The sequence below is a fragment of the Ascaphus truei genome, chromosome 18 (genome assembly GCF_040206685.1).
Source record: "Ascaphus truei isolate aAscTru1 chromosome 18, aAscTru1.hap1, whole genome shotgun sequence".
Classification (NCBI taxonomy): Eukaryota; Metazoa; Chordata; class Amphibia; order Anura; family Ascaphidae; genus Ascaphus; species Ascaphus truei.
The window spans coordinates 15,991,271-16,063,359 of record NC_134500.1 but is presented as its reverse complement, the minus strand read 5'-3'; the positions used below and the strand labels follow the sequence as shown (position 1 = coordinate 16,063,359).

The window sequence follows — 72,089 nt, the reverse complement described above, 5'->3', positions numbered from 1 at the left end:
AAAAAAAAACCTAAACATAAAGCGCTTGGATTGCTCCTTTAAGTTTGTTTTCATCCTTTTGATATTTGTAGGTGTTACCAAGGAGCGAATAGAAATGTGTGCCAAGCTACGCACCAAAGGCTGTCCTGGAGTCGGTGGCTTCCCTTCCCCATCGCTGCCTGAAGAAATGTCATCGGCATCTCCAAAAAGATCTGCCGCATCCTTCCTCCCTGATAGTCAATAACAGAACAAATATAGTCACAATGAGAGTGGAAGAATGGAGGCCAAAGAAAGTGTAACAGTAAAGACATTCAAGATTTAGGCTGCAACACTAGAATTTATGGGAAATGTGTAAGCGTACAAAGCAGCGGACAACACAAGAGAAACCTCAGTGTATGTACTGAGCATTCATCTAGTGCAGGAGTGGTCAACCACAGTCCTCAAGGGCCACCAACAGGTCAGGTTTTAATGCTATCCCTGCTTCAGCACAGGTGGCTCAATCGCCAATCCTTAAAACCTGACCTGTTGGTGGCCCTTGAGGGCTGGAGTTGGCCGTCCCTGATCTAGGACATGTTTTTGCAAGTCAGCTTTCAGTTACTGACCAGTTATAGAAGAAGGCTCCTGACAATGACTTCATGAACTGCCATTGAAGAACATTTATCAAAACAAACGTTTTCCAAACACTATATAGTGTAGGAGCATAAGAGTCTAAGCAAATCCAAATGTCTTATCACAATATCAAGTAGCCAATGAAGACTCCTGTGCATCCTGTTTTATAAAAAATAAAAAAAATTAAAAAAAAGGTACCACCGTAGGTTCAGTAGAGAAAAAAACAGCATGATATTGTTTACATATATAGTAGCACTATATACACTACTAGCTGAGAGACCCGGCGTTGCCCGGGATGTAAATGCGTAATAGGTAGTATTATTTATAAATCGTGGAACAATAGGTGACTGTTTGTTGTAAAGGTTGGATAATAATATTGAAAAGAAAGATGGAAGAAAATGTAATACGATGTTGTATAAAAATGGTTTATTGTAAACACACCACAGTACAATGTATATTTTGGTGGCATAAGTGATGTAAAAATCTGAGTCGTGTGTCCTGCTAGGGTGTGAGGCGGCGGGTGGCGCGTGGGTTGTGAGTGCTGTGTGCGAGTGGGGGTCCTGCTAGGGTGTGAGGCGGCGGGTGGTGCGTGGGTTGTGAGTGCTGTCTGTGAGTGGGGGTCCTGCAAGGGTGTGAGGCGGCGGCTGGCGCGTGGGTTGTGAGTGCTGTCTGTGAGTGGGGGTCCTGCTAGGGTGTGAGGCGGTGGGTCAGTGATGTCGGTGCGTAGGGGCGGGAGCCAGCAGGTGTGTGTGGCGGCAGGTATGTGTCGAGTGTGGCGGGTGTCTGTTGAGTGCGTGCAGCGGCTGTGAGGCGGTGGGTGAAAGGCAGAGGCGGCCGGAGTAAGGGCGGGTGAAAGGCAGAGGCGGGGGTGGGGAGGCGGTAAGGCGGGTATGAAGGCGAAGGGCGGCGGGAAGGGGAGGAGGGGGTGGAGGAGGGGGGCAAGGGGTGGAGGAGGGGGGCAAGGGGTGGAGGAGGGGGGCAAGGGGTGGAGGAGGGGGGAAGGGTTAGAGGAGGGGGGGGAAGGGTTAGAGGAGGGGGGGGAAGGGTTAGAGGAGGGGGGGGGAAGGGTTAGAGGAGGGGGGGGAAGGGTTAGAGGAGGGGGGGAAGGGTTAGAGGAGGGGGGGGAAGGGTTAGAGGAGGGGGGGAAGGGTTAGAGGACGGGGGGGAAGGGTTAGAGGAGGGGGGGGAAGGGTTAGAGGAGGGGGGGAAGGGTTAGAGGAGGGGGGGGAAGGGTTAGAGGAGGGGGTGGAAGTGTGGGAGGGGGTGGAAGTGTGGGAGGGGGTGGGAGGGGAAAGGGGAAAAAGAGGTGATGGGGGGGGGGGGAAGAGGAGCGGAGGGGGGGGGAAGAGGAGCGGAGGGGGGGTGGAAAGGGGAGCGGAGGGGGGGGAAGGGGAGCGGAGGGGGGGGAAGGGGAGCGGAGGGGGGGAAGGGGAGCGGAGGGGGGGAAGGGGAGCGGAGGGGGGGAAGGGGAGCGGGGGGGGGGAAGGGGAGCGGGGGGGGGAAGGGGAGCGGGGGGGGGGAAGGGGAGCGGGGGGGGAAGGGGAGCGGGGGGGGGGAAGGGGAGAAGTGGTGGGAAGGGGGAGGAGGGGGGAGGTGGTGGAAAGGGGGAGAAGGTGGAAAGGGGGAGAAGGGGGGAGGTGGTGGGAAGGGGGAGAAGGGGGGAGGTGGTGGGAAGGGGGGAGGTGGTAGGAAGGAGGAGGAGGGGGAAGGTGGTGGAAAGGGAGAGAAGGGGGGATGTGGTGGGAAGGGGGAGGAGGGGGAAGGTGGTGGGAAGGGGGAGGAGGGGGAAGGTGGTGGGAAGGGGGAGGAGGGGGGAGGTGGTGGGAAGGGGGGAGGTGGTGGGAAGGGGGGGAGGGTGGAGGTGGTGGGAAGGGGGGGGAGGTGGTGGGAAGGGGGGGAGGTGGTGGAAAGGGGGTGGAGGTGGTGGGAAGGGGGGGAGGGGTGAGGTGGTGGGAAGGGGGAGGAGGTGGGAAGGGGGAGGCGGAGGGAAAGCGGGGGGGGGAGGCGGAGGGAAAGCGGGGGGGGGGAGGCGGTGGGAAGGCGGGGGTGGGAGGAGGTGGGAAGGCGGGGGGTGGGAGGAGGTGGGAAGGTGGGGGGTGGGAGGCGGTGGGAAGGGGGGTGGGAGGCGGTGGGAAGGGGGGGAGGGAGGCGGTGGGAAGGGGGGGGGAGGCGGTGGGAAGGGGGGGGGAGGCGGTGGGAAGGGGGGGGGAGGCGGTGGGAAGGGGGGGTGGGATGCGGTGGGAAGGGGGGGTGGGAGGCGGTGGGAAGGGGGGGTGGGAGGCGGTGGGAAGGGGGGGTGGGAGGCGGTGGGAAGGGGGGGTGGGAAGGGAGGGGGAGGTGGTGGGAAGGGGTGGGGGGAGGCGGTGGGAAGGGGGGCTGGGAGGCGGTGGGAAGGGGGGGGAGGCGGTGGGAGGGGGGGGGAAGGGGGAGGCGGTGGGAAGGGGGGGGGCCGGTGGGAAGGGGGGGGAGGCGGTGGGAAGGGGAGGGAAGGGGGGGGGAGGCGGTGGGAAGGGGGGGGAGGCGGTGGGAAGGGGGGGAGGCAGTGGGAAGGGGGGGGGAGGCGGTGGGAAGGGGGGGGAGGCGGTGGGAGGGGGGGAAGGGGGAGGCGGTGGGAAGGGGGGGGGGGGGCGGTGGGAAGGGGGGGGAGGCGGTGGGAAGGGGGGGGAGGCGGTGGGAAGGTGGAGGGAAGGGGGGGGAGGCGGTGGGAAGGGGGGGGAGGCGGTGGGAAGGGGGGGAGGCAGTGGGAAGGGGGGGGGAGGCGGTGGGAAGGGGGGGGAGGCGGTGGGAAGGGGGGGTGGAGGGGAGGTGAAGGGGGGGGTGGAGGGGAGGTGAAGGGGGGGTGGAGGGGAGGTGAAGGGGGGGGTGGAGGGGAGGTGAAGGGGGGGGTGGAGGGGAGGTGAAGGTGGGGGGGTGGAGGGGAGGTGAAGGGGGGGTGGAGGGGAGGTGAAGGGGGGGTGGAGGGGAGGTGAAGGGGGGGTGGAGGGGAGGTGAAGGGGGGGAGTGGAAGGGAGGTGAAGGGGGGGGGGTGGAAGGGAGGGGTGGAAGGGAGGGGGGTGGAGGGGAGGTGAAGGGGGGGAGGTGAAGGGGGGTGGAAGGGAGAAGTGGAGTGAGGGGAGGTGAAAGGGGGTGAGGGGAGGTGATGGGGGGTGAGGGGAGGTGAAGGCCGCTCACTCACCCGTCCGGCAGGTCCCACGTGGATCTGAGGCGGGAGGCAGTGTGTTGTGGCCGCTCTCCCGCTGTGTCCCGGGCGCTCGCTCGCTCCCCCGCTGACTGTAGCGGCGCCGGGGGGGAGGGGGGTATCGGGGAGACACTGACACTGGAGGGGAGGGGGGGGTGGAGGGGAGGTGAAGGCCGCTCACTCACCCATCCGGCAGGTCCCACGTGGATCTGAGGCGGGAGGCAGCGTGTTGTGGCCGCTCCCCCGCTGTGTCCCGAGCGCCGCCATCTTGGGTACTCGGCGCCGCGAGGCAGCCTGCCTGGCCACTGGCTGTTCCCCCGCCGGGGAGGGGTGAGTTGTAGCGCCGGGGAGGGGGGGGGGCATGTATATGTGTGGGGGGGGGGAGAGGTGGGAGATATAGAGGGGGGTCTCGCACGGCCGCTGACACTGGGTGGGGGGGGGCGCTGAAGGGGTAATAATAGTGTGTGTGTCCCGCTGACTGTAGCGGCGCCGGGGGAGGGGGGGTCGGGGTGAAAGCGCGGGAGACACGGGGAGAGGAGGAGGTGCGCGCGGGTGCTGCTAACACTGTGAGCCCCGCTAATGTATGTAACAGTGTGTGTGTGTGTGTGTGTGTGTGTGTCACTGTGTGTGTGTGTCCCTGTGTGTGTGTGTCTGTCACTGTTTGTGTGTTTGTGTGTGTGTGTGTGTGTGTGTGTCCCTGTGTGTGTGTGTGTGTGTGTGTCCCCCTGTGTGTGTCCCCCTGTGTGTGTGTGTGTGTCCCTGTGTGTGTGTGTGTCCCTGTGTGTCCTTTGGCCCGTCACTCCGCCTCAGGCCAATGAGAGGTGTGCGGGGGCGGGCGGGCCAAGGGACCAATGAGATTGCCGCTAGGGACACCGGACATCCAGGCAGGCAAACATACAGTGCTTTCACTAATATAGTATAAGATATAGTAGCACTATTAGTAGCAGCCTGAGGAAAGGAGGACCTCACTTTATATAAGTTATGGTGGGTGAAAAAGGCGACAAAAAACCTCCACCGTATCACATACAGCAAATTAAAATATCACTTGTGAGCACATTCACATGCCTTAGACAGGTCTGCAACCCTGCCTTTCAACATCACCTAGCATACAGTGCTTCCACTGCGGCAAGGGATTCTGGGAAATGACATGCAAATGAGCACAATGCCACCTTTTGCCTGAAATCCATTTATACATGGAACCCTTTTAAGCTAATGCTCGCTGTTAACACAGCTTTTAAGTACAGCATGGGATTAGATTTAAAGCCAGTGAAACGACTCACAGACAGCTTTTTCGACCTTTTCGATCTCAACAGTGTGAGGCTGGTTCTACTGGCTCTGTAATTTTCAAGGCTAGGCAGGTTTACCATACTTTATATAACTTCTGGTGGGTGAAAAATGCAACAAAAACATATAACCTATTATGACACATCCTGCCGCAGGGTCAGAGACAGGAGACCACTTGAGTTGCAGGGCAAAGACAGGTGGAAACAAATGTAAGACACAAGAAGGGTGGGACGAGGAAAATCCCTGCTCACAGAGTCACTGTGGGGAGAAAGGCTGGACTGCGCTGAAGAAAAATACTTTATTGAACCATGACCGGTAAGGATAAAAAAGGGGAGTCCCCCAGTATCTCTAACGCGTTTCACCCGCTAAGGGCTTTGTCAAAGAGTGAGGGACACTCGGTTAGCACCACATTAAATAACGATCCGAACCGGAGGTGACGTCACCCACCTGTGTGTGTGAAACCCACCCAATGATGATTGAGGTGATCCCAAACACCGGGTGAGTAGTAGGAAACGTCCGGAGCCGATCGTGCGCACATTACGCTCATGCGCAATAGAATTAAAGCAAATAAAATACAAGACGTGAATGAACAAATACATAACCATTGGAAACTGGAATAAAGAAACACTAAAAAATATTTAGAGTAATGCAATGATATTAGGGTGTATAAATATATACTAACAGAATTGTTTAAAACCAAGTGAAAAAGGGGGAAGTACATTTGCAAAAAAAGAGTAAAGTAAACTTATATTACTATTATATTTGAGGAGTGTTTGAAATAATAAGCACACACAAACTGTATATTGATCATCAGCAATGACATTATCATGGTACAGTATTAGTATTATGTCTATATAGACAAAAATGCATAATCTATCCAATATACAGATGCATGTACCCAAGTCATGAAACATAAAAAGGTTCTTGAAAGGTCATCACCTCTATGAACACATTGAATTATTGCAGGAAGCACATATGATCAGAAAAAAGCATCAAAGCATAACCAGAAAGGTAGATAATAGTCAATCTGAGAACCATTTTATTTGCTTTGGTTCAATAAAGTATTTTTCTTCAGCGCAGTCCAGACTTCTGCAGTTTTTTGCCTTGCAGTGCCCACTGTTATCTCTCTCTCTCCAATGAGAGGCTTCCACTGTGGATGTTTATGTTGCCAGCATCTCTGTTATCAACTTTCCAATTGAAATTTAACACCCAGTAGCAAATGTAGAAAGCGAACGGGAAAATAATTGGCCTACAATACCTTTGCGTCCTCCCACATCACTATCCATATCAGAGTCTGATGCAATGATCTTCTTGGGCCTCTGCCGAACTATTTCCTCTTCGCTGTCGCTCCCTTTTGCGGATTCTGATAAAGTGAACAGAATAATAGGGACTGTAAAATGAGTAATATAGCTTTTTGTAAATCAATACCCCTTTATATATGAACAAAGACTGCATTGCATCAAATGAAGCAAAAGTACAATAACACAGGAAACAAACATAGGGCCTAGTCATGGTGTCTCAATGAGCACTGATTCTTCTGAATTGAACCCCATAAAAGACAGCAAGGAAAAGGCAACTTGGAGTCCAACTCAAATGCTACCATAGTAAGTCTACAGCTGGTCAAAAAGGACAAGACGAATACAAACGCCGGGCTACTGACCTGATTTGCGTTCCTGTTCCTCGCCATCTGAATGCTGATGTTCGTCATCTGAGCGATGACGCTGATGCCCTTCATCATCTGAATGTTGTCGCTTCTCATCATCTGACCACCTTCGCGCATGCTCATCATCATCATCATCATCTGACCGCCGGCGAGCATGTTCCTCATCTTCTGACCGCCGGCGCTCATGTTCCTCATCATCATCATCTGACCGCCGGCGCTCATGTTCCTCATCATCTGACCGCCGGCGCTTATGTTCCTCATCATCATCTGACCGCCGGCGCTCATGTTCCTCATCATCTGACTGCTCAAGCTCCTGTTCCTCATCATCCGACCGTCGTTGGGCCTGCTCCTCGCCATCTGAATGCTGCTGCTCGTCGTCAGAACGCCGGCGCTCGTGCACCTCGTCGTCCGACTGCCGGTTCTCGTGCTCCTCGTCGTCCGAATGCTGGAGCTCATCGTCGGAGTTCTGCATCTTCTCCTCATCCGACTGGTCACTTTTGTCCGCCCTAGTCCACTTTTCATCTTCAGAATGTGCGTCCCTTTCGGACGCATCTGCCTCTGAGTGATGACTGCTGTGATCTGATCTATGTCCGTCTTCATCATTGTCCTCATCATGAAGAGTTTCGGAGCCGCTGTGCTGCTCAACATCTGACTGGTCATTCTCTTCCTGATCAGTGTGCGCTAATGTTTCAGACCGATGGTCTGATATTTCAGAGCGGATGTCACTACCGCTGTGTTGGGACCCGCCTTCATCCTCACTGTCATCCCCAAAGAGCTCTTTGTTGCTGGGCTTTACTGCAGTATGCTCATCTTCCTCATCTCGCTCACTCTCACTTCCAGAGGGGTTGCTCAGAGACCCAGCATTCTCCGGTTCTGAATCCGATCCAGAGTCAGATACTGCAAAAATATATTGGTTTTAAGTTAATCAAAAAACACGGGAAATGAAAATATCTTTCATCACTGCTACCTCAGATATACAAGACAGTGTACTGCAATAGCTATTATTGTGCTTTCGTCGGTTGGAAGTTGTGTTACAGTTAGCGTGTTTGGTCTTATAAACAACTTCTTTACCATTTTAAAGGTTGTCTCATAGTTTGGCATGTTAAGTTGTGTTGCTGGTTAAAGGCCAATGTGTAACTTAACGTGGACCTTTTCAATGTCTAAATAACATTTTTATTGAACATATGCTAACACATTCACCGCCTATTTCAACTATATCAAATAATAGACTATTGTGTCAACATAGTAAAATTCACAGCAGTACTTTCTAGGCTAACAATGTATTGTTCCATCATTAGATTTTAGGTATATGCCCACAACATATATTTTGGAGCTGAGAGAGTTTAAAAGGAGGTTAAGTTTATCACTGCAGCTGGTCAACCTAGAAATACAGCTCTGTGCCTCCTTATTGCTTGGTTTAGCTGCCATAGGCAATTTTTAATTCCCTAAAATACCAAAAACAAGCAGATGAAGTATCATTCCCCAACACAGCAATACAATAGTAAGAATAAAACATGGCAGTGTGCCAATATCCCCTTCCCAGCCAGAGGGGCCTGCTGCCCACACCCCCTTCCCAGCCACGGTGGCCTGCTGCCCACACCCCCTTCCCAGCCAGGGGGCCCTGCTGCTGCCCACACCCCCTTCTCAGCCAGGGGGGCCTGCTGCTGCCCACACCCCCTTCCCAGCCAGGGGGGCCTGCTGCTGCCCACACCCCCCTCCCAGCCAGGGGGGAGGGCCTGCTGCTGCCCACACACCCTTCCCAGCCAGGGGGCCCTGCTGCTGCCCACACCCCCTTCCCAGCCAGGGGGGCCTGCTGCTGCCCACACCCCCTTCCCAGCCAGGGGGGCCTGCTGCTGCCCACACCCCCTTCCCAGCCAGGGGGGCCTGCTGCTGCCCACACCCCCTTCCCAGCCAGGGGGGCCTGCTGCTGCCCACACCCCCTTCCCAGCCAGGGGGGCCTGCTGCTGCCCACACCGGGAGTGAGTCTCTGCTCCAAGTCCCGCGAATATCCGGTGCGGTTCGCCCCCTCTGAGGTCTGTTCCCTGCTGTGACTCCCAAGCGCATCTAACGTTTTGTTCGTGGTCCGCTCCCTCCTCCCGTCACCTTTGCGTTCGTTGTCAGAGTCCGCGTCGCTGCCGAACAGGTCCTCCATGTCCGCCATTGCCACAGGCCGCGGGCTGCCGTGTGAAAACAGGGATGCACGCGCTTGCCGTAAAGCAGGAAACAACTCGAGCGCAGGCGCGCGGTCCGGCTCGCGCACCTTCCCCCATCCTTCCGGGTTGCCAAGGGAAACTGCTGGCGGGCGCCATGTTGTTTGTGTAGATGGGGAGGTTATAATGTAGAGAGGAAAAGAATACACTCAGTGTTAGTATTTGTACCTAAGAAATAAGGATTAAGGACATTTCATATTTGGGGAGTGGATCATGTCCAGAATGTTACTAAAAACACTGATCTCATCATTATTATATTCTACATTATAATGAAATTTACAAAAATAATATATATCATGATAAATACAGTAATATAAATATAATCTGGTCTAAATAATTAATACAAGATTATAGTGGGATGTCTGTTTCCTTTACAACAGTGGCAAAAGTATAAACATTTCAGAAATTTGGGGTTTCAAGGACTTAAATCAACAGTTACAGTTATTAATTAGATTGTAAGCTTATAACTGGTTTTACCAGGAAAAAAATAATACATTGAGTTACCTCTCGTTTTCAGGTATGTCCTGGGCACAGTTATGATGATAAATAAATGTTTAAATTAAATGAACAGGGTTGGTTGTATGTATGTCTTTATTTATATAGGGCAATTAATGTACATAGCGCTTCACAGCAGTAATACACGTGACAATCATATAAATAACAAATACGGTAATACAAATAACAGATCATGGGAATAAGTGCTTCAGACATAAAAGTAAAATTTAATAAAAGGAGTCCCTGCTCCGAAGAGCTTACAATTTAACGGGTAGGAGGAACATACAGATACAATAGGAGGGCATACTGGTAAGTGTGTCTGCAAGGGGCCAAGCTTTATGTATCAGGTGTATAGTGTTAGCCACGGAGCTACTCATAGGCTTATAGGGTTATACATTATATATAAATACATTGCATTAACAGTTAAAAAATAGTATATGTTATCTAATAAAAGTATTAGAAAGCTATTTATTGACGTCTTCCAGATGCATAATTGGAGCCAGCGCAAAGAAAAGCTCAACATTTTGAAAATAGAAAAATAATCCACTGAAATCAATAGGATTTATTCCTTTACACTTCATTAAAAAAAAAAACATCTACAAATATAAATGTATACATAAAGCTCAAATACTAATACTCTAAAAAAAGAGAATATAATAAAATCCAATAAAATTAATGTTTCTGAAAGGTTGAGCCCAAGTGAGGGGATGACATTTGGATTATGGGGTATTTGGGCTATATAACTTATAACGCCCAGCCAGCAATTCTCTTTTTGTTTGCATAGGGATTTTTATTTTTCAAACAGAAATACAGTAAGCACCAGTCTCTAGTTTCCAACTGCACTCCTCTGTGACCAACTGTAGGGACTTATCCAAATATGTAGCACTTTGCTTGGTTTCTGGCCCCAGAGAGGGGGACTAGTTGGACATATTAAATATCCGCATCATTTTTAATTGTAAATGATATGTTACAGTTGAGAATATTATAAATTACTAAAATGTTATCAGTTTGTGTTTGACTTGTTTTAAAACACATCAGGAATCATAGATAGAAACATCACAAAGCTTGGAGTGATGAAATGGTGATGCTCTGTGTTCCCACACATCTCACTCTCATAGGGTGTCACTCAGCCTCTTTAAACCGTCTTACACACAGAAGTTGCCCCATAGAGTTAATTCGGTGCCCCTCAGATATAGGTCACTCAGAAATCTATCTGCAGTATATCACTGTCCTTTACGATACTTCTTTTTCACATAATTTGCCCGCAAAGTCAAAGACTTCAACTGAGAGTGCTATCTGAACAAGCTCCTCACCCCTAACACATACAGCAATTATCATCCGAGATCTGACTCCAAAAGACTGTTCATGGTCCCAAGGTTCAACAAAGTATCCTGCCGTTCCTTCCTTCTCTTACCGTGCACCCCACAACTGGAACAATCTACCGGAGACTCACACAGACTCCACCAGTCTAAGTTCTTTTAAAAGTAAAGCCGTCTCACATTTTAATCTTGTCTGTAACTGTTATATACGCCTATAGTATATTTATTATCTTTAACTGTGCATGCAATGTCTTTTATATAATGTATAACCCATTTCACTTAACATAACTATGTATTTGTAACCATGCATTTGTCATTATAACTCTGTTCCCAGTACATACTTGAAAACGAGAGGTAAGGCCTCAGCCAGGGTGGCGCTGAGCGGGCGCGCTCACGCTGGCCACGATGAGACACTTTGCGACAATGTGTGTGGCCAGCGTGAGCGGGCAGGCGCGCCTGCTCGGTGCTTAGCTGCTTGCCGAGCAAGCAAATTTGAATTTGCTGCTCGCAAGAGTGTCACGTGAGCGGTTCGCCCAATGAGGGCGAACCAGCTCCCTGACATCGTGTCCACGACCCCAGACACACGCGCACCTAGCCAGCCAGGAATCGCCCGGCCTGCATCTATTGTAATGTTCTTGTAATCTTTTTTCTTGCATACGTTTCCTGTAAGATTTTCACTAATAGTCATATTTATTATATTGTGTCATACATAGTTACATAGTAGATGAGGTTGAAAAAAGACGTACGTCCATCAAGTTCAACCTATGCTAAATTTAGACAACAGATACGTTATCCTATATCTATACTTACTTATTGATCCAGAGGAAGGCAAACAAAAAACCCCAGAGTCATATCATCCAATGATATCTCATAAGGGGAAAAATAAATTCCTTCCTGACTCCAAGAATTGGCAATCGGATTAATCCCTGGATCAACATCCTTCCCATGTATACTTATTTGGTATATCCCTGTATACCTTTCCTTTCTAAAAAGATGTCCAACCTTTTTTTGAACAAATCTATTGTATCTGCCATCACAGTCTCCATGGGTAAAGAATTCCACATTGTAACTGCCCTTATGGCAAATAACCCTTTCCTTTGTTGCTGGTGAAATCTCCTTTCCTCCAACCTTAAGGGATGGCCCAGAGTCCTTAATACTGCCCTTGGGATGAATAGTTATTTTGAAAGCTCCTTGTATTGTCCCCAAATATATTTGTATATAGTTATCATATCCCCTCTTAGACGCCTCTTTTCTAATGTAAATAAATCTAATTTAGCTAGCCTCTCCTCATAAGTCACATTGTCCATCCCCTTTATTAATTTGGTGGCTCTTCTCTGCACTCTCTCTAGTTCCATAATGTATTTTCTTAGGATTGGTGCCCAAAATTGTACTCCATATTTAAGTTGTGGTCTTACTAATGCTTTGTAAAGGGGCATAATTATGTTTACTTCCCTTCCATCCATTGTCCGTTTGATGCAAGAGAAGATCTTGTTTGCCTTTGCAGCTACTGCATGACTTTGGGCACTATTGCCAAGTCTGCTGTCTACAAGCACTCCTAAATCCTTCTCCATCAAGGATTCTCCCATTTTATCCCCATTCAATTTGTAATTCGCCTTTTTATTCTTGTATCCCAAATGCATAACCTTACATTTATCTGTATTAAACCTCATCTGCCATTTACCTGCCCACGTTTCCAGTCTCTCCAAGTCCTTCTGAAGAGAAATTACATCCTGCTCTGATTCTATTACCTTACACAATTTAGTATCATCAGCAAAGATGGAGACTTTGCTCTCGATGCCAACCTCAAGGTCTTTAATAAACAAATTAAAAAGCAGGGGTCCCAGTACCGATCCCTGAGGTACTCCACTCACGACTTTAGCCCAACCTGAAAAGTTCCATTTATGACAACCCTCTGTTGTCTATCCTTTAACCAGTTTTCAATCCAGGTGCATATATTATTACAGAGTCCAATTTTCTTTATTTTGTACACTAACCTCTTGTGTGAAACCGTGGTCTAAATTCGTACTTACCTCCTCAAAGAAACAAATAAGAAACAAATATTGAAGTCAGGCTTACAGGTCTAATTCACCGGTTGTGATCTAGCTCCCTTTTTAAATATAGGCACCACGTCTGATTTCTGCCAATCTTGTGGTACTGAGCCTTTGGAAATGGAGTCCTTGAATATTAAATATAATGGTTTTGCTATTACTGAGCGTAACTCTTTGAGAACTCTTGGATGTATGCCATCGGGGCCAGGTGCCTTATTTACTTTAATTTTTTCAAGTGGCTTATGAACTTCTTCCTCAGTTAACCAATTGTTCATTAATATCATGAGATGTTTTTTAGTCCATCTTGTGCTTCAGGGGTTAATGGTATAACAATTTGGATTTACAAATACAATATATTGGGTTTATGACAGGTCCAGGCTTTTCATGGGTCTGTGCTGGGCTTCAAACAGAACTTAATTGGGGGGGCACCTAAAAGTGGCACGTGTTGTTTAGAAGGTCGTAAACGCTAAGCAGAGCTGACTCTACAAGCCTCAAAGCAAACTCACAGTTTGTGAATAATTACTGGTACATTCCAGAGACAGGTGACCGACTGGTTATGCCCTCATTGAAGGACTTTATTAAAAAATGAGAATATCATGTGACGTCATCCAATGTACCTACTACAGGCTAACTGTGTTAATTTAACACTTCTTCCAGACATACCACAGTAGGAGGTGCAGGTATCTATGGCGGCAGGGACATAATGTGCCTAACATAATGGTGGTGTTTAAGTATCCCACAGGCCAATAGGAAGCCGTGACATCATCCGTTTGCGGCTTCCTATTGGCCTGCATGACCGGGACATTTAAACTGCAGAGATTCCGGCACCCCCTATGGAGGTCTCTCTGGAAGCAGGGGGTCCTCTGAGCTGAAATGAGCACAGTACAGCTGCAGAGACCCCCTGCTTCAATCCAGCAATGCCAATTAATTAATATATCTATATATTTTTTTTTTAAATGGTGGTTTGCACTACGGGATACCAGACATGTGGATATTTTCGTTGACCACTTGCCACTGAAAAGGGAAAAAAAAAAAAAAAAAAACCCACCATAAAAAAGATAATTAAAAGACCAAGAATATGATGTCTTTTCAACGTCTTTCTTTTACAGTATAACTACTTTACAGTTGACTCATGGAAACTTGTCCTTATTTATTATTTAGAAATTTGAGAACAATGCGTTTACAAAAAAAAAACCCAAAAATTCCTGCCATTTTTAATGATTTTTAAAAAAAAATGTACTGATCATCCTTTAGTTTAGAACATCAAATCCACTTCCTCTTTTGAAAACAGGCTCTGACACACCTTTTTGAGCTCTGCCCTTAGGCAACAAAGTATCACAAACAGATCTATTGCTCTGTTCCAAACAGCATTTATCTGAAAGCTGTAACAATAAGGTGCTACACTTTGTAATATGTTACATATCAGCTGTAGCACAAAGTTAGAAGGCGGCCATTTTATTAGGCACACCATCAGTATTTTTTACAGATTTATAACAGGAGCACCAAACGATTGCCAGCTTCTAAGCAGGTAGAATTATACATCGACACATGCTTAACATATAAAAAGAAAAATGTGTGGCGGAATGTCATACTGCTGCTTTAATACCCAAGCATAGAGCTATGGGCAAAATCTGCCTCAAGTTTGTTATAAATGGACATATAAAGGTTTTGCAAATGCTGTGGAAAAAGCCATTTTTCTTGGTTGCTTGGATTTAATATTCTGATTCTTTAACCCATTAATTGCACAGCAACTTTAAACATATTTTTTGTGACATAATTCGTGTCATATTCAGTTTTAGAATGATCTCAAGTGAAGCCTCATCCAATATTATTGAGAGAAACATCATTTTATGTATGATGGGTATACATTTGTTTTTATTTTTTATTATTACAAACATGTTTGTTTTTCTTCTTTTATTTATAAGTATTGAAATCAAAAAGGGGTCTTTTTGAAAGACCAAAAGAAGCACATTTTTACATAAAATATTATACTGCCATCGCTCTCAGTGTTTGGCACCACCTAACAAAATGATGTTTACGCGATAGAAAAAAGAACAATATAATGTACATTATTTCTGCACTTAAGACCAGGAATGACATTGACAAACAATATGTTTTACTCGCATACAAATGACAATAAACAGAGTTAAAATGCAATATCTTCTATGTAGCCAGCTGTTTAAATGTTGTTTGTAGTCTCGTTCATTCGACAGTATAAATGTATTTTAGATGCATCTTTGTTCTGGTCTGTATTTCAGCATTCAAAATTGTATAGTGCAACTGCATAGGTTAAACACAAGCGGAGGATGTTAAAATATTACTTAGAACATAATAGCTACACAAAGACCTAGAATTAGTTTTTGTTTTTTTTAACCTGGTTAGGAATATTTGGTAGACTTAATTTCCCTGAAACAATTGAGAATAGAGCACTCTAGGTAAGAAAACCCTGAGTTTTCGGCTGAATATCAACTGCTTACATGTCACAGTAACCAAACGCCAAGAGGTTAACAACTCCCTTGCGTAGGCTGCATAACTCGTTCTAGTTCTTTCAAAAACGACAACGTAACCTCATACTGTATTATCTGTACTAGACAGTTCAACTATTTGTAGTATCTGACTTTATTAAAAAATAATAATAATGAGCTTGACACACTATAACCATGTGAAAAGAAGTACACATCCCGTGGGAACATATTTTCAGTCTAATAAAGAAACTTTTGAAATACATTTTAAAGGAAAAAATAGTTTTTGGCTACAAAAAGCATCTTGCTGAAGGAATGTTGCACAGTCTGACATCGGTTGGTGTGGTCATTTACTGAAATTGCAGGTTCTGGCAAGATAAGACCGAAGGTTTCAATAAGTGGGTGCCAACGCTTTATCCAAGTATAGCGTCATGGATCACAAGGGATCCTCGGGGACAAAATCTCTCCAGTGATCCGCCGTTCACCATTCTATTAGAACCGTTTAAGAGAATGAAAGATCCATCCCTCTTAAGCATTCCCTTTTCACCTCTAGTACAAGTAAAATATGAAAGACCCTTCTAAACTAATATTACTGAACTCATTCATTTAAAAAAAAAATATATAGCCCTTTCCCTTGATATATTTGGGGCCCTGATGTATCCACCGATGTAGGATCAGTATCTTTTTTTTTTTTTTAAAGAATACATGTCACACTCTTCATGGCTCTTAAGTATAATGTTTGATGGGGCTTAAATTAGATTTAAAAAAAAAAAGAAGCTGTGTGTATCACAATAATATAAGAATGCAAAGAATGAACGAATAATGGTTTGCCGTTTTCCAGTCTCTTCCCTTCTTCCCAGCCAAATAAAGTCTGAGACATATATGGCCCAAATAGAGCAGATTATTCACTGATGATCTTGAAATCTCCAAACGGTGTTCCCTGGGTAGATTTAAGGTTTATTCATGGTCCCCTTCAACCCTTCGTTTGCGAACTGCAACGGGAACAAAAAAAACACAACATATATTAGCATGGTCTAATGGTCAAACGAAACGTTGTCATGTAAACTCCTCTCTTGGCTGATCAGAGTGACAAACGTCAGAAGAAAAAACATGAGTCAATGCCTGGACTTGGGTGAATGACTATATTGGAGTAACAGTGTTACTGTTAGAATGGCATGCTGTGTAATGTAACAGTGTCCTGGGGTAAGCAATATGTAATCTACAGTTTGCTTTGGCTTCCAGACGAGAGTTCCTGAAAAGAGCTTCCTCCGTCCTGCTTTCTAGTGGTAAAAAGATTTAACTAAAAACTGGTAAAAAAAAAAAAAAAATTTGGACATGGATGAAGCTCTCATCTTATTTCTATTTTCGTTGCATTTACATTTGTAGTGCACCAATACATTTTACAGATATAAATAATCGTTTGCATATTAGATTTTACCCAGCAAAACTTTTTTTTAAAATCTGGTTATGCCCACATACCAGCTTCACAGTGCATAGTCAGCAACTCGCCTCCCACAGATGAGACCCAAAAGGTCGAAACAGCTGTCTGTGAGTAGGGTTACTGGCTCTGCACTACTTTAACCCAGGATGTGCTGAAAAGCTGTGTAATGCGGTAGTATTTATATGTACGGTATACTGTACGTTGGAGGGTTAGTCACTTTTTACCCACCATAACTTTTTAAATGTCGAACACAGAAGCAAACCGCTTACAATGCAAAGCTATTATTTGGTCTTTCCATTGTGACATGCAGTTAGATTGCTGGTTCAGTGTAAGTTTGTATCAAACAACTTCATATAGGATGCAGGCGCAAAGGTAAACATGATCAGAGCAGAAGATTAGTAAAGAAATCAAACAGCAAGCACAACACTGCAAATAATTACACTGATCAACACAGGATTTGGCATACAATGTAACCTGTGTGTCCCTGTAGAGTCAAGTTTGAAGAGATGCCAATGGATTTGAAGGAACATTTACCCGTACACTCCATACTAAGAAAATACAAGACAGCAAAAAGAAAAAAAGGTATCAGCAGAGGAGAAAATACATTGTTCTAGTCCAGGAGTGGCCAACACCAGTCCTCAAGGGCCACCAACAGGACAAGTTTTAAGGCTATCCCTGCGTCAGCACAGGTGGTCCAGTCTTCAACTGAGCCACCTGTGCTGAAGCAGGGATAGCCTTAAAACTTGACCTGTTGGTGGCCCTTGAGGACAGGGGTTGGCCGCCCTTGCTCTAGCCCAATGCATATGAATGCTGTAATTGTAAGAGGTGTCAGTTATGTTCATGTTCTGCTTTTTATTCCTGCTTCTCAGCCCAAGGAAGAAAGCTTGTGCTACAAATGTGGGAGTAAAAATGAGACCTGTAGAAAAAAAAAAAGAGAGATGTCTTAACAGCAGTGAATAAGGAAAAACAGTTGGGTCCTAAAGTGTAACAAGGAGGCCTAGGAAGAATACAAATACTTGCTGGGACCCTGGAAGGCAGCCCCAAGATGTGTGTGTTTTGGCTGCCAAGCAAATACTAATGCTGGAACAGAACTTGTAAATAGGGAGAGAAAAATGCAAGAGAACAAAAAAATAAAGAGATGAAAGGTGAAGATGTGCTCATTAGATGGGTGCAAATAAATGTTCCACCTTCCAATTTATATCAAACTAGCTGAGAGACCCGGCGTTGCCCGGGATGTAAATGCGTAATAGGTAGTATTATTTATAAATCGTGGAACAATAGGTGAGTATTTGTTGGAAAGGTTGGATAATAATGTTGAAAAGAAAGATGGAATAAAATGTAATACGATGTTGTTTAAAAATGGTTTATTGTAAACACACCACAGTACAATGTATATTTTGGTGACATAACAGGTGTAAAAATGTGAGGCGTGTGTCCTGCTAGGGTGTGAGCGTGTGTGAGGCGGCAGGTGGCGCGTGGGTTGTGAGTGCTGTCTGTGAGTGGGGGTCCTGCTAGGGTGTGAGGCGGCAGGTGGCGCGTGGGTTGTGAGTGCTGTCTGTGAGTGGGGGTCCTGCTAGGGTGTGAGGCGGCGGGTGGCACATGGGTTGTGAGTGCTGTCTGTGAGTGGGGTCCTGCGAGGGTGTGAGGCGGCAGGTGGCGCGTGGGTTGTGAGTGCTCTCTTTGAGTGGGGGTCCTGCTAGGGTGTGAGGCGGTGGGTCAGTGATGTCGGTGCGTAGGGGCGGGAGGCAGCAGGTGTCTGTGGCGGCAGGTATGTGTCGAGTGTGGCGGGTGTCTGTTGAGTGCATGCAGCGGCTGTGAGGCGGTGGGTGAAAGGCAGAGGCGGGCGGAGTAAGGGCGGGTGAAAGGCAGAGGCGGGTGGGCGCGAAAGCAGAGGCGGGGAGGCGGGAAGGGGGGGAAGGGTGTGGGAGGGGGGAAGGGTGTGGGAGGGGGGAAGGGTGTGGGAGGGGGGAAGGGTGTGGGAGGGGAGGAGGGGGGTGGGAAAGGGGAGGAGGGGGGAGGGAATGGGGAGGAGGGAAAGGGGAGAAGGGGGAGGGAAAGGGGAGAAGGGGGAGGGAAAGGGGAGAAGGGGGAGGGAAAGGGGAGGAGGGGGAGGGAAAGGGGAGGAGGGGGAGGGAAAGGGGAGGAGGGAAAGGGGAGGAGGGGGAGGGAAAGGGGAGGGGGAGGGAAAGGGGAGCGGGGGGGGAGAAAGGGGAGCGGGGGGGGGAGAAAGGGGAGCGGGGGGGGGAGAAAGGGGAGCGGGGGGGGGAGAAAGGGGAGCGGGGGGGGAGAAAGGGGAGCGGGGGGGGGAGAAAGGGGAGCGGGGGGGGGGAGAAAGGGGAGCGGGGGGGGGACAAAGGGGAGCGGGGGGGGGGACAAAGGGGAGCGGGGGGGGGACAAAGGGGAGCGGGGGGGGGGACAAAGGGGAGCGGGGGGGGGGACAAAGGGGAGCGGGGGGGGACAAAGGGGAGCGGGGGGGGGGACAAAGGGGAGCGGGGGGGGGGGACAAAGGGGAGCGGGGGGGGGGACAAAGGGGAGCGGGGGGGACGACAAAGGGGAGCGGGGGGGACAAAGGGGAGCGGGGGGGACAAAGGGGAGCGGGGGGGACAAAGGGGAGCGGGGGGGACAAAGGGGAGCGGGGGGGACAAAGGGGAGCGGGGGGGACAAAGGGGAGCGGGGGGGACAAAGGGGAGCGGGGGGGACAAAGGGGAGCGGGGGGGGACAAAGGGGAGCGGGGGGGGACAAAGGGGAGCGGGGGGGGACAAAGGGGAGCGGGGGGGGACAAAGGGGAGCGGGGGGGAAAGGGGAGGGGGGGAGAAAGGGGAGGGGGGGAGAAAGGGGAGGGGGGGAATGGGGAGGGGGGGAATGGGGAGCGGGGGGGGAAAAGGGGAGCGGGGGGGGAAAGGGGAGCGGGGGGGAAAGGGGAGCTGGGGGGAGAAAGGGGAGCGGGGGGGAGAAAGGGGAGCGGGGGGGGGAAAGGGGAGCGGGGAGGGGAAAGGGGAGCGGGGAGGGGGGGAAAGGGGAGGGGGGGGAAAGGGGAGGGGGGGGAAAGGGGAGCGGGGGGGAAAGGGGAGCGGGGGGGGGAAAGGGGAGCGGGGGGGGAAAGGGGAGCGGGGGGGAAAGGGGAGCTGGGGGGAGAAAGGGGAGCTGGGGGGAGAAAGGGGAGCTGGGGGGAGAAAGGGGAGCTGGGGGGAGAAAGGGGAGCGGGGGGGACAAAGGGGAGCGGGGGGGACAAAGGGGAGCGGGGGGGGACAAAGGGGAGCGGGGGGGGAGAAAGGGGAGCGAGGGGGGGGAAAGGGGAGCGGGGGGGGGAGAAAGGGGAGCGGGGGGGGAGAAAGGGGAGCGGGGGGGGGAGAAAGGGGAGCGGGGGGGAGAAAGGGGAGCGGGGGGGGGGAAAGGGGAGCGGGGGGGCGAAAGGGGAGCGGGGGGGGAAAGGGGAGGGGGGGGAGAAAGGGGAGCGGGGGGGAGAAAGGGGAGTGGGGGGGAAAGGAGTGGGGGGGGGAGGGAAAAGGGGAGTGGGGGGGGTGGGCATATGTATTGTCATAATTTATGTATGTGCATGTCCCCCCCCCCCCGTGCGTCCGTCCCCCTGCTGGTTTGGCTGGTGCCCCCCCCCCCGTGACTCGCCCCCTCCTCCCTGTGACTCCCTCCCCCGTTCCCTGTGACTCGCGGCTCGCCCCCCCCGTTCCCTGTGACTCGCGGCTCGCCCCCCCCGTTCCGTGACTCGCCCCCCCCCGTTCCCTGTGACTCGCGGCTCCCCCCCCCCCCCCGTGGCGCCCGCTTGGTCCCCCGATGTGCCGTCCGGCTGAGTGAGGCTCGTGCAGGCGGCGGCAGGAAGCACCCTGTGTGGGCCTGAGGCGCGAGGCTGCGCGGAGAGTTACTGGCGCCATAAGCTGAGGCGGGACCCGCTGAGACTTACCTTAGGGGGAGGTAGCGCCGGGGAGGTAAGGGAGCGGCTGGGGTAGGAGAGCCGCGCTTCCCGTCCGGAGCCGGTGCAGGGCGGCGCACGTGATGGGGGGTGGGGGGGGCAGAGTGTGTGTGTGTGTGTGTGTGTGTGTGTGTGTGTGTGTGTGTGTGTGGCCCGTCACTCCGCCTCAGGCCAATGAGAGGTGTGCGGGGGCGGGCATGGTCTGAGCCGGAGTGACAGGCCAAAGTTGCTATGCGATTGGCCCTTGGGACGCAGACATACAGTGCTTTCAAAAATATATAGTAGATAGTCCACGGTCCGGTTCTTTTCTCACCTTCTCAGCATCATTTCAGTGGGTTACATCATTCAGGCATATAGAATGTAGTTGTAGAGTGGAGAATCCTTAGGCCCGTTCTATACTGCATGCGGCTGCGGCTGCCTATGCGAACGCACGTGCCGCATGCTTTTTGTATGTATACTGTGAGAGCTGTGAATGTACAGTGTGTGTGTGTGTGCGTGTGCGTGTGCGTGTGTGTGCATGTGTAATTTATTATTCATTAAAAAAAAAACTGCACAAATGTAATAAATATTTTAACACACACACACACACACACACACACGCACGCACACACACGCACACACACACGCACGCACACGCGATTTTCCCCGTCTTCGCGGCTGTCTGTCGACTCCCTGCCGTGCGCCATTATAGAAAGGCTGACTAACGTCAGCCAACTAAAATTCTGCGCGCGCGCCCGGCACTATAGAACGTGCCTTAGCTTGCTTGTTCTTAGCTTGCTTGTTCTTAGCTTGCTTGTTCTTAGCTTGCTTGTTCTTAGCTTGCTTGTTCTTAGCTTGCTTGTTCTTAGCTTGCTTGTTCTTAGCTTGGGTGGTAAATGATTCTGAATTCTATCAATCCAAATGCAATCTTTATACATTTTTCCTCAAGCAGTCTTAAAGCAATAACTGTTTTTCTCACTGTCAGAAGATTCGGCGTAGTCAATCATTTGACACGGTTTCTTCATTTAGAATTATTTACCCTGATTCAGAAACCCCTCTTTGTTCTGTCACCAAGTAAATATAGTTAATCCTATGTTCCTTATCTTTTAAAGACCCATCTCTATTGTTTTGTCTTTTAACAGCATTTAACTAACCTTTGATTCCAAACTCTTGACCATATACTATTCAACTCAGCAGACATTAAAATACCAAGTTTCTAAAATCACATAGAACATTTCTACACCTGCCTGTGTTCAGACTGATTTAACTTGTTATCTTTGTATGTAGTACTGACATGTATAGTTAAAAAAAAAAAAAAAAAAACACCATTTCACGAGCTTAAATAAATCTGGTCACTTTGTATTTGCAGTCCAGGGGTAATTAAATCCCATAGCAATGCCTCCCATAAGCCCACCCAGTAGGAGGGGGCCTCATGATGCTGGATGGGCAATACTTTAAAAGTACAATGGTGTCAGCAAAAATGTTCCAGCAATTCTGTGCATATGTAGCAAAACATTAGAGCAGGAGCGGCCAACTCCAGTCCTCAAGGTTCACCAACAGGTCAGGTATTCAGGATATCCCTGCTTCAGCACAGGTGGCTCAATCGAATCTGAAGCTGGAACCAATTGAGTTGCCTGTGCTGAACCAGAGATATTCTGATCACCTGACCTGTTGGTGGCCCTTGAAGACTGAAGTTGGCCACCCCTGTAGTAGAGAGATGAAATTCCTCCGTCAATTAACCAATCCCTCCCAATACGAGTCCATTTTTTTTTTTTTAGAGGTAGAGGGCCCATTGGTCAGAACTTTTCCATCTTACCGAGATCATTATTCTTCGTTATGGCATCTGCTGCCCTTGCGCGTGGGCCTTGCTGCGTAAAATGATATCCAATCTTAAGAATTCCCGTATTTTCCTCCAGCAGGTGTGCAAGCTCCATTTCTACGCCGGTTCCCAGCTGTTGTCTCTGTGTTTTGTAAAAGAGAGAGAGAAAAAAAAAAAAGAAAATAGTAACAATAGTACAAGGAAAATGGAACCAAAAAACCTCCAGTTTTTTCCATCATTAGTCCCTCCTTGGCAGTCTTCTGCTTCTTGCTGCTGAGGGTAGGAGTGAAACAATTGGGATAACCAGAGGGCGGTTTAAATATGGTAAAAAAAACCATGGCGGAGTTAAATTACAACATTATTTCCATTCCAAGGAAACAAAAACTTATGAAACTAAAAATAAGTCAAATAAATTTGTAGCAGACAGCCCCTGTAAGCTCAGAACACAAGTCCACCACATCATATATATATTTGTGTCAAACGGAGTGCTACTAGGATAGTGACCTCAAGTATAGAACAAAGGACAAAAAGCCCCAGTGCTACATCCAACGTCACCAATTATATAGTTAAATACTTATCTTAGAGCTTTTTGCTTTTTGGTAGTGTTAGGACCTACAGATGAGCCACACCGTGTCATGGTTGAAGGCTTCAAATACTTTGGCCAAAGAATGGAACTAAATGACCCTTGCTTATGAAAAGATAAACAGATACATTTGTAGCAGTGCTTGAAATGAAGGGGCCAGAGCAATTCAATCGCACATTCAATTTGGATTCAAATGTTTAATTTTATTTATTCATTTCCAGAAGCCCCCAAGCATTTTTTCTTACATTTTGTGTGAAAGAGCAGAGTAAATGTGTCATTGTTACACAAGGGAATTCGAAACTGGTTGTGATTAGATACAAGGTTATCTTAAATGTAGACAAAAGCCGGGATTTAAATGGTTGCCTAAACTTTAAGTCGTTTTGGGAAGACAGACCAGGTTGGCCAAGTGTTCATTATCGGCCACCCGTGACCATGTTCTTACAATACCAATAAGGATCTTTCTCTGCGTATGTATGGGTATCCAAGTGGTAATGTCTCCTGGATGGATAAACACAGGATCATGTGGTTAACAGGACCATTCATGTCACAATGACATCAATGTGCTTGGATGTGCTCTTCCAAGTTACAAAAAGCTATGAGAACCCCCCCCCCCCGAGATATACACAAAGGCATATCGGTGGGGGCCACACGGATTCAGACCTCTTGTGGCATTTATAGTGATGACAAATGAAAGCCAAAAACTGCCGCACAAAAATGGCCTTCAGAGTCTTACCTGGTTATCAATTTTGATTTCTCGCAAGGTTTCGTTTTCTTTCAGTGCTTCAACCAAAGCCAAGATGCCCGTTCCAGTGATGAAGTTGGTCTCGATGTTTAGACTCCTCAGACTTCGATTGACTTTCAGCATATCAGCGAATGCCTTGTGAAAAAGAAAAGTTTGATTTCAAGGAAGCGTCTGTTTTAGGTTTCTTCCTGGGAGCCGCGCCGTTCGCGCGCCCCCGTCCCCCGAAGGCACGGCTTCAAATGACGTTGCGGGTCACGCGCTTTGCCATGGCGACGCGTGATGTCACATGACCCTGCGACGCCATAGACCCGGCTGCCAGTAGGTAAGTGAGGTTACAGAGGCCTCACGCCTCCCCGGCATTAAATAAATTGCCTGGGGGAAGAGTGCGGGGCCTCTGTAACAGCCCGCGCCCCCGCCTGCAAATTCTACCACGCCCCCCCCCCCAGTTAGCGCACCGCTGAGCTAACCCTCAACTAACACCAGCCTTAACTGTCTGATGGACCTTCTATTCCCAGACACAAACATGTGTCCAGTGCTATAGGCTGCGTGCGCGTATCACATCAAGTCACAAATAAGGCCATTACGGGAAAAGGTTGGCAAAAAAAAAACCCCATTGTAGATATGGATTTTTTTCAGAACAGAAACATTATAAACTGAGAAGGGAAAAGGCATTTGCTTTTGTTAATGCATTACAAAAAAACACAAATGGGACTTTCTAATATCAATGCTAATGGAACTGGATATATTTGTACACTTCATAGAGCAATTTCAGTAGGATAAGATATATAGATGTACACCCATCATCTGACATACAGACCCGAAAAGCGCAATGTGACCAATTGGTTGGTGGACTTGCTAATGGCTGTATTAGCTATTCTGCTTTCTGATAAATCCAACTACTTCCCCCACCATGCACTCATTTCCCTTAAGATACTCACTACAGCTACAGGATCGTTACTCCTTGTTGCAGCAATGCTAAACGTCTTCACGTGGCTGTTCGATTCCAAAGCCTTTGCAAAATCTTTCAAAGTTGGAATTGGAATATTCTGAAAGGAAAAGCAAAAAATAAACAAAAACATGTAGTCTTGTGTTGTCCCGGTACATCATAAAATAGGATTCGTATTAGCTATTTAGATAAAAAAGGAAGTGCTGTCCATTTCTTTTGAGAGGGGGGGGGGGGGGGGGGGGTGTTATAGCCTGGATGTATAACACCACTTTGGGAGGATCAACAGTTTGAGAATCATTGCCAGGACTGTGTAACCCTGCACGTCACATTACCGTGCAGTGCTTTAGTAACTTTAAACTGTGTCATGTCTCGGTAGCAATTTGTTTGGTAATTTGTGTTGAATATGATCCAATTTAATCTACAGTATAACGCTTTGCTGACATACCACATCTCCACTACTCCTTAATGCAGTGTAGGAGTTATCCAGGATACCACGTCACTAATGACTGATTCTTTATATAAGCATATAGTAGGCAGTGTCTCAATATATTCTCTGATTAATTGAGAATACCCCACCTATTACATTTTCGTTTTGTGATAGAATTTTTAATTAGTTCTCTATTAACTTATTTATTTTTTAAAAATGAACATTTCTTCAACAATTATTACCCAATCACAGTACTGAGCACACAAAGCAATGGCACCATATATTTTTACATTGATTCAGAGTTAAGTTGATCAACGTCCTTACATTTGATTTTTATTGAACATGTAATATACTTGCATCATTACTGAAAATATTAATCTGTTTCAAAAACTATTACGAATAACACACATAATATACACTTACAATCTCAGTCTAAGAACATTGCTGTCAATTTAGTTCAATGTACCATGAAGTGCAGTAATAAAGTGTGGTAGAGCAGGGGGCTCAACTCCAGTCCTCCAGCTCCCCCAACAGGTCAGGTTTTCAGAATATCCCAGCTTCAGCACGAGTACCTCAATCAGAGGTTCAGTCGAAGACTGAGCCACCTGTGCTGAAGCTACGACCGATTGAGCCACCTGTGCTGAAGCAGGGATATCCTGAAAACCTGACCTAGTGGGGAGGACTTGTGCGCCCCTGTGATAGAGCACCATACACAAGTGGCCCAGGAAAGCGGTTTGAATACAGCAAACAACGTTAAGCCTTCCACATTACCTTAATATTATTCAGGTTAACTTCAACCAGGCGCGAGTCATTGTTTCCAATTCTCTTCAATGTCTCCTCCACATTGGTCGGGTTTGGAGGTTCATCAAAAACTGGGTTGATTTGTTCTGCTTTGACCACATCTGAAAATGATTGAAAATCATCAATAAACTCAAACCTTGAACCTCCAATTAAAAAAAAGCGGTTTAATTATGAAGTGTGTGTGAATCATTAGATTTATATTTCTCTCTTAAGTAGTTAGTGGAATAACTATTACGCTGTTGGCCACCAAGACCCAACTGTTTTGATTGGAACATGTTTCTATTATTTATTTTTCCAGTTCCGGCCTGAAATCCATAATATAAATAGCAGGTGATATGCACACAGTGATGCACGCGCACACACGTTACTGTAGCTGCCGCTCACATTAACACAATGCCTACATCCGGACACGGTTCTCTAGATTTGGTAAACTGCTCAATACTCACTTGGAAATCCCTGGACGTCATAGCCATTGCCCATACCACTGTTGGGTAGCAAGTTGTGCATTCCAAGGATAGCTGTTGGGAAAAGAGAACCTGTTAAAACAATCCACACACTTATCACAGTTTCGCAGTGTCACTGTGCCCTAACGAGTCACAATTTCCCACAAATCCTGTCTTATCCACTAATTTGACCGAAGACATTTGTATAATATGTTATTTTTTTTTAAATTAAGTGTGGAATCACATTTACTGATTAAAATGTACACGTTTATTCAACATATATTTTTAAGCTGTGCACGGTTGATGAATAGGGCTTAAAAAACGTTAACTCAAAGGCGAAGCATAGCTATACTGCCTTTCATAGTTATTACATATACAAATTTATAGTAATGCTGCATGTAAGTGTCACAGCAAGAAACCGTTTTTAAAGTGCCGCTTTAATTGCCTCCAAGAAAGGATTACAAAATGCAACAAGCCTGCTTTAGTGCATCAGATCTACACTGGATTGGCAACGTATATTAATTTGTGTTTTATGCTCACTAATCCTCCAGGCGTCTCCTCATACTATTTGGTTTCACTTCCGCAGTCATCTGTTGCCAGGCCATAGCGGTGGCTAATGCAATCTATCCTGTATGCATAGCAAGTACCTATGAATATGCAACGTCACATTTGTCCTTCAAACGCTAACCTGCAAGGTCACAGAGTTCTGTATCCGTGGCACTGCACAATGCCTCTTCCAGTTCCGGATCGAGAGCGAGATTCTCTTCTGTACGGAAATCCACAGGCTTTTGCTTGGCAACAAATACCTTTCCTGCAAGGAATAACATTTCAAAGTCAGTTTTCAAAATCTCCTACAACCTTTCGAAAATATTCTTCATTAAAATTGACTTTGCTTGATATGAACCTTCACGGAGGGGTAGTTTTCCAGAGGAGAATAGAAACCAGTGCGTATGTGAACTACCAATTCTGACCTGGTGGTGGCATCATTGTAGTTGCTATAGGTTGTTGAGTTCTGTGAAGGAACACCGAGGCGTAACATTGGGAGATGGAGAGTCCAACCACATTTAGTGTGCGCTATGACTTGTCTCGAAGGGACTGCTATTTTCCAGTGTTTCTTTTTCTTAAAGAAACTGAAGACTAAAGGGCTGCAGACCTGTCTGAGATGTGCGAATGTGTTCACAAGTTATATTTTAAAACACTATTGTGGCGCGGTTGTCACTTTTTTTTTGACCGATCATAACTTGTTTAATAATATATCGTATTTCTACTTTTCATTGCAAAGTCAGTATAACCAGCCTCACACCGACGAGACCCAAAAGGTCAAAAGAGCTGCCTGTGTCTAGGGTTACTGGCTCTGCACTTCTTTAACCCAGTCTGTGCTGAAAAGCTGTGTAATGCGGCAGGTATAAGCTTATATGAGGGTCCATGTTAAAATGGACATGGCAAAAGGTGAAAGGTGAAAAAGTGTGTGTTCATTTGCATGTCATTACCCAGAACCCTGGCTGCAGTGGAATCACTATGCCAAGGCTACATTTATAGAAGGCGCGTGACAGCGTGCATGGCGTCGCACACCTCTTGCCTGCCCTCATTGGCTGAACCGCTCATGTGATGGGGTGCAATTTTTTTTCTTCATTTTGTAGCTTAAATTCTCGCGGCATGCGATTGTGCGCATTGTCGAGGTTACTGTAATCGCGGCCTAAGAGATAATGGGGAAAAGCAGGGTTGCAGACCTGTCTATGTGCTCAGACGCATTATTTTTATGGCATCGGAGTGCCTGGCAGCACGTGCACCAATTTCATCCCCGATCTGTGGTCTAGGGGGGTGGGCGCGGCCATGATGTCACATTTGCGCTCTAGTTGGTTTAAAAGTACTTGCCCCATTGGTTAAAACTATCTGTGCACTCATTGATTGGCAGTCAACCATGTGACGCAGTCGCTGCATGGAAAGGCTAATCTCGTCTTCCCTACATCCGGTCGTGCCCTCACGCTTTGTAAGAGCGCGCACACGTGCTCCATAGAGGGCCGTACGTTGTTCGGGTCGCGCGCACAGCCGCGAGCAGTGGGGACGAGGCCTGACCGGTCTGCAGCCCTGCTTTTCATTATCCTCCAGCATACAGTGCTTCCACTGCAGCCAGGGATTCTGGGTAATGACATGCAAATGAGCACACCTTTTGCATCTTATCCATTTTAACATGGACCCCTCTAAGCTTATGCCTGCCACATTACACAGCTGTCCAGCACAGCCTGGGTTAAAGAAGTGCAGAGCTAGTAAACCTGCTCACAGAGCCATTTCGACCTTAATATAACCACCTTAAGACTACACTGAGCTCCGGGTAGGACTCCATTTTAACCTTCCGGACACTTAATATTTTAAACTTCTAGGTCCAGAACGAAGCATCACATTTTAAAAATAAAAAACAGCTTTAAGAAGGGCAAGAAGAGATCTGAATATGAAAATGCAAAACAAGGGGACGATCAGCACGAACTGCGCCTTTAGTCTGGAAAGATGCACAATAACTTTGCTAGAGGATACCGTACCCAATATGCAAACGAGAATGAAACCTCAACACAACTAAACACAACGTTAGCACCAAGGAGACAATTTAAAACTCCGACCATAGGTGTGCGTGAAGAATTGACCCTTATAACTAATGGGGCAATTCTACATTGTCCGACATGGCCGTTCTCCGCAACAAACCTCCCCACTGACTTCAGGACACATGTAGGCTGAGGCCCCCAAGTGGTTGATGATCCGAGTAAGTGCTCAGTTTGATTGACTCGTCCGGCTCTCACATCCTCATTAGCCATACGCGGCTTTCATCTCCGTGTAAGCCTTGTGTTTCTTCTTAGCATTGGGTGAGGCTTAATGTCACTGTAATCTATGACATGAATCTCTGTACTGCTTGTTAGCGCGGCTGCTTCCTGCTTGTGAACGGTCTTAAAGATGCAGTTCAAGCAATATCCTATATGGGTTTTTTTTTTTTTTTTTAATAAATCAGTTCTGTACTATGAGAAAATACTTGTAGCATTTTTTGGGGGGGAGGGGGGGAACAAAAACAATTTTAAAGACATTTTTAATGTACTGTAATGCAACAGACATTTTTGTTTCTATAGCAACCATTTACAAAGTCTCATACCCTTCCTCTTCTGAGACAGGCTGTGGCACACCACTTTTGCCCTCTCTAGCAGTGCACCAATTGTATCTAGTGCCTGCCTGGTCACATGATCCACACAGTCAAAAACGCCATAGGGTCAAGTGACATCACGTTGCCATGTCAATGTAATGTCACATGACCCCGCAGCGCCATTTGACGCCGGAGACAAGGTAATGAAGAGGAGGTGGGGGCGGGGGTGTAGTAAGAGCAGGCAGGGGGGTGTCTGAAAAGTGTGCGCACACCTGCCTTACAGACTAAATCACGGCTCTTCAACTGGCGGCCAGCAGGCCAAATGCAGCCGTGAAGGGACTTAGTGACCACTGGACTCTCTACTCTTGCTAGTTTCAGACCAGTTGCATAGACAGCAAAGTGCAGTTCCCCTCACTAAATATATGATCCAGAGACATTAAAATGCTGGCAAAATGTTGAAATATCATTTAAGTCTGTAAATGCATCTAAAAGTTATTACAATAAGATTGTGGCCCTTTTAGTCCTAAAACGTTTTCTGATTTGGCTCTTTTAGAGAACTAGTTCAGGATCCCTGGTGCCACTGCTGCCCGCGTTAAAGCTGCTACTCCATACATTGCTGTTCCTAAAGCATTCACATGTGGCCTGATAAAGGAACTTTCAAGCATTTTGGACATTTCATTTCTTTGGAGCGGAGAGCTCGGAGAATGCCGAGTGCGGACATAATTTAATTCCCTGTGCGCTGATCCATGCAGCGTATTAACAAGGTCACCTTGCTACCAATTCCTTTAAAAGAAGGAACACATGAAATTGCTTTGTGCAAGTTCATTTATTTGTAGCTCCGTTCACATTCAGTGTTAGGAGGTTATGTAATTTACATGAAATTGCAAGCGTTAAACTTTTGGTGGAGCGTTAAATATAAATAATGCTGCATTCGAGGCACAGACATTTCAAAGAGGTGAACCAGTGTGATTATGTTAACTTTTTATTCATATTAATAACCGACTCAGTCCCTGCCCTAGTGTTGTGCAATGCATCACAGACACCTCTAGCAAAGGAGAGTTATAACAAGTGTTGTGAATTTGGTGCCAGAATCGAAATCAGCAATGGTTTGTTGAGAGGTACGTGAGATGCACAGTACACTAGCAACAGGGGTCAAGGCTTGCCCAGCATTGCCATGAAAACTTCTGCAAGCTCTTGGGCGTGTGCACGAGAATTTCCTCTTTTGACAAACGCAAGCCTGTTTGGTAGAAGTTTGCCAGTTTTACCCAGAGAGAATTCGAAACCAGAAGAATCTCACCTAAGTTTGCCTATTGTACAAGAGCAAAGATATTTCTAGACACACAGCAGAAACGAGTCTTCCCTTAGCTCGCATGACCAACTGTTGTATAGTAACACAAACATATTTACCAGGTACCTGGTTTCTAGGTTTGGTACCTAATGGAGACCAGTCGTGCCTAGTGGACCATGTTCTGCCAGAGTTTGAGAGTCTCCATCTCCTGTTCTCACTGGTTAAAGCTCAGCAAGTTCAGCTATGTAGGGGGACTAATGACATTATGGAATACCAATGGAACAAAAAAAGGCTCATCTAGCAAATGGATGTTATCATAGATATACATCACCACTTATATTGTGCGTAAGCATATACAAATAAATACAAAAGCCTGTCGTGATCAGTGAGTGTTCTTGCATTTCGGAAGGAGCCAGCCATGGCAGTGTTGGGTAGCCTCTCCAGTCTGCACCCACTAGCAGGGTGGAGGACTTGCACTAAAAGTAGTATTTCACATTAACACTATAATCCAGCCCACAATGTACAGTAAGGATGTCACAGTGCACACAGGGAGAGTCCTTCAAACAGCATTTACGATGGTGTAATGGGAGGTAAACCTTTCCAGTCCTTTAAGCCACCAACAACCACTCTGAGACTTTGTACAAGGCGCTGAAAGCGATCTAGACTCCTCATCCTACCAAGTAAACCGGTTTCATGGTGCGCTGTGGGTAGAAACTGTTTTTCAGGAGTTTAACACATCTCCTGTCGGGCTCCTGTCAAGTGGTAATGCCATTTTTTCCCCTCTCTTTATACTATTGCATCTAGTTATTCTCTCTCGCTAGAAACACTTGGCAATCGTCCAAGGATTTCCCAAGATCCTTTGCGGGGCTGCACTACAAAAACGGCACACCTTATATATGCCATGTTATTGGAATCCACCCAATAACACAAATGAATATTGTACTAATGCAGGCGATATCATTTAAGAAGACAAGACCTGCAGTATAAAGTTGCTCTGCGAGATGCTTGCAAACATTTTGCCTGCAGCATTATACAAACACATTTATTTACGGTATGTGCAAAGAAGTCAGCCTTGAATTGTCCATACATTGGAGGGAGGCAATGCAGCATAGAAGTATTATTTGGCAATGCTTTGCAGGCTTTTCTGGCAATGTATGCATTAAAACTCAGGTGAGGCAGACAAAAAAAAATGCCACCAAAAAAATTTAAATTAATTGGTTTTAATATATGCATCTTTTGATTAACTTTATTTAAAATTAATTACCTAAAGCTGCCGATTGATTAATTCTCCTGTGATCGATCAGCAAAGATCCTGCTTCCCAGGGTTCACTAAATGGCTGCCTTTCAGTTTCAAATCAACTCAGCAGCTACAATGTATTCTTACACTAGTAATGTAACATTATCTATTGTTACAGTTTATGACTCAAACTGTGGGGAAAATTGGAAATAAATGATCACAAACAGGAAAGTGTTGCAAAGATCTTGCACTGCTGGGGAGGTGGGATAAAACCTGCTACAGAAATCAAAGGATGCTCAGTATATTAAAAATGGCATTAAGAGTTGAATTGAATAAAATACTACAAAACTGATCAAATATATTTAAAAAAAACACTCATGTAGGATATTGCAAGGATTGCTCCTTTATAAGGGCAACAGTTTGTTAACCTAAAGGGCAGAAATCAGAGAAAGAGACAAGAGGCACTGAGGCGCGTACAAGATAAAATGTACCAAGATAAAAGCAAATATCCAAACTTACACCATGGTGGAAAGCAGCAGGCTCAATAAGAGCCATAAAATGGATGATGGAGCCTTTGGAGACGTCACTTCCTGCTCTCTCTCGGTGACCAACTAGGACGATGCTACGTAACTGCAGGAACATTGTTGGCAGCCGAACGCTGGTCTAATTCCTTCCAGCGCCCATAGTTGCCGTTGTGAGCCTCCTACTATTCACCATGTTCTACGTTTGGATATTTGCTTTGTCTAATTACATTTGATCATATACTTACCTTGGTGGGCCATGTGTTTTTTTTAGGGTTTCTGTGCCAAAGCACGTGGAGAGAATGGGTGCACAGGCAGCAGCCTACCCTGGATCATGCCATCTGATTGACAATACAATGGAGAAACGAACAGAGCAGACCCGAGCAGAAGATTTCTTGTATTTACCTAAAGTGACCTGATGCACATTTGATTAAACAAAACATCAAGCTCTAAACCAACATGTAATGATGGATCAGTGACTTTGACTTGTAAGGCACACACAGTGTAAGGGAAATCTAAGCATACAGGTTCAGTACACACACAAAGAAAGGAAGAGGGGTAATAGGAAGTCTAGGTACTGGGTTTAGCATATTTCAAAATAACACATGCAAGAACAACAGTGATCTGAGCCTAGAAGGTGGCACACAAAGGAACGCAAGACAAGTATTCACTAAAAGGGTAGTGGAAGCATGTTGCAGTTTCCCAACTGAGGTAATGTGGATGGAGGGTAAGTATAGCATAAGATTTAAAAAAAAATGTAATAATAATATTATATTTATATATATATTTTTTTTTTATGGACACGGATGGGAGCTTTAGTGAGGTGGAAGAAAAAATAAAGATGCATTATTATTTACTGAGAGTAGGCAAAATTGGCAGACATAGTAAACCAGATGATTCTGATCTGGTCTAATTTTCTATGTACTGTATTTGTATATTGTTGGGGTTATAATCTCAAATCAAATCTTCTGAAATTAAAAGAAAATATAAAATTAATAAATTAAAAAAAAAAACAAACCCCCCCCCCCCCCCAATTTTGCAGACTGCAATTGAAAACAACTTTAGTAGTTCTTTTTGTAACTACAGTAGAGAATAGACTGGTTCCTTAAGGGTTCACTTGTAGCCGCTGATCAATTGTTACTTGTAGGGGCCTCAAGAATTTCATCAATCTGTTCCCACACTAGAAACTGGAAAACTTAAAAAAAAAAAAAAAGTTTTTCCAAAACGAAAGAGCTGAGAATATTTTGTTTATAGCAACCCATTGAGCTCTTTTGGGTCAACTATCCAATGAATATAAAGGTTAATATTGTAGTGGCAAGAATCCCCTATGTCTCGCTGTAGAAGAATCAGAGAGTTGGGAACAAAATAGTCTGCGTTCATAATTAAAGGCAATCCGAGCAGCTTAAAAAAATATATAAGTTTGTTTTAATATACACAGCCTTTGATTACCTTTATTGAAAACTAATTACCTAAGCTGCCGATCGATTCGTTCTCCAATGATCGATCAGCAAAGATCCTGCTTCCCAGGGTTCACTAAATGGCTGCCTTTCAGTTTCAATCTATCCTTAGTCAGTGTAACTCAGCAGCTACAATGTATTCTTACATTACGAAGGTAACATTATCTATGTTTACAGCTCAAACTGCTGGGAATATTGGCAACAAATGATCACAAAACAGGAAAGTGTTACAAAGATCTTGCACTGCTGGGGAGGTGGGATAAAACCGGCGATAGAAATAAAAGATGCTCAGTATATTAAAACATTAAATATGGCATTTAGAGTTGAATTCTAAAATAAAACAAATGTAGGAAGTATCTAATATTATTATATAACTGATTAAAAAAAATAAAAATAAAACACATGTAGGATATTGCATGGATAACTCTTTTAAATCAAAGTTTTTCGGAAGCAGAAAACCACAAAGCTTTGGAGCATCGTGTGTAATCTGTTTTTTGGCAAAGTATTCATGCATCTGTGGCTTTCTGTTCATGATGAACAGCACAAAGATACTCTTGTTATTGAGGCAGCATTTCTAGTAAGCTTTATATTACAATGAACTACATCTTCTGACAGCATTGTTCTGCTGAAACCAGGGGCATTTTATTTATATCTAAAATGTTTTACCAGGAAAAAAAAAACACATGCAGCGTTACCGCTAGTTTTCAGGTATGTCCTGGGCACAGGATGAGGGTGACTGGGGCAAAGAGTGGCATTGTCACACAGGGTTCCTGTGCACCAATCAATTACTTGCTCCAGTTTTTGCTCTGTGTACAGCAGGTTGTGATTTGGTGTGAACAGAAGTGACCTGGAGCACAAGTTACAATGTGATGCATCAAATTCTGCACCTGTGTTGGATAGATAGATAGGATAGATAGGATATCTATAGCCGTTCTGTGGTATTAGATAATACATACTGCATTAAAAAAATATATATATATTCAACTCTTAATGCCGTTTTTAATGTTTTAAATTATCGTTTGACGTCTATACCAGGTTTTAACTCACCTAAGCAGTGCAAGATCTTTATAACACTTTCCTGTTTGTGATAATTTGTTGGCAATATTCCTAGTGGTTTGAGCTGCAAACTAACAATACATAATGTTACTGTAGGGATAAAAGATACATTGTAGCTGCTGAGTTACACTGACTGAAGCAGCCATTATGTTAACCACACCGTAAGGATTTTGACAGATTTATTACAGGAGCATCAAACTATTGGCAGCTTAAGCAAGAATGTAGAATTATACATGGTCACATGTTTTACATATACAAATAAGAAAAAAATAAAATAAAGGGGGGATGTAATATTGCTGCTTTAACAATCTGCACCAGATAAAAGAAACTTCACTTACAAACTTCTTAAATATAAACACTACCAAAAGTAAAAAAATGCATCTGCAGCTAAATATTGCTCAGATGTAGCCTCCTCTTGGAGTTACCAAGCCATGTTGCCAAATTAGGGGACATTTTTTTTACTAGCATCTAAACTATTACACATGCAAATGTACAGTGGCTATAAAAGATGAACGTTTAAGACGAAGAGAGAGAAGTAGAAAGGGAGCGTTAGTTTCCTGCATCTCTTCTGATCAGCAGCCAAAAAGGTGGTGTTTGCAGGATAAGGAGTGGGGGGGTGGGGGGGAGAGAGAGGGGTTGTCAATTTGATCCCCACCGTATAATTTGGGGTTTAAGTTAGCAACAGTGGAAAACATGTAGGCAGGAAATGTATTTCGCAATGTAATTGGTTATCACTATAAATAAAATTGCACCTAAGGGGACTTCATGAAGGAAACATCTGAATTTGAATACCAGTTAATTTGAATAGCTGGAAAGGATCATAACTTAATCTCATGCAAAAGAACGGGGAAGGACTTCGGTCACAAGTTTCGGGATGATAACATGGATTGAGGGTATGGAAGATTATTCTGCTTTTCTGGCACTTCAGTTTGAGTCTTTCCCATGGAGAGACTTTGACCCAATTTGTGTTGTAAAACAACAAATGAATTGTTCCACTGCAAGACAAGATTTTAACATCTCGTATTTATGAACGCTCTCTGACTGCAAATATATCTGCAAATACATAGGAGGACTATACATCAAACACCCTTAACCAACTCAAAGTTTAATTTGCTTCCAAATTGAAAATAAGAATTTTTACTCAAGTGGACGACTGGTGATTTTATAGATGCAGAAAGAACAGCGGTATAATTGATACATCCCATTATAATGAGTCAAGAAACTCATCCTGAACTCCTGCTATTGCACCAAACGCACATACAAACAATTTCTTCAAAGTGCACGTCTCCTCTAAGACAGATACAAAGTAGAACCCTACCCACACAGCGGGAAAACAATGTCGTGACCGGATGAAAGGTCCATATGGGACCTGAAACTTTGTTTCCCACTGTTCTTGGCTGTTACATTAAATAGAGAATTGCATTATGAACGTGTGGGTAGGGTTCTACTTTGTATCTGTATAGGAGACCTGCACTTTGAAGAAATTGGTTGTCTGTGTTGTGTTGGCTGCACAAGCAGGATTCTGTAAACCTGACTTGTTGGGGAGGGGGGGGGGGGGGGGGGAAGCTTGAGGACTAGAGTTGAGCAGCCCTGTGCAAAGATAAGGCAGGCACTTGATTTGCACGTCTACTCATTTTCTTGCCTCAATTCCGGTTTCTACTCTTCATCTAAAGTTTGAAAACCAAGTCCTTCCTGTCAGCAATAATTATCCACCATTTCTAAAATTAATCTGCCCTATATTATTCTCAAAGCCATACACATCAGGCAACACGTCATAGGGATCCATGTCAAAATGGATTTGAAGCAAAAGGTGACACTGTGCTCATTTGCATGTCATTTCCCAGAATCCCTTGCTGCAGTGGAAGCACTGGGAGATAATGGCGAAAAGCAGCCCTGCAGACCTGTCTGAGACATGCGACTGTGCTCACAAGTTATATTTTCATTTGCTGAGAAAATCTGGAATTCTTCACTGGGATAGAAAGCCTGTAGGTATTTTCTATTCAGCAATGACATACGATGGCGAGATGTTTTTTGTTAAGACTATTAATCACTTGCCAAATCCCAAAGGCTTTGTGCAAAACAAATTCAGAATGAATTGTATAGATACCAAGAAACCGCTACCATGGGATAACTCAGGAGTGATCTTCTCCCACTACAACAATGCACCTAAATAATAATAAAAAAAAAAACCCAGAAAGTTACATCCATTTAAACAGCAACACATGTTTGTCTTCTAAACATTTGGAGCGTGATTTTTGTATAATTTCTGTTTTTAAAAGGGGTTCCTTGAAAATCATGGGTCCCACAAATACAATTCTGTAACTTGACATATTTCACTTCCTACATTTATTAGCAAGTTAATGAGCAAATGTATACAAATGTTATCATGTTATGTTATAAAAAGGATTTATGGCGTGGGAAGAAGTATAGTTGTAAACACAATGCACACTACAGCCATACTATCTCTCTGTGCATTGAGCGTTACACTGCAGATCTAGACATCTGGACCATTTTCTGCACTGACAGTGGGGACATTAAGGTCACCAAATGGAGTCCAGTGATGGATGATCTCCATACATGCAGAGTATTTCAATTCATACTTCATCATGGGAAGCAATTGAGATTAATACTTTCATGCATACACAATCACTCTTGAAACATACAATGTAAACACGGCAGATGTAAATAGTTCGAAACAGATGGTTGGTGCCAGTAGGGTAATGCTCACATCAAAGAACCTAGACTCTTGCACGCAAGGGCAAGGATCTGTACTATACGGAGACTTATTGTCTCCTGCATGTAAGGGCAGGACCCAAGAGGCAACGAGATCCCATCAGGTATACAAGTATGAGCAGGATGTAGAGTTGAAATGGTATTTACCGATTCCCATGATTTGTGCAAATATAAACGAGATCTAGCGAGGAGACTACGGACAAAACGCTAAATAAAAGGCAGTGTCACTGGAGAGGACATCGCCCGACTCCTGTGATTTCTACAGCAAAGTTATGTTACAGATATTACATAGTGAAGCCCATTAATATTACTGTTTGGTGTAGAACATGCATACACAGCTGTCTGCTGCTCTGTTCTTTACAAGGCATTTAATAGACATTACTAATCTAATCTGACTCAGGTGCTGTTTTTCCCCCTTTTTGAGACATGAAGAATGATCAAAGGCAGGCTAAGGAGAGATTATTATTTGAGGTGGAATACACTCAACGCTTCTGCCGTTCAAGATAATTAGAAATACAGCACATCTTCCTAGTCACACACCCTATAACACCACATCTGATGTGTCATTTATCTTACTTACGAAGAATGTGAAACAAATTCATTATTTCTCCCAGACACACAGTTCTAACCTCAAGGTATTTTCTTTTTTTGGTTAAAAGTATTATTCTAAGGTACTCATATTGGGATCCTTTATCATTCTAATTAATTGTATAGTAACAGACCTTTTTGGTACAGTAACTTGACATACAATCATTAAAAACAAATCTACATATGCAAGGAAAACTACAGTGCAGCATTTTCTTTTTCGCCTTCTACAATAAAACCAGGGAACAAACGACAGAATAATGTGCAAAAAGTCAGAGACCCTATACAGGTTGTGGGGTTTAAATAATGGCTGAGAAGGATAAAGGTATAAAGAGTGGGAGACCGAGAAAATAAAAGGTCAGTGAAAATCCATTCAGATTCCTACATACAAGATATGGTAGGTTTTATTTACACTGTTTTTCCTTTGATTTACGGTGCTAAAAGTTGGAACTGGTTTCCACATCTGGACGACTGTCCTTTGTCATAGTGGCTATTGACCTTGCTTTCATAAAATTAGATATTCAAGTATCAATCTTGAACCAAAAGCAAGAGCTGCCAGTGTTTAATCTTCACATTTTAGCATGGACACTAGGTCACTTTAGTCCTACCCGAGATTACACCTTTCTGTCAGTGGTTGGTATAATAGTAACCTGCTTATAGGCAACAACACGCTGTACATACTGTATAAACTGATCACAACTAGAGAAGAACTCCTATTTGCACCTTGGCCTGTTGCGTGAACAGCCAAATTCTTATCAGGTAGGGAGAGGAAATGCCACTTAAATCACAGCCATGAGTCATTCCTGAATCTACAGGTATGTTAGCACAAACGCACAGATCAACCGCTACCACTGTATGGTCAATGATAACTTTCCTTTTAAGGCATCACCGAAGACCAGCATCTATTATGGTTTATGTGTCTCGTTCATGACAACGGCCCTATCACTATGAAAACATGTAGTAAACTACTCACATATTTGTGTTTGACAAGCTTATGTTTGCATGCTTGTTTTTGATCAGCAATCCCTGGGAATGGCCTTGAGCTCTAAATCCGCAGCTGCCCAGATAAAAATGGCAGAGAAAATGGTTCCGCTTTCTGGATATAGTAATGGTAACAAATCTGTCTCTCGGTGCTGGTTCCTTGCCACCTACCATTTTACAGTAAGGGAAAGAACGAGAATACACAAATTGCCTTCGAATCATTATTCGATAGGATATTTCCAGTGTAACCCCCCCAATCCAATTTTCAGTCTAAGAAAAGGCATAGGCCACGCCCCACAGGTAAAAGAATTGGGACCTTTTATTCCAAGCCATACTTCTGTATAGACCGAAGCGCTCGTACGGACCGTTTTCAGATGAAACTCTGCAGACTTCAATTGGGATTGATCGTCACCGAGTCGGTCAATATAACATAAGGCAGAGTCAATATGTACCGTGCATGTATAGGGTTAATATAGAATTATTTCTATTAAAAAAACAAAAACATTTCCATTATTGCTAAAGAATCTTATTTTGCAGTCTCATTGTATAGAATCAACATACAAATAAACCTAACCATTGAATGTGTATTGGCGGGCTACCTTATAAAAGGCAACTCATCTTCCCTTTAATCACACGGAGCATTGTAAAGAATGGTTTACTTATGACTGCACATGGCCATATATTTTATTTCAGCAACACAAGTGACTCTGGTTTCGCTCGGAGTATTGTGTAGTTTTAGTTATCAGGACATGTTTGAGCACTAGTCTGTACATGCCTCGAAGGAAATAATGACACCATGTGGATTTATACATAGAGTATGCCTGATGTATAACCACCTCTAATATACGTGTGTGTATATATCTATATATCCAATACACACACACGGACTGTTTTGCATGCATACCTTTTCTCTCCCCAGTAAATGGTACGTAGTCCTCCCTGTCTTTCTGTTCCAGTGCGTCCTTTTCCAGGTAGTCCATCAGACTATCCCTGTTGAACGTGCCTGTGGCCACCTTCCCGGTCTGGTCCTTCTGTCGGAATCCCGCTGGCAGCAGTGCATTCTGTGAAACAAACGAAGAATACATCTCTATGCGGCATAACCACTGGCAATACCCCATCATCCCCCAAATAACTCAAAATAATAGTGATAATAATGAAGGCAGCTAATACAAAAATTACTGTGAGCCCCAAAACATTGCCACAGTACTTTTGCTAATGAATGTTTTTGCAGAAACGTCCCTTGCTTTTGTTTGAAAGTTTTCGCCATAGCGCAGCACGGTTACCCCTCTGATGAGGACGCACGGGATGTCGAAACATGGAGGTGTTCGGACCAGATTTTACAGATGGAATAAAGATGTGTTTTTATTCACAAGTATGGAAGCCTGGTCCTTTACTTATTTCTGCTACTTGGAGAAATTAGATAGACGGGAAATCGGATCACAAGCGCGTTCTGTGCATCTTTACCCCAACGTTTAAGGGAATATCTTGCCTCTTCTACAGATGCCGTGTAGCAACTGATCACAGAGAAAATATCTGCATATATCCCACTATGGCCCGTCACCCTGGCCCGTTACTTTGACTCGGCATTACTCATGTATTTTCGCCTCAGCACGCAGTAGGTCACTGTTGTAAAGGAGCGATCAACCCTGTTAATTTCAGCTCCGGGGACCCCTGCTCCCGGAGATACTTGCGTCCAAAGTAGATGCCGGTAGCTGCCGTGTCTCAGCAAGCAGAGCTTTCAGGTAACTAGCTCCTACGTCACATGGGCCATTTGGAAGCCGCGCCGATGATGTCACAGCTTCCTATTGGCCCGCAGACCAGAAATATCTGAAGAGCGGACTTATTGTGAACCCTTGTAGCTGAGGAGAGCGGCTACCGGCACCTAAATCACAGGTAATTATCTCCGGAAGCAGGGGGTTCCCAGAGCTGAAATGAATGGGGTTCAGTTTCAAAGACCCCCTGCTTCAACATACATGCATATATACATACATACAAGCACAAAAGTATCACAAAAGAGTTCCTGATCGGGGCTTAGACATCAAGTGATTAATTACGTAACCCTGGCTGCGCCTTTAAATATAACGTATCTGCTCTGCATAGAAATAACACTCCCGGATGAAGCCTCACGGCGAAACGGCCGTCGGAGTTCCTAACCGAGACCACATCTCCATTATCCTCATCAGTTAATTGCCGCTGCTCCATCGCTTCCCAATGGCAGACGTCACAGACTGAGTTGGTCATTGACCATATGCTGCTTTATTTGTCTGCTGCGCCAGGACTTATCCCACAGACGTCACGAGTGTGGGGGGCTCTGGCTTACTACGGAACGCAGCATTGTAGGATTGGCGTGCCCAACTGTCTGACCGAACTGCATTGCCTTTACCTCTGCTACACATCATGCGGTTCTCTACACCCTTAACGGAAGAAACTCTCTAACTGATGAGTATTATTTTATTCACTGCTGACTATACCAGAACTTTATACATTGCAACTACTTTCGCACTGTTACTCAAAACAGCATTACATGTCTGCTATCAGATTATTAGTGTTGTAAGCGGACACTTGATTTGGACTTTTGGACTACCCAAACATCAGTTTCTGCTCTGGGTTTTGCTATTTGGCATTCGATTCAGTCTCTTCTTTCTGTGTTAATAATAAAGTCCATCATATTTTGCTTAAATCTGAGTGCTTGGTATAGGACCTCTTTTCTCTTGTGGACACATCACACACCACACCTTTGGGTTGCCGCTTTAAAATCGCTTATCGCCTGGTTGGTATATCAATGGATATTCTGCATTCACATCACATATCATTTCATTCTTCAGAACTCTAAACATCGGGTCACTTTATATTTTCATTTCCTGCACAGCTATTTGCCCGTGGCAATGATGCAACCATGCCCTGGCATTACTAAAAGCCATAGAGGGCAAGACCACTTGAACAGCGGATCCCAGGAAAGGATTCAGGAGACAAAGCACATTGGGTACCCAGACACGCATACCTCAGCACTTCGGGCTCTGCATCAGCCATAAACACTGCACAGGAGAAAAGCGAAGCGCGCAAAAGTAAACATTATTCCAACAAAAACAACCAACCACATCAAGCTAGGGACATCAAAATTCCAGCTAAAGCAAAATAGGTGCTGCCTCTGCAATTTTACAAGGCATCAAAACACAGATCATGAAAAGTAAACAGAACACAGGGATGTGAGGATCAGGAGAGCGTGTGAGTAAAATAAATATCAGAACTTCTTTATAAGAAGATTGGGAGAGAGGGGGGGGGCAGATTGGGAGAGAGGGGGAGGGCAGATTGGGAGAGAGGGGGAGGGCAGATTGTATTGCTGCACCAATGAATGCAAGAGAAAGAAATACATTGATAAATGTGGCCAACTGTGCCGTCTCGCTGCTTCGAACTTTCCTGCGATAATACAGCCTTGAAAAACATGGTCCCGGGGAGGAATTAAAAAGGTCCTATGGGGAATTGAATACAAACAGAAGCCAGCCAGACAATACGATTATAGCTCCTTCATATTAACGCAATTTTGGAGATGGAACAAAAATGTTGACGTTTGTGAAATAACGAAGCTGGAAAGGTATGTAGGAGGGGCCTCTGGTTTTAGCTTAGCAGGGGGTCTCGACTCCAGTCCTCAAGCACCCCCCTCCCCCAATAGGTCAGGTTTTCAGGATATTCCTGCTTCAGCACAAGTGGCTAAATCAGTCCCTGCGTCAGCACAGGTGGCTCAATCAGAGGCTCAGTCTTTGACGGAGCTTCTGATTGAGCCATCTGTGCTGAAGCTGGGAAATCGTGAAAACCTGACCTATTGGGGAGGGGGGGGGGGAAGGGGGAGGAGTGGGGAAGGAGGGGGGGAGGGGGGGTGCTTGAGGATTGGAGTTCTGCACCCTTAGCATAGGTGGAAACTGCAGCCTTCAGGGATCCACACCGCTGGAACAACCGCTGCTAAACCACACACAGACTTTGGAGTGAGTGGGATGTATCGCAGAGGGGAACCGGAGCTGCACGCTGTGGAGGGATCACCTGGCACCAAGCACACAGACCATCAGGTCGCGCGATGTGTGGGTGACATCACACCTCAGCGCGAGAGCAGGGGGAACACCCAGGAAGGCAGAAAAGCTCAGAGGAGCTGAGGCAAAGTCTGAGAGGACAGTGCGCACACAGGGGGGGGGGGATGATACAAATCTCAGCCAGATAAAAAACCACCCTACATGTTTCGTGACGTCAGTCACTTCATCAGGGGAAAGCCTGATGCCATACATTCCCCTGATGAAGTGACTGACGTCACGAAACATGTAGGGTGGTTTTTTATCTGGCTGAGATTTGTATCATCCCCCCCCCCCCCCCGTGTGCGCACTGTCCTCTCAGACTTTGCCTCAGCTCCTCTGAGCTTTTCTGCCTTCCTGGGTGTTCCCCCTGCTCTCGCGCTGAGGTGTGATGTCACCCACACATCGCGCGACCTGATGGTCTGTGTGCTTGGTGCCAGGTGATCCCTCCACAGCGTGCAGCTCCGGTTCCCCTCTGCGATACATCCCACTCACTCCAAAGTCTGTGTGTGGTTTAGCAGCGGCTGTTCCAGCGGTGTGGATCGCTGAAGGCTACAGTTTCCACCTTTGCAGAGGATTTGGTCCGTATTTAAAGACAAGTTGCTCTACGGGCTTTTACTTTTCAGCATTGCTGTAAGTAGGTTTCCAATTTTACCCCTACCGGATGTTACAACCTTATTAGTGTCTCTAGCCCACATACATGTGTATGTTGTTTCATTTATTTTACATTGTATTAAATTTGTAATAATCCTTTTATCTATCCTTTCAGTGCTTTTTGTTTGTTTTGTAAGTTACACTATGATCTTTTTTCTTTTGTCTTTTTTTAATCTTTGTCTTATATGTTTGTCTGTCCCGATTGAGACTTCATTGAAGATTCCTCCCAGGACTCCTCTTCATTCTTGTTGGACTTTATATTTGGTCAGATTTTATATTTTAGAGGCGCCGGTTCTCCCCCTTTTTTTGTATTATTTGCACTGGTTTGTGTTAACCTTTTACCTAGGCAGCCCTCACTTTAAATGTAAAGCATATTGTACAGGCATACCCCGCTTTAAGTACACTCACTTTAAGTACACTCGCGAGTAAGTACATATCGCCCAATAGGCAAACGGCAGCTCACGCATGCGCCTGTCATCACATCCTGAACAGGAATACCGGCTCCCTACCTGTACCGAAGCTGTGCGCAAGCGGGGAGACTATAGAGCCTGTTACACATGCGTTATTTACATCAGTTATGCACATATATGACGATTGCAGTACAGTACATGCATCAGTAAGTGGGAAAAGGTAGTGCTTTAAGTACATTTTCGCTTTACATACATGCTCCGGTCCCATTGCGTATGTTAATGCGGGGTATGCCTGTATATAATACTGTCACTTATTTTGTGTCATTTGTCACAGTCACCGCATCAGCGCTTATTACACTGCTCTTTCCCTTTACCCTTAGCATAGAACAACAAGTACAAATGAAAAGAAAATGAGACAGGACTAGCTCTCTATGAAGATGAGGTGGTGACTTCAGCAAAACACATTTCCCTTGCTTGAAAACGCTTATCCCAGTTCTACAGGGCTAATCAGCAAGGAAAACAGCCACGTGCTAGAGAGACTCATGTGTAGGCTCTGTACTGACCTCAGGGTCCAGCTCTTCCAGAACATTTTCCAGTTGTTTCAGGTCCGCTTCAGATAAGTTGCCAAGAAGTTCATCCTCATCGAGGTCTCTGTACTTGTCCAAGTCTTTTCGAAAAGACAAAGCCATGGTTCCAGCAGATTTGTAGGACGCAGAGGAGTTGCACCTTCCTATTAGGTTCACTGTTCTATTAAAAAAAACAAACATGAAAATCAAGGTTTTATATTAGCTTTGTTTCGGAGACTGAATTATACACAGGAAAAGGTAAGGGCAACAGACTGTTAAAACAGCTATTCCTCCCCGAAGTGCCAATTAAAAAATATCCTTTTATACCTTTGCTTACTATACTTGGATTCTGTACAAATACATTGTTACTCCCTCCCACTCAATGAACACTCCATGCCCCGCCCACTTAATGAACACTCCATGCCCCGCCCACTCAATAAACACCCCATGCCCCGCCCACTCAATGAACACTCCATGCCCCGCCCACTCAATGAACACTTCATGCCCCGCCCACTCAATGAACACTCCATGCCCCGCCCTTTCACTCCTTGCACAGTAAACTTCAGAGGAACAATTCCTTTGTATAATTAACAATGAATATGTTCTTATTTTCTTTAGATGCTATCTAATTCTAATCTTCTGGAACTTCTTGTGCCTCCGTGTGACAGGGTGAAGTCACATGCTGATGAATATGCCTGGGAAACATACCTGTGACTGCTGAAACCAGCAGTCAGAAGGTTAACCCAGTTACAGCTACCTGAGCAATCAGGGTTGAATTAACACAGCTGTCAGGCAGCTTGATAAGGAGGCTACTGCTGGTAGTGGGTGGGTTCTCACACACCAGAGCTGTCCAGGCTGCTGGATCCTGGAAGATTGCCTGAATTCTCTCTTAGGCTTGTTATATAGTAGGCGCTGGTGCGTGCGCCTGGCGTTGCGCATAAGCGTTTAGTTGTTACGGTTAGGGGGCGTGACTGATGTCACAGCATTAGGCCACGCTGTGATTGCTTCGGAGCATGGCAGCAGCGCGAAAATACAATTGGATTGTAATTTCCCTGGTCTGCCCCGCCACCGCTCACGCGTCCCCTATTATAGAGAAGTCTGGCTAACACAGCCAATTATAATTGACATGCGCACGGTAGCGCATGCACTATATTACACGCCTTAGGACAGGAGTCCCCACCAAACAAGATATTGTTCTATATACAAGAATCTGTTATTTAAAGTTGGTAACCGGTTTAGTCGGCCAACTCGCAGGTAGCTTTATATGGTATAGTTAGCCTCCCTACCGTGGAGTAAGTTTTCTTTTTAGGGTTTGTGTTTGCCTTAAAGGGACGGTGTGCCTAATGTTTGACCGGAAATAAAACCACTGAAGTTAAGCCTAAACCATCGTTTGGGACTTAGTGACCACACCCTGAGGCCGTCCTGCCACACCTCCCCCAATATCTTTTTGGCTAATAATGACAAATTAAATGTAAAAAAAAAAAAAAGTGTGGGTGACCCATTTCAATGTGTTTAATATGTAGTTTCATCATAAAAGATATTAAAGATGAAAAAAAGGTCAAAAATATACAGTATTTAAACCCATTAAACATTTCCTTGTTACCTGTCTATTTATCTCCACTGACTTTATCCAACAATGAGGTAATGCCAGATTTCTTTAAGGTCTTTCCTAGGCAGCTTATACTGTAAGCTCTTTGGAGCAGGGACTCCTTTTCCTAAATGTTACTTTTAGGTCTGAAGCACTTCTCCCCGTTGTGTTATTTGTATTATGTGTTGTTTATATGATTGTCACATGTATTACTGCTATGAAGCGCTATGTACATTAACGGCGCTATATAAAGATATACATACATCTTGAGCCCTCATTTCCATGTGAATAATTGACAGGTTTTTTTTAGCACTGAATTTTGACCAGGGCTAAAAGTAGACTTTCTTCTTATCTACACAAGACCTTCCTCACTACTTATCTATAGTAAGCAGGCTATATACTATGAAAGACTATGACATATCTAAGGCTGTTACCGCTAAAGGACAATGAAAACTAAGATGACCTAAATTTCCAATGTATAGGAAGTATGTTTGCAATCACAGATGGATATGCAGCATGGATATGCAGCATGGATATAAAGGCTACAGTGCGTCTATACTGCAACCATTCAATTGAGATAAACCAGCCATTTATTCTGCACATTTTTTTCTTATTCCCATGTCTAGAGATTTGCTCTAATTATACCGGGAGGATAATTTAGATGGCTGTAAAGAGCCAATAGATGAGATCATTACCATGTCTCTCTCTTTATTGATTGCCTCCCGCCATCATCAAGAACATACCAGGATGACCTGGGATAACCAGCTTAGCTGGGACGGTCTCCCAGTTGGGAATCCCCCGGTTAAGGTAATGTACAAACAAATATTTGATTTTGGGGTTATTGTAAAATGTGCTGCTTTACTCCTTTACAGAGTATTAACCCGGTTTTGGGTATCCTACATACTAAACACCCCTTCCCCAGAACCTACTGGAGTTTGGAGATAAAGTGCCACTAAAATTAATTCTGGGACGTGAAGGCTACAAACATCCCAAATCAACTGAAATGGGCAACTTATAGACCCAGGGAGATTCTTTTTGGTTCTTTCCAAGAATGCCTACTTTTTAAACTCAAACTCTAGTACTTTGAACTGCTACTTTTTAGATGCCCCAAAGCAGAACTATTAGAGGTAGGTGTCCAAGTAAAGATGTAGCCAACATTCTTGAACACGTTGAAGCCACAGACCAAGCCATATCCTACATGTATGTTTTTTTTAATAAATCAGTTCTGTACTATGAGAAAATATTTTGTAGAATTTTTTTTAAACCACTGTGAATGACATTTTTAATGTGTTCTAATGCAACAAGCATTTTTTGTTTCTATAGCAACCATTTACAAAGTCACATCCCCTTCCTCTTCCTCAACAGGCTCCGGCACACCCCTTTTTGAGCCCTACTCTCTCTAGCAGTGCACAAAATTGTATCTAGTGACTGCCTGGTCCCATGATCTTCCCCACAAAACTTTGCATCTTCGGTCCTCACCTGCTGCACTGACAGCCATTTAGTGAACCCCCGAGCCAAATCTTTTCTGATCGATCACAGGAGAATGGATCGATCGGCAACTTCGCTAATTACTTATTGTGTGGATTGTATTGATGCACATATTAAAAAGAGAGGGGGGAAAAAAGCCCGTCAGTTCGCACTGCATTCTAAAACATGCGTCAGCAGAAACGCGGTATCATGCAATTTGTAATATTATACAATAGAGCCGTGAGTTGCAGTATTGTGAGATACAGTGCCTTACCGCAATAACGGCAATAACGTTGACATATCCTCAAAAAATACCGTGTGCATCTACATACATTTACATAAATAAACAGATAAAGCAAATGCATTAAGGCTTATCAAAAAATAAATGTATTTTTACATGTTAAGGCCCAGAGGACTTTAATTCCATTCGCTTAGGGGGGTCCACACTAAAAAATGGGCACAGTGTATTTACTTGTAGGAGTTCCATGCCTCTTTGTGTGGACACCCTGTATAAGGCGTTCTAAGTCTTAGCCCCGTTTATTAAATCTGGGTCTACGTTCCGTCACACCGGAGAATGGAACTTCCTTTTTAAAGCGCCTTTGTTCGGACAACACAATACATTGTAGTTCATTTAAAAAAAGTCAAGGTTGTGAAGTCTGATAAATAACTTGCACAGCACATGAAATAAATGTAAATCCATGGGCTTCCGAAATAGCGGGAGATGAGGGGGCTATTTCCTGTTCGCTGTAACACTGGAAACATTAAACACACTCACCAGAACGGTATCTAACGAGGAAACCCTTTCCTGCAGCCAATAACAAAGTGTACTGGAAGCCAAGGGTTGGGATCTTGGAATGCAACAATGTAACCCCTTCTCTGCCATACACATAACCCCTTCTCTGCCATACACAAAAACTAATAATTTGGGAGGTTAAAGAAGCAAATCAACAAGCCATAATAAATCGGTTCTGTAGTATTAGATAATACTTCCGGCTTTATTTTCTTTTCAAATTCAACTTGATGCCATTTTTAACGAGTTTTAATACACTGAGCATCCTATGATTTCTATAGCAGGTTTTATCCCACCTCCCCAGCAGTGCAAGATCTTTGCAACACTTTCCCGTTTGTGATTATTTGTTGCCAATATTCCCAGCAGTTTGAGCTGCAAACTGTAACAATAGATATTGTTACCTTAGTAATATAAGGATACATTGTAGCTGCTGAGTTATACTGACTGAAGGATTGATTGAAACAGAAAGGCGGCCATTTAGTGAACCCTGGGAAGCAGGATCTTTGCTGATCGATCACGGGAGAACAAAATCGATCGGCAGCTTAGGTAATTAGTTTACCTTTTTTTTAATCAATGGCCTCATTAAAAAAATAATTTTTTAAAATCTGCTTAGATTGCCTCTTTAAAGCCCCTTCCCACCTTGTCTGCTCCAAATACATATTCTTTTTAAAGCAAAAACCTGTACTGCTCATTTATTATTTTTTTTACAATACTTGAACCAGGAACCACAACCTCTGGGGAACCGCTTGGATCAGCCTCACTCCGGCCTGAACGCCCCTGTTTTGCCTTGGATTTGTTTCGTTAACGATACTTAGAACAGTGGTTCCTCCGGTGAAACACCGCCCCCTGCTCTGTAAGTGACACGGACCAACATTTAAAAGTTGGTTTTCAAGGAGGAGATGTGGAATAAAAACGTAGGAGATTTCTGTAAATAAAAATATCACTTACGGTGCATTCGCATGTCTCACAGGTCTGCAACCCTGTCTTTCCCCCATTATCGCTTAGCAAACCGTGGTTCCACTGCAGCCAGGGATTCTGGGTAATGACATGCAAATGAACACTTTCCTTGCGTTATCTTATGATTTGAGCCTTTTTGCTGCTCATCACTAACAAAAACACACAAAACCTATTAACCCTATTGCTGCCATAGGCAGCCTGTTTACTTCCTCTGCAATGCACGACTGACTCCTTCAGCATTGAAGAGCTTTAGAGGAGCCATATTTGATATCAAACACTTCTCCCAGTGAGGAGAGAAAAAAAACAAAAAAGGGAAACGTGCAAGGAAACATGAAATAAAATTGGGGGCGGCTTATACATAGGGGGGCGGCTTATACATAGGGGGGCGGCTTTACAGGTAGCTGCTCCATCATCAAAGAGAACAGGTCGGACTTGGACAATAGGGCCATTGACAAAGGCAGGTAAACGCTGGCTCTTACCCAGCGCCTGTCTCAACACGTTGGGCTGTCCATACGTGTCAGGGCAATTGTGGGTAATAGGGTGTGTTCTGTGATTCTATCAGGGACATGAATTCAGAAATACAAGCACTGCTGATGGGAGAGGGATAGTTATAAGCAGGAGGGGGGGGGGGAAAGAGAGGGGGAACAAAGAGTTCACAGCTAAATTTAACCCAGTGCTGCTGGCCTGTGTGCCAGTGAAAGGGTTAACTCCATTAGTTGCAATCCGGCATAAGCCAAAGTGAACAAAAGGTGGGAAGCAAAGGGGGTCTCTGGAACTAAACAGCGTTAATTTCAGCTGCAGGGACCCCCTGCATCCAGAGATATTTACCGGTAACAGTAGTGCAGGCATTTAATGCTACTTAAACCCTGGATGGATGCCGCTGCGGCTTTCTATTGGCCTGTGCAATGCAGGATGTTAAAACCGCCATTTTGTTTCCCCGGGAGGGGACTGAAACACTATTTTAGTATCTCGGGCTCAAATTAACTTGGGACCCCTTGTTTAGCATCCTGGTAATACAATGGCAGGGGGGGCGGGCGTGGCGTTTAAATAGGGAATCCAAGCGGCATTTCTTTTCTTTAACATAGGTTTGATGCAGGGGGTCTGCGGAGCTTAATCTCATTAGTTGCAGCTCTGGGGATCCCCTGCTTCTGAACATACAGACCTCCATAGGGGTGAGAGTAGCCTCTCCGCTTGGTGGGGTTCATGTAATGGCGGCTTGGGCTGCTCCTACAAAAAGGAAAATAATCTGGGAGGACACTGCTGCTTTAATAGGTCAAAAACGAGGCGATTGACATCTTAAAAAAAAGAAGATCCTATGCCTGCACCATCCTGCCTCAGAGATTAAATCCCATCGTTATGCCCGCGGGCGGATATAATAATTATCTTCACAACATTTTTACTGCCCAAGATCAGCGCAGCACTTGACATAGAAATCACGCACCAAGTAATAACCGCAACTAATACCACTGAACGGATTTAAAACCCTTCATATTTTTATAGTTACAGTTTCCCATTTGCAATATCCAGGTCGTGATGTAACGCAGACTTTGCGTGACGTTTTAAATCCGCCGTTAGCGCAACGCAGATAATGCGACTATCCATTTTTCGCCTTGTTATTTTTCCATCGCTCTTGCTTCCTAGGCTGCGTCCATAGTGGTTCCGACGGCGCGAGTGGCAAATTGAAACCAATGGCGGCCTATGCGCATGTGCATAACGTGCACGTGAGCGCCGAGGCGACCAATGCGTGGCGAGACAAAATTGTTGTCTCTGCCTGCGCGACGGCCGGATCACGCGAGCGGTTCGAACCAACTCCGTAACGTCACGGCCGCGCCCCCCGACACGCCTTCCCATCGCCGACGCTTTAAATGCAGTCCAATCAATCACCGGAGAGGTAAGCGGGCGGGAGACAAGACGCGCGGTCGCGCTCCCGCTAGCCATGGACAAGGCCTCTGAACCACCTGTGCTGAAGCAGGGATATCCTGAAAAACTGACCTGTTTTGGGGGTTGGTGTTCAGCACTCCCACTATAAGCTATGCCTGAAATAGTTAAATGTTTAGTAACTTGGGGCCTTGTTTAGGGTATTTATCGCCTATAATTCTTTACAGTCAGTTTCCAGTGCTGTAGATCCCCAGGAGGAGGATAAATTGGAAAAAGGGAGGGTGAGCAAACTGATATTAAGTCACATTCCAGCGTCACTCCCAGTCTAATCCCAAAGACTTCCAGCTGCTCAATGGAAACTGCTCTCAACTCATTCCAGGAAAAGGGGTCACAATGGCTGTTGCCATCGCACAGCAACATTTCAAAACAGGGGGTGACTCTGCTGGAGATTGAGCCAACTTGGTCAGGGGGTGCCCACTGTGTGATCCAGTTTAGGGACCAACAGGGAGCGTTAACACTTTCTCATAGTATGCCGTGAACCAAGGCGTCTAACTTTTTGGAAGACAATAAGAACCTACCATACCTTTGGCTACCAGGATGGCCGGTAACGCATTGGCGTTCGACGGGGGTAGAGAAAACAGGCACAATTCCTTCAAGGTGCCGAATAATTAACCTGCAACAATATTTTCTTTTGTTGTATGGCGCCAACATATACCGCAGTACGACGACGCACCATCAGTATTTACAACAAACCACGTTAACCCTTACAACGCTACAGTAATATATATATTCCAGTCGTTGGGCCGGGTCTCCCCCTCCCAAGGGCAATGGCGTACGTGATAAGGGCCCCTGAGGTGGCACTTTTCTTGACATACACTAAAGCAGGGGTCCTCAACTCCAGTCCTCAACTCCAGTCCTCAACTCCAGTCCTCAACTCCAGTCCTCAACTCCAGTCCTCAACTCCCACCCGGTCAGGTTTTCAGGATGTTGCTGTTTCAGCACAGATGGCTCAATCAGCCCCAGCTTCAGCACAGGAGCCTCTGATTGAGCCACCTGTGTTGAAGCTGGGTTATCCTAAAAACCAGACCTGTTTGGGCGGGGGTGGGAGTGGTTGGGCTAGACTGGAGTTGATAAATGGGTTAATAAAGTTTGGGAACAGTTCTTTCAACTTTATGCTTAAAACCGGACCTCATTTTGCTGCGACCGAAACGATGTCAGTTAGTAAAACCTGTGTGTGCGTTCCCCGGGAAGCCCAGGATTCCTAGAGAGGGAGAAATGACTTCAGTTCCTCGTCTGGCTACAAGTGCCCTTGATGCATTTTACAAACGGAAATTAAAACAAATAGTGACTATGTAACAAGCCGGACTTAATCAGCGGATTATCTCCAGATGCTGTGTGTGCGCTTCCAAGTAATTAATACGTTTTGTAACAAAAAAGCAACAAGGCACTAAATCTGATTATAATCTCTGGGTATTTTTTGGATGTTCTTCTGTACACACCTGTTTTGCCATACAAATGATGGCAATGTGAACAATTATATTATCAATTTCCTAGTAGTATCCTACTCAATGGGACTGGATGTCGAAAAACAGGGGAGCGCAATCTTTTTTACCTGCGCCACCTGCCCCCCTCTCTCCGCGCCCCCCCCCCCCTCTTACTTTGGCTCCGGCGTCACGTTGCCAGTAGCATGGTAAGTGCAGTTTACAGAGGCCTTCACCGCTTCCCCGGCACTTAATTTAAATGCCTTCGGGAAGCGCGCAGGGCCTCTGTAAATCCTGTGCCCCCCGCAGACAATCTCGCGCCCCCCAGTTTGCACACTGCTGTCCTAAGATCACATCATTATGGTGCAGGACAGTGCTTTTCAACAGGGCTTCCTAGGACGTTTAGGATGTTTGGCCGCAACCAAAAACGCAGCCGGTGTTGTCCGCTCCACACACCCGACAAGCCGGGTCTGCTGCGCCCCACCGCCTGCTCCAACTGCATGTTTAAATGTCCCATGTGGGACCTCTACAGTGTCTAGCCAGGCCGTTCTGCCATCTTCAAAATGTCCTGCAGAACCCTGCAGCCAAATGTCCCATTCCCTTCTAGAAAACCTTGGGTTCCCCGGGCGTCCCCAACGGGTTCCCTGCTATTTTCAGGTCATTTGAAAGTTGTACCAAATACAGAAGAATTTACAATGCATCTGATCTCAGACGCGCTATTAGAGATGGTTGGGGTTCCTTACAATGCATCTGATCCCAGACGCGCTATTAGAGGGGGTCGCGGTTCCTCACAATTTAATTATAGGGTTCCTTAACCAAAAATAAATAACACTGGGTTGGATATATCAGAACATGGGACTGAGAACCTTCACAAGGCCTCATCCCAAAGATTTTACAAGAGAAGTAAAATAATTCCAGAGCTGCAGGATGAGGTCACTTCGTAATTAAGGTCTGTAAGTAAATAAACATGGATACATTCTTCATTGTGATTCACTGCCTCTTAAATCTCCAGCTCAGCAGGGAGCAGAGATCAGGGAGAAAAATCGCTGCAAAAAGTTTCATTCCGGCTGCTGCTGTGAATTTTTAATGAAAGACTAAGTAAAATTATATGAAGTACTACTCCCACTGATGAAGTGATCTGAAACATACATGTATTTATTTTTATTAATGTATAAGATTATAATGTTTTATTATCTGCGTTCAAACGTGTAAGAAAACGTATAGGGTTTTATTTTTTATTTCACTGCCATATCAAGAGGCAAACAGTACTCGTTTCTTTATGGCAGACTCCTCCGCATCCTTACTACCAGCAATAGAACCCAAGTTGGTATTGGTTGTATAAATGTTGGCTATATCTTATGGATTGGCATTATGAACCTTATTACGTGGTGTTGTGCTAACAGAGTGCCACACACTTCTGCCAGTAACGCCCCTAATGCTGAAACCTGTATCCTTTAAAAGGAACATTGACTCAACCCCTTTTCCATTCCAGATTGGAAAAAAAACATAATTAATAGTATGGAAACTTTGTAGGGATCCATGTGCCTCACTCTCTACAGAATGCATTAGCTGTAGATGGCTCTCTAGATTTTAAAAGGGTGTTTACCACCTTTAATTGAGTAGCTAACACTTAATAAAATGTCCTGCTTAGCAGCCAGGCCTTCCCCTCCACACGTTTGGCTCAGGATGCCAGTCTGTTCTTCGAAAAAGACGATTTGGGATTCATGAACGTTTCAATGGAGGGGGGAGGAGGGCAAGTGACATTTTCAAGAGGTCTGGCTAGCCAGATCATGGCCAATTGGGTACTATCAAAATTACAGCTCTACCAGACTTTTTTTTTCTGAGCACTCGTGGGATCAACGGTACTGGAGGAAAACCATGCGTCAGCTGGAGCTGCCACTGAAACTAATACGTGTTTACCAAGCCAATCTTTTTTGGAACCGAGTAAAGAATCTGGTTTCTATCTAGTTGTACTTTGTGGCCATGAAGTCTATATCTAGCGTACTCCGTTGACAAATTTGAGCAAACATCTTCATTGAGTTCTCACTTTCCAGGCAGGATTTCACAACAACTTCAACAAATCCAATTTGCTATACCATACCGTATACTCTGCAGAGGTAGCTTCCAAGTTATTGTCTGACCCAACTACGATGCACAATAATTCACGTATCAATATCAAACTTATTGTACCTCCTTGTATTTTTAGATATGATAAATCGCAGGCAAAAAGGCGGTATTAGTTTTTGGTTGAAACTCTGATAACTTGCTCTCAGTCCATGTAATACTGCTTTTATATATATATATATATATATATATATATATATATATATATATATATATATATATATATATATATATATATATATATATATATATATATATATATATATATATATATATATATATATATGTGATTTATAGGCAAGCGGTCCTCGCATAGTTTGACTTGCGCCTGTTGAGTCTCTGGATCCAGTCTCCTCCTTCTAGTGGCATCCCACTAGAGCAGTGGTTTCCAACTTTTTTTTGGTTAAAGAACCCTATACTTATATTGTGAAATTTTGTTGAACCCCAACCCTCTCTATCAGCATGTCTGAGATCAGATGCATTGTAAGGAACCCCAACCCTCTCTAATACAATGCATCTGATCTCAGACACACTATTAGAGAAGGTTGGGGTTCCTTACAATGCATCTGATCTCAGACGCACTAAGGAACCCCAACCTTCTCCAATAGCATGTCTGAGATCAAATGCATTATAAGGAACCCCAACCCTCTCTAATAGCGCGTCTGAGATCAGATGCATAGTTAATTCTTCTGTATTTGGTACAATTTTCAAATGACCTGGAAATTGCAGGGAACCCTTTAGGGATGCCAGGGGAACCCAAGGATTCCTAGGAACGCTGGTTGGTAAACACTACACAAGAGGATTGACTCCTGTTCCCACCAGGTTAAGGCTGTGTCCCCGCTGGTGCTGAACGCTCGCTGCATTTACTTCCTGTACTCTATGTTGACATCCCCGCTCACGCGGTTCGCGTGCAGACACGCTATCCCAAGCTTGCCGCTTGAGACCAAAAAAAAGGTGACTTTGAAGCACACAATGCCTCCCCCCACTGCTTCTGCTTGCAAAATAGACAGGACACCCGGCGCTCATGCTTAGAGTTGGTGACGTCTCCACTCAAGCATGAGCGTGGTCAGCACCAGCGGGGACACAGCCTAAGGGGAGGGGTTTACTTCCCATGATAGAATATTCCTCTATCTGTAATTATTTAAAAAAATATATTTTGAAAAGGCTACATGTGTAACCTTGTCTACTGTCCTGTGTCTGTTGCCGTGACCATGAAGCCCCACACAGCTTTCTCCTGTGCCGAATTCGGACTCTGGCTGTCTTTGCGAATGTAGTCATTGTCTGTATTCTTTTCAGAATACTTTGCCGTATAGCAGGTTGAAACGCACACATAGAAAGGTGACGTCTTGTGAAGATATGTCTGGCTTTTTTTGCCAGTATACAATCCATCCGTGTTGTTGTAAACCTTGCAGGACTTTGTCCACACGTTGCTTGGTTTTCTGGAATAACACAGGCGGAACGATCCCTACCTATATGAAGTAGGGGTCTCTTCCCATAGACTGTGCTACTATGGGAGGACGCACCAGAAGAAGAAGTTGCATGGTAGCCAATGAACAAGATGCCAAACAGTGATACCCACGAGGAAACAATCAGAGAATGCTGTATTAAAAAGGGATTATTACAGCTGCTCTATCCTTACTACTAAAGAAATGCAATTTGTTATAAATTCTTAACATACGCTACAGCTTTCTGGAACCAATATCTGCTTTTCTTCAAGGAACCCATCATATTTCAACTTCAATTCTGACACAGATTTTGACGTTGCTGCTCTCTCCCCGAGAGCATATTTCGCAATCTCAACTTGGGCCCCGTGAAGGGTTGGCCCTTGAACTCTGCTAATTATAGTGTGTGTGTATGTGTGTATGTGTGTGTGTGTGTGTGTGTGTGTGTGTGTGTGTGTGTGTGTGTGTGTGTGTGTGTATGTGTGTATGTGTGTATGTGTGTGTGTGTGTGTGTGTGTGTGTGTGTGTGTGTGTGTATGTGTGTATGTGTGTATGTGTGTATGTGTGTATGTGTGTATGTGTGTATGTGTGTGTGTGTGTATGTGTGTGTGTGTTTGTGTCCCTTCTACTTCTAAATGTTTTTTTTTTACTTTGCCTTTAGGAGAACCCCGTCATATCTGGGTCAGTAGCATTAGGGATTCAGTTTTCTTGCGCTTATAAAACTACACAGGGATGACCAACTCCATTGCTGTACAAAGTGTTGTAGACCCCCTCTCGCCATAAAGCTGCGAAGAGCCAATACGTTACATGTCACATGTTTGGTTTAATTTATTTTTGGAAGATTAAAAAAAAAAACTAAAAATCGAAAAATATATTAACCTTTTTACTGTAACTTCCTCAAAAAAGGTATAAACACCCACAAATAATTTATGTTTTAGTGATCAAGCAGTCAGTTTTTACCACAAAGCCATTAAAACATTTTTGGTATTTTTTCCATATTAAAGCTATTTCACTGCAGTCATTTCCCAAGAAACAAAAGGCCTCTCTACAACATGCTCAGAAGCCACTTCTCCGTGTTGGAGAACAGATTAGCTCTAACTTAAATACATTAGGTCTAAAATATCCTCCAGCACAGGGATGACTACTTCACAGGATACCAAGTTTGGGTCCCTAATTCACAGTGCCGAATAAAAGATCCAAAACGATTGCCAAGTGAAACAATCGTCAATAATAGACCAACAGGAATGTCTGCCGATCATTTGCATTCATTGGTGCGAGAAAGCCGGAGTGATCCGTAATGAGTAACATGCCGACTGGCCTTCCTCATTCCAGATGTTTTTGGCGTCTTCCGTAAGCAGCTAAGCCTGATGGAGTGGCCCTCTGTGCTGGGCGGCAGAGCCATGATCTAACATGCTATATTTAGAACCTCCCAGTTTGGGTCAAATTGTGTGCAAGTCATTCCTTCCATCAGTTCTTCTTCGCCTCTTAAAGGGGCAATCCCTTCTAGGACCAAAGTGACCTCAGTCCAGTGACATGTTTAAAAAGGAGTAATTACAAGACGGCATTTTTTTTCTTTTTAAAGGGTGTTTTTTTTTTCCATTTTCTAAATATATAGAATTGGAGCCGGGAGTGTCTGGAGCTGAACCCCATTCATTTCAGCGGTGGGGACCCCCTACTTCTGGAGATACATGCCTCCGAAGTAGGTGCCGGTAGCTGCTCCGGCTCAGCAAGCAGAGCTTTCAAGTTTGAAACTCCCGCGTCACACGGGCCAATAGGAAGCCGCACCGATGACATCATGGCTTCCTATTGGTCCGCAGGCCAGGAAATCGCTGAAGAGCTAACATATTGTGTACCCTGGTAGCTGAGAGAAGCTACCGGCACCTAATTCGTCCCTGGAGCTGAAATTAATGATGGATAGGATGTACGCACACACGCATCTGCCCCTTAAGTCTCATCTGGGTAACTGATGCACATTTTTAGCCAAATATGATATTATTGTCATTTTTTTACACGTTCGTCTTGGGAGGGTGTTGATTTCCTCTGGCTGCTTCCTTTTGTGTGATCAGCAAGCACTGATAAGCCAGAGGCACCCCCCCTCTCCTTAACTTTATTGTTCTCTGAGAAGGACAGGGTGGGGTAAAGTGAAAGAAAACACTTGATTGATAAATACTTCCCCTATTCAAATGGCCAACTATGTGGGATTGCATTTTTACAGGGGGCAGTTCAATTTAGCGGGTCTATTTTTAAACTTCATGTAATTGGCCCTCTTAAAAATAATAATTTCCCCTTAAAGTAACGGTCTTCGACTGAGTCTCTGATTGAGCCACCTGTGCTGACGCAGGGATATCCTGAAAACCTGGTCGGGGGGGGGGGGGGGGGGGCTTGAGGACTGGAGTTGAGCACCCCTGCTCTAGGATGTAGCTACGAAGTCATGGGTTTTGGGCACCTAAGTGCCCCATCAAGTAGTAGCTATGTTCCCCCAATCCCCCCCCCCCCCCCGCCAAAATGCTAATTTTCTTAGGGGAGAACCCATCCTGCGCTGGGACGCAATCTAAACTGATGGCAGATGGAAGGGGGATGGCTCCTCACTATTCCGTTATAAGTGATGGCGCCATTATGTGACCGGTCACATGATCAGAGCGCTGGAGTGGCCATGGAACTCTGGCCCGCAGCCCCTCAAAGGGTTAAATACCTATGTTACCTGAACATTTTAGATACATTTAATCTACTACAGCAGGGATGGCCAACTCCAGTCCTCAAGGGCCACCGACAGGTCAGGTTTTAAGGTTATCCCTGCTTCAGCACAGGTGGCATCAGTCATTGACTGAGCCACCTCTGCTGACGCAGGGATATCCTTACAACCTGACCTGTCGGTGGCCCTTGAGGACTGGAGCTGGCCATCCCTGCTCTAGACATACAAGGGTCCTTCTCTCACTGTCATACAAGGCAAGACTGTCCCTTTAACCCTCAACTCCTCACTGTCACAGGACCTGTCATGCATTACAAAGCAAGAATTCCATTACAGTGCTGAATTCCATTAAAAAGCAGAGAAACATCTGGTTTCAAGGATTGTGCAAGTACAGATGTATAAAGATATGTGTTTGTACACACACACACACAGACACACACACACACACACTGAAAGAGGAAGATACAGCTTAACAAAAAAAGGTAATTTTTGTTTACTTGAAAATCCTATTATTAAACTAGATAAAGACAACACCCAGCAAGAGATATAGGTCCATGTTAAATACGACACTTTCTGGCCGACTGCTTGGTACATACAGTATGGGTCATAGTATAAAAAGACAAGGACCTCCGCCATTGATAACGACCTGCACAATCTACCAATCTTTACCCAAATATAATGCCCAAAAGGAACCTACGGAGGTGATGCACGAAGCAACGGAGTATCGCACCCCATGGAGGCGCTCACGGCCATTCAAGTCTACAGCAGTCAATGCCGGAAACCGCACCAGCGCTTAGTGAATCCAGACATGTGCAACCACTCCAACAAGTTAGTTCAGTTCAGACTTATACAGCACAGCTAACAGAAGACTCAACTCGGGGCTTTAACCCACGGCATGCTGGGGAGGGGAAAATGTTCATAAAACAAAAACAAACATATAGAAGGGGCTTCGATGTTAGAGTTTTAACAAATTAACTAATTAAAGTAATCAGAGAAAAGGAGTTTGAACTAGTAACATACTTTGTTGCATTACGGGATTGGTTGCATTCGACTTTTTTTTCTAATAAAATGTAATTTTCTCTGATTTCACCAGTTTTTGATTTTGTAGCCATTTTACATTTCCAGAGAAAAACCTAAAAAAATAATAAATAAAAAAAAAAAAAATGATATCCACCTCGAGATAGATATACACCGATATAGATAAATAGATATACACGAGATAGATAGATATACACCGAGATAGATCAATAACTCCCAAGTGCGCAGGTATACTTTGACAGTACTTACTGCTGCGGAAACTGTAAACATCACTTTTAAACACGTCAAACTAGTTTTGATCATACCAATTTTATTCTGAATTTGCATTGGAAGTTTAACTTCTTGCTACGAATTCACGTGGTATCAGCTGATTTTCTCAGTCTTGTTATGACCTTCATGTCAGAGACAACTTTGCATCACGCTGGGTTTTCACAGAAATTGGCTCTTTGTTAAAGACTTCGCCACATTCTCTTTAATCTCGTTTAGACGTAGAAAACGTCACGTGTGTAGCAAGCCTTGTGTCTTCATAAAAGTGTTCAGTGCAATGTGCTACGTCAGGGGTACTCGGCTCCTGTCTTCAAACCCCCTCAACAGGTCAGATTTTCAGGATATCCCAGCTTCAGCACAGGAGACACAGTCAGGCTCAGTCAGAGGCTCAGTCAGAGGCACAGTCAGAGGCACAGTCAGAGGCACAGTCAGAGGCACAGTCAGAGGCACAGTCAGAGGCACAGTCAGAGGCACAGTCAGAGGCACAGTCAGAGGCACAGTCAGAGGCACAGTCAGAGGCACAGTCAGAGGCACAGTCAGAGGCACAGTCAGAGGCACAGTCAGAGGCACAGTCAGAGGCACAGTCAGAGGCACAGTCAGAGGCACAGTCAGAGGCTCAGTCAGAGGCTCAGTCCCCATAAATGTTGAAGACTGAGCCCCTGATTGAGCCACCTGTGCTGAAGCAGGGATATCCTGAAAACCACACCTGTTGGCAGGGGGAGCTTGAGGACAGGAGTTGAGCACCCCTTTGCTACCTGACACTCCCAGAACTGGAACAGATAACTGGAAGAGTTACTCAACTCAACTGTGTAAACAGGGAAATTGTACCCGTCAGGTGCTCGATGGATGAAGTACACAACACACTGCGGCTGTATTTTGTGTTTGTTTGGATGTGGGAGGGAGGATAAAAAAACCAAATAACAATGGAAAGCATCTTCTCTATTTTCCCCCCTCTTTTTTCCCCCTTTCTAATTCAACAAAACGATCGGAAGTATTCCTTTCTATTTTTCACACTCATCGCTAGGAATGAGATAAAATCCACTTTTAATGGCCACACCATTAATGGACAGCAGTAAATCTACAATGAGCTTTTATCTTCAAGCTGCCGTTTTTTTATATTTAATTGTTTCCCCTTTAACATGTGCATGAATACAATCCACACAATGATGAAATTAAAGTAATTAGTTAAGTTGCCGATTGATCCGTTCCCCTGTGATCAATTGGCGAAGATTAGGTTCGGGGGTTCACTAAATGGCTGTCGGTGCAGCAGAAGAGGACCAAAGATGCAAAGTTCTGTGGGGATGATCATGTGACCAGCCAGTCACTAGATATAATTGGTGCACTGCTAGATAGAGAGCAGGGCTCAAATATGGGTGTGCCAGAGCCTGTTTCAGAAGCGGAAGGGGATATGACTTTGTAAATGGTTGCTATAGAAACAAAAAAGGCTTATATTATAACATTAAATATGTAATTCACAGTGGTTTAAAAAGAAATGCTACAAGTATTTTCTCATAGCACAGAATTGATTTAGTTTAAAAAAAAAGCCAACATGTATTTTATTGGTCTGCAGTTTTAAATATATGATTTATCAAAAATGTATTTTCCAATGATATAGACCTCAATATATTGTTTTCCATGCGCTCAGTGGAGCAAGCCATATTTGTGTACAGAGATGTACAAGATGCCTACACCTTGGTCAGATGTATGGTTTTATTTCAGACAGGTGACACCTCTACTAAACACTATGTTAAAATACCAAGGACTAGAGCCACAAAGCATCATTAAACCAGGACTCATATTGTGATGTTACCTAAAGCAGTAACAGACTTTATATTCCCCAAGGTTAATGCGTATCTTCAAAGCCAATAAATGAAAAAACAATGGCCTTTATCAGTGGCATAGCTGGACATTAGGCCCCCCCCCCCATTAATATTAATACTGCTGTAATTTTTTTTTCTCCCTCCCCCATCCTCTCTCTAATCACCATCTCTCTCTCGATAATCAGAGGAGCTGCCGGCAGAGGAGCAGCCGGCAGAGGAGCTGTGGCAGCAGACCCTGGAGGTTATAAAGACTTCCGGGTCAGACTGCTAGAGGGCGCTCCTCCCCTGCCTTGCCGATTCCTCTACCGGCTTCTGTATGCAGAGGCCTGCCGCCACATACCATCTCCCCCTGCCTTGTTTGTAGGGGGCGGGGGGGTATGTCAGGTGTGCTCCCAGGTATATCTCCACATGTTGTATGTTTTGGGAGGTATACAAGTCATTGGGTACTCTACTAAAATGGTAGAGTCCTCCTCCAAAGCCCCTTTTCCAGGTCCTAGATGGGAGTAACGCCGAGTTTAGATAAGACTTATCCAACGTAACCCAAGTAGCTGCGTTATCCCACAGCATACTCTAAGTGGATATGCGAGGTTAGTGATCATGATGTGCAAAAGAGGATTTTAACCCAACAACCATTATAGGCAACGCTATGCTCTTTCATGACAATGTTATGTTATTAGCCTTTGAAGATAATGTTAAGTTAGGTTATTGTGACGCGGAGTCACTTAAAACAGAGCTTTTGGGATCTAGGCATACAATGTTAGCACTGGCTGCGAGTGAGTGAGTGAGTACCTGGTAACACTGACACTCAAACTGGTGCTGCTGGGTGCATACAGAGAAGAATTCGGAGGGCACTATTGTCAATCTCACAACCGGAATAATTAGTGATAATGACAATCCGGTTAATTCTAAGGTCACATATTGGCATCATGAAAAAGGATCAAATAACAAACTGCACCCCTATACTATAAAGGATAGAAGTAATATTAGAAACCATGGTGGGATCAGGAAGGGAGAATAGAGAAAGAGATGGGGAGAAGGCGAGATCTGTAACCCATTACCACCTAAAACGTCAGCAACCATTTAAAAACCCTGCATTTTCTTAACACATTTGAAACGATTTATTTTCCCTTTGGTGGTGTCTCCCTATTAATCGTGTATCATTCTATTTAGCGCCACAGTTTACGTTGAGCGTTACAAAATGTACAATACAACTTAAAGTACAAACAATGGGAATACGCTCAAGTAAATAGCAAGATAATGCCCCGAAGAGCTTACAATCTAATGTATGTAACAGTTTGATTTAGCATATTTTAAGCTTTTAGGTCATTAAGGGAAAGGGAGCGGCTCAGTGAGTAAAGACAGTGACCGGCATAGAGTTTAAAGCAGGGGAACCTGGTTCAATTCCTGGTGTCGGCTCCTTGTGACCTTGGGCAAGTCACTCTCCCTGTGCCTCAGGCACCAAAAACATAGATTGTAAGCTCTACGGGGCAGGGACCAGTGCCTGCAAAATGTCTGTAAAGTGCTACGTAAAACTAGCAACGTTGTACAACAACAAACTTATTAGTATAGATTCCCCATAAATGTTACCTTACCACTTCTAAAAGAGCTGCCGCATACAGTGTCCACACCCCAACCTGCCCCCACCCCTGTCTGACATGTGTCACATACACCCACCACTGGCCCCACTTATCTGGACTCCCTGAAAGCTGGGTGCTCATCTGTTATATCATAGGAAGTCAGAAAGACAAATCACTTGTTTCAGTGAATCACGAAACCTGAAACTTCAGATTGCTGTGTAAATATGGGACACACGCCCCAAGGAGCAACTCCTACCTCTCCCTGCTGCTTAAATGGGTTATTCCTGGCAAGAGATACACTTTTGTGTCCAAGTCCCAGGTATTTGCCTGGATAGACACCCTGAAAGGCAAGGATCCCCAGGTACACAATGTAACCCAGGATGTCTTGCTACATGTAACAAGCTGGCTGCCTCCTTCCTCTGCAGACTTCCTGGGTAAAGTCAGGCACCTGAATACAAGTTGATCTTTGCTGTGCTTTAAATATCTGAAGCCAGGATACAAAGTTGCCTAGTACCATTCACAGCTCAGAAGAATACACCGCTCCAGAGAGCAACACAATCATATACCTACCTCTTAACTCACAAGCCCAAGGGGAGACCCGCCAGGAATCCGACAGCACCCACCAGCTACTGAGCTGAAGCTGCTCTGGCTGCAGCAGAGCGCATGCGCAGCCACTCCCTGATCACCGCGCGCAAGGGAGTCTGGGGGTTGTAGTCTGCAGTAGTCACCCCTCTGGAATGTGTGTGACAGATGTAGCCAATCACATATGACCTAAGGTGTGCACACCCGAGATTATATCTCAGATCTGCTTTGGTTAGGGCAGGCAAAATGCTATAGCAGTAAAGAGTATCGCTGCTTTTTATTTATACACCTACATTTTTAAAGACAATTGATCTATTATAGTATGTCTCCCTTTCTGATTTATACAGTGTTATATATGAAATATTACTGTGTGCCACCATAACGTGTGTGTGTGTGTGTGTGTGTGTGTGTGTGTGTGTGTGTGTGTGTGTGTGTGTGTGTGTGTGTGTGTGTGTGTGTGTGTGTGTGTGTGTGTGTGTGTGTGTGTGTGTGTGTGTGTATTATATATATATATATTTTTTTTTTTTTTTGGTAACTTGGTAACTATGTATTTCTCTTCACTATATAAATATTATTGTTTATTTATACAGCACACACTTACCAGAACACCCTCCTACTGCCTCTGTGCGTTCTGCCTACTTTCCGCTTAAAATAGATTGCAAGCTCTTCGGGGCAGGGACTCCCTTTTCCCAATGTTACTTTTATGTCTCAAGTGCTTTTTGTTCCCATTATGTGTTCTATTATTATGTCACGTGTGTTACTGCCGTGAAGCGCTGTGTACACGGATGGTGCTATGTAAAGATATACTGTAGATACATACATAAAGTGCCAGCACACGCCACGGCGTAGTACAATGGGGTTACAGGGAGATGTAAATTACATAAGCAGAATGTCATGCCAAATAAGGACAAATAAGAGCAACCAGATACAGAAGGTAATGAGGGCGCTGATCCTGAGAGCTTACACTCTAGAAGGAATAAGGGGCAATGTTGAAACAGAAGGTAAACTGGCTGCTAGTTGTGGGATGGGGTGTGCCTCAGGACAGGGCCGGCGCAGGGCTTTCATGCGCCCTAGGCGAAACTTCAAATCCGAGCCCCAGCTGTATTCTGTCTTGCCTCTGCCGGCCGCCTCCGTTCTGCCGCCCTGCGCCTCCTTCAAAAATCGAGCGTCAAATGACGCCGCGGACGTCACGACCGACGTCCCACGGCGTCTTGTTGCCGTGGCAACCGTGCCGGTGCTACGTCAAAGGACGTCGTGCCGCCGCGTTACCATGGTAACGAGACGCCGTGCGATGCCACGCTGGTGACGTGCGTACAACTGGCCCCAATAGGGTTGTAGAGGAGGTGTATGTTAGGGGTACACAAATACGTCCGCAGAGAATTCCAGAGAGGGGGCAGCATGGGAGTAGTCTTATAGGCGGGAGTGAGAGGAGGTAACACGGTGGGAGGAAAGACGGAGGTCGTGGATAGAACGGAGGGGGCGTTTAGGGGTATAATTGGAGGTCGTGGGCAGAACAGAGGGGGCGTCTAGGGGTATAATTGGAGACAAGGGCTGAGAAGTAAGGGGGGGGGGCAGAGTAGTTGAGATCTTTGTAAGTCAGAGCTACGGTTTTAAATGTAATTGTTGAGGAGATGGGAAGCCAGTGTATGGATGTGCATAGTGGAGCAGTAGAGGTGAAGAAGTGAGTCTGGCTGCTGCTTTTTTGGATGGATTGGAGTTGGGATAATCAGGGGAGGTGAATGCCAACCAGGAGAAGGTTACAGTAATTGAGGCAGGACAAAATGAGTGGGTGAATTAGGATTTTAGTTGCATCGTGAGTGAGAAAAGGGTGTATCCTAGCAATCTCCCTTGCCATTACATGAGCATTACAAGGGCTTTCCTTGTATTGCAATCACAGGCTTAGCATTACCTCATAATATATTATTATATTAAAACCATATTTAGCATAGGACTGAACACACTTGCATTGCTAAGCAATGCATTGCAGGTCCCCTTGGCAGTGAAGGGGTTAATATTGTTCCATTTTTATATCAGGCGTGTCACACTCCACCAATGTAATGAACTAATAAATCATTAAGTTCGAAACTAAATTAGGGTTGCCAGACGTCCCGTATATTCTGAATTGTCCATTATTTCATTGACTTGTCCCGGAAAGGTCTGTCTGGATGAATAATTGTCCCGTATGTTAGTGCCTCGACGTGAAATGACTGAACTTAAATTACTGTAATGAAATCAGTCATAAATATGTCATCAATTTTTACGTGTAATAGTTACCTTTTCCGATAGATGTCGCCTTACTAAATTATTAAAATAATAAAGTTAGGACATTGCCTTGTCATCTCTAAATACTCTAACACCCGCCCCTAAAGGCGTTACTTTGTCTCCCACCGTTAGTTGTTAGTTCAGTGCGCGTCTTTCCCCGTCCTGCCAAGAGAAGAGATGGGCGATTTTTTTTTTGTGGATTTGGATCCACATTGGATCGGCTGGTTCCTGTGGTCCGCGGATTTCAGAGGATCTAAAAAAGAGCGATTTGTGGTTTTTTTGCGGATTTTGTATGATTATTACCAATGCATTCCACGGATTCCGCTATCAGTTGGCGGATTGTTATGAATCCGCCAACGGATTGCTGAATCCGCAGATTGGATTCTACCAATCCGTCCATCGATTGTATCCAATGGCGGTTTTTGTTGAATCCGCTCAGATTGAAACCGCCCAAATCTGTTTGCGGATTTTACACTGAAAAACAGATTTTGGGGGTAACATCAGCGAAAATAGGGGAAACAGATTTGGGCAGATTCGCCCGTCTCTAGTCAAGAGCCTCCCTAATAAACTCTATTTTGTCTTCAGGCCATATCCAACATACCTGGAAAACTTCCAGAGTTGTCCCAGTCTTCAAAAGTGAGGACAAAAACATGATCTTCAACTACAGACCAATCTCTCTTCAGCCAATACTATCCAAAGTCATGGGAAAATGTGTCCACTCCCAATTAAGCGATTACTATACCAAGACAAATTTACTTAACCAACTCCAATCTGGATTTCGCCCCCAACACTCCATGGTAACTATCCTAAAAGTTTGAAATGAGATCCATTGTGGAATGGAACCTAGACAATTTACTGCTGCAATATTCCTAGATTTTTCAAAGGCTTACGATACTGTTGATCATGTTATCTTGTTTAACAAGCTCCAGTGCTCTAGAATAGTGGAACATGCTTTAAGTTGGTTCACTCCTACCTATCGGGTAGATCCTAATATGTGTCTATCTCGGGCTCTAACTCCAACCCCTTGGATGTCACCTGTGGGGTACCGCAAGGCTCTGTTATGGGGCCCCTTTCTCTTATCAGTCTTCATTAATGATCTACCTACAGCTGCTTCAATGCACATGTATGCAGAAGACACAATCTTATATGCACACATCCCTTGCCTCTCCGACCTTGCACATGTACTTCAATCTGATTTTTTAAGTCTTGAATACTGGATTTCCCAAAACAAATAGGTTTTTTTTTCTTTACAATTTTCCCTGTTGAAATTATACTTAAGGTAGTAAAGTGTAAGTTAACTCATGTTAATTCTATTTTTTTTTTTTTGTTCTTTTTTATTTTTTTTTTTTTGTTTTTAGTCTTATCGTATTTTTAGTTCTTTAATTCTTTTTGGTTTTTTTCTTTTTTCTATTCATGTTAATTGTTTTTTTTCTTTTCTTTTTCCTTTGTTATTATTATTTTATTTAGGTAGATATATCAGATTATTTTTTTCTTTTCTATACATTGTAAACTAGCAAAAAAAAAATTAAATAATTAACTCACAGAATGTACACAACATTACTTTAGTCAGACACATATTACAGACAAGTGTCAAAAGAAAAAGTACAGGCGCTCTAGTGAGGGGTGGATAATGATTAAATAATCAAATAAGTTAATTTGTCTGGCAAAATTGCCAGTAAATTAAAGTGAGATACAGTGATTTAAACAACGTAAATTAAGTGCTCTGTGATAAATGTGATAAATTGCAGCTCAAAACCCGTGGAGGGTTTGTCCAAATTCCTCCTCAGTTGAATGTTGTAGCAGAAAGTTTGGGGAGCGCAGTAATCACCATATATAAAAGACAGAATAATACAACATAGTGTAAATCGTGTTTTCATACGTATGTAGAACTAACTATAGGTGCCCTGGAAAGCTGCAGCTCCAGGGCACCTATAGTTCTACATACCTATGTGACTTTAACACTATGTAAGTGTATTTTTCAATTGTTTATAAACCTATTTGGTACAGTTTATGCTATGGTTGTTTTTCCAATTTGATTTTGAGATCACTACGACACTGGACACCTGTAGAACTTCACATCACAAGATTATTTAACAGGTTAAATATCAATCTTTCCATCATACCATCTTACCAATCAAAGATTTGAAGAATGCTGCTTAAATTCTGAAGAAATGTGAGCCCCCATCTCATTGACATCACACATCTATAACCTCCACAGTGAAAACGCGATTTACACTATGTTGTATTATTCTGTCTTTTATATATAGACTCCAGGATGCGGTGAGCGACAGCCTGATAAATATTTGGTCTTTTTCACTCTGTGGTAGGGAGTCAATAAAGGGTTTCCCACTTTGTAAAAAAAATCTCTTTTTGTTCCTTATTGGTCTCCGTTTCCACTTTATCTAAGGTCATTAGCTGAGTGAGATATGTGTCACGAAGAGAACAGCACATATATACAATAAACCGGGCCAGATTGAACAAGACTAGGATATAGTAAACTGAATGAGTTTATTTCCTATGAGCAGAACAGACAATACATCAAGCAAATAACATTACAGATAATATTTACACTTACTGAGGTTGGACAACGAGATATTCAGCACGACAAAACGACAGCAACAAGCAACCAACCCAGGAATAAGGGGGTGCAAGCAACTATATAGACGCAGACCCCCATTCCTACCATGGCAGTTCAGTTATTGGTGAACAAAAATCTTGACCCAATCACAGGTTGCCAGGTAACGCAAAAAGCTGGGTTTACCCCAGCCCCTCATTAATACAACCCTCCCCTGTGGCTACTTGGCCAGCCCATTTATAAAAAACTATGACATGATGCCTTCGTTGCCATCCCTGTCTAGCAAAATTGCTTATTGGGCAGGGGTCTTTCATGTAGGGTGTCACTTTTGACCGGTGAAATGGTAATCTCCTAGGTTGTGAGACCTGGCTGCATATGCAATGAGCCTTTCAAGTGGTCTCCTTTGATTGTACAATTAACATATCAAAGGGGCCATTTGGTGAGCTTCCAAACTTATATCCAAAGTTATAGTAAAAACAGCGATAACATAACTATTTTTCCCATATTTTAAATCAGATTAAACATTATCTATGCAACCTGTGTTCGTTGCATAGGAAAGCATATCCAAATTTCAGCCTTGTAGCACAAACACATACAGAGATATGGTTCTATGGGGGTTACATTATGACAAATACACAGTTAACCCCTCTCTCCATGTTAATACATAACATAGCAATTAATTCTACTGAAGCAGATCAAATGCAGATCAACATATACACAATATGGTTAACCCTTTCCTCCCGACATGATTTCTACACATACAGGAATATAACACAGACTGCTGGGGGAATACATCTCAGACCAGGGGCAATTTTGCTGAAGCAGGCGGATGCAGATCAACCATATACACAGATCCCATTAACCCCTCACACCCCGATCATGACAATATGTTTTAACTGTATCCAAGTTTGGAGGGTCATACTTCACCATTATAGACTTTCTAGCTGCCAGGAGTATAATTTCAGCAATCTGTGGGATTCCTCAGTCCCCATTAACGTCTTTCCATCCTTCCATGTTCCCAAATAAAAGTGATATAGGTTCCTTCACAGTTACCACTTTTTTCATGTCATGTACATATATTAGAACCTGGTCCCGAAAATCAACAAACAGTTTTTAAACACTGACAAAACTGTAACTATGGTATTTGGGACTAAAGCTACATTTCTAAAGCTATCAACATCAGATCAAAACCAACTCTAATACCATTCTAGTCCCTGTCACTAGTTTTAAATATCTGGGCATATGGCTTGATTCCCATTTAACATTTGGGCTGCATACTGTAATTGATACTCTGACATCCAAAACCTAAGCGAAACTGGGTGTACTTCATAGGAACAAATCCTCTCTAAGCCCACTGTTCAGAAAGCGCATCGCACAGCAGATAAGAATGCCAATGAGGACATAGTATATGGTGCAGCCCAAATTCACCTTAGCAAACTAGGCACCGTCTACAACTCAATAAAACAGTGTTTTTTTCTTATGTCAACCACATGTGACCCTTCAAAACCCCCATAAATCCCACTACTGCCACAATACTGCCACTAAAGGACTCCCTTGATGATGAGGCAGATTGGGGTAGAATTAAGGTGTCTGGTAATTAAAAATTTAGATCTAAGCAATAACCCCATTACAAGCTGAGCAGCTTCAAAACTAGTTCCAAAGTTACAACTCTTCTGGCATATTATCATCATTATTTATGTATAAAATTAGATTCCAGTGTTATTTTGTATTGCTTTTCCCAACTACTAGATTAGTTGTATCTAGCACTAGGGAATCATATCACTATTCCTATGAGAACACACTAACAAATGATATGACCGTTGTTAGTATTTGTTAATTAAAATAGTCATAATGTTGGTATGCACTGATTTTGATTATTAAAAACAGCCTTGTCCTTCCTGCCAGTAGATTTGAATGACTATAGTTTTAAAACCATTTTGGCACTTTTCATTTTCACGTCACGAGAGCAGTATCTGAGATTTCAATGGGGGAATCTTGCAGACAAACCACAGTACATCTGTGATCCTAAAGATGTTGTGTTTGTTGGATGAGGTACGGAGACTTTTCTCCTGGAGGCAAAATCTGCAGTGACCCTGAAATCTGGAGAGGAAATTAAGACATTTGGAACGGATTATCTTTTCCAGGCATTTCCTGTCAACATTTAAAAGTAGATACAAAAAAAAATAAATAGAAGGAATTTTTATGCAGATAATTTAGTTTGGACTCTTATCATTTGTCTGCATCACATAAATCATAACATTACAGTTCACATGTTGAATAAGTTTTTTTTTTAAAGATAAATCTCTAAATGTATTAGTTGTGGAGTTTGGAAGAGAATCATTTGGTAGACCCAAGAAGACAGGAGGGGTTGCTCTCGAAATGTGCCATTCTTTGCTTATTTATCAAACTGGAAGAAATTCTGTTTTAAATCATGGTGTTAACCGGTTGGCTGCCAGAGAGGCTAGCAACGCATTGGATTTTATGCCAGAGAAGGGGTTAAAACTAACTGTATATATATTAAAGCTGCAG

General features: G+C 44.5%; 2 protein-coding genes and 1 long non-coding RNA gene across 5 annotated transcripts in view; 1 reads left to right on the top strand and 2 right to left on the bottom strand.

Moving 5' to 3' along the window:
- The window catches only part of LOC142468960 (uncharacterized), a 94,226-nt gene extending 93,198 nt beyond the window's left edge, over positions 1-1,028 (top strand). The window contains exon 5 of the long non-coding RNA XR_012788922.1: positions 72-1,028. This is a non-coding gene — a long non-coding RNA (uncharacterized LOC142468960). The remainder of the gene's footprint in view (positions 1-71) is intronic.
- Positions 1-8,944, bottom strand: part of LEO1 (LEO1 component of Paf1/RNA polymerase II complex) — a 16,568-nt gene extending 7,624 nt beyond the window's left edge. For both annotated transcript variants that reach the window (XM_075575683.1, XM_075575684.1), the window contains exons 1-4: positions 8,817-8,944; positions 6,711-7,610; positions 6,309-6,413; positions 115-209 (exon numbers count right to left, since the gene is read on the bottom strand). In XM_075575683.1, the coding sequence (XP_075431798.1) occupies positions 115-209; positions 6,309-6,413; positions 6,711-7,610; positions 8,817-8,874 (1,158 nt within the window). In that variant the 5' untranslated portion in view covers positions 8,875-8,944. The remainder of the gene's footprint in view (positions 1-114; positions 210-6,308; positions 6,414-6,710; positions 7,611-8,816) is intronic.
- A 5,740-nt stretch (positions 8,945-14,684) lies between these two features.
- Positions 14,685-64,829, bottom strand: LOC142468958 (tropomodulin-3-like). 2 transcript variants are annotated; one of them, XM_075575686.1, is made up of 10 exons: positions 64,712-64,829; positions 45,021-45,204; positions 40,240-40,396; positions 27,042-27,164; positions 26,357-26,428; positions 25,881-26,011; positions 24,675-24,782; positions 23,728-23,871; positions 22,409-22,553; positions 14,685-16,239 (listed from the first exon to the last, which is right to left on the bottom strand). In XM_075575686.1, exons 2-10 carry the CDS (start codon positions 45,144-45,146, stop codon positions 16,205-16,207), a joined length of 1,041 nt encoding a protein of 346 aa, XP_075431801.1. In that variant the 5' UTR covers positions 45,147-45,204; positions 64,712-64,829; the 3' UTR covers positions 14,685-16,204. The 2 variants fall into 2 exon arrangements, with proteins under 2 accessions (XP_075431801.1, XP_075431800.1); XM_075575685.1 differs by lacking the exon at positions 64,712-64,829 and adding an exon at positions 49,817-49,903.
- Positions 64,830-72,089: the final 7,260 nt, after the last annotated feature.

Excerpts from the sequence above, each read along its gene's own strand:
- LOC142468958 (XM_075575685.1), bottom strand. The coding sequence starts at position 49,863 with ATGGGGGAAAGACAGGGTTGCAGACCTGTGAGACATGCGAATGCACC. Across the intron at positions 24,783-25,880 it reads TTAACCTGAATAATATTAAG|AATATTCCAATTCCAACTTT; the intron begins GTAATGTGGAAG and ends TTTTCCTTTCAG. Across the intron at positions 22,554-23,727 it reads AAATCAAAATTGATAACCAG|AGACAACAGCTGGGAACCGG; the intron begins GTAAGACTCTGA and ends TACAAAACACAG.